The 72,089-nt window shown below is 45.2% G+C and overlaps 1 protein-coding gene across 1 annotated transcript; it reads right to left on the reverse strand.

Moving 5' to 3' along the window:
* Positions 1-8,325: 8,325 nt before the first annotated feature.
* On the reverse strand, positions 8,326-29,065 carry fgfr4 (fibroblast growth factor receptor 4). Its single transcript, XM_024431842.2, has 16 exons — positions 28,277-29,065; positions 25,518-25,808; positions 20,433-20,768; positions 20,164-20,217; positions 19,375-19,638; positions 18,944-19,200; positions 18,449-18,572; positions 16,956-17,285; positions 16,025-16,364; positions 15,746-15,867; positions 14,361-14,471; positions 13,994-14,184; positions 12,904-13,026; positions 11,063-11,271; positions 10,721-10,826; positions 8,326-10,424 (listed from the first exon to the last, which is right to left on the reverse strand). Exons 2-16 carry the CDS (start codon positions 25,609-25,611, stop codon positions 10,248-10,250), a joined length of 2,838 nt encoding a protein of 945 aa, XP_024287610.1. The 5' UTR covers positions 25,612-25,808; positions 28,277-29,065; the 3' UTR covers positions 8,326-10,247.
* Positions 29,066-72,089: the final 43,024 nt, after the last annotated feature.

Below are 72,089 nucleotides of genomic sequence, written 5' to 3' on the forward strand. Positions count from 1 at the left end.
CCTGTCTTGTGGATTTGGCCACAGGTTCTCATCCACATCACAATGGATGTTTTCATTAGCCAAACATCTTGGGAAGAATCTTAGGGCATGGCGAATCCAGGCCTGACACTGGTCTGCCGTGATGTCATTGCATGTGTCATCCATGGCCTGGAGAAGGGTGGCTTGTTTGTGAGGGCGCCTATCATATACCTTCCACCTCCATGTGGAGAAAAATTCCTCAATCAGGTTAAGGAAAGGAGAGTATGGGGGTAAGTACAGGGTGGTAAATTGTGGTTGGGCCTGAAACCCTGCTTGCACCATTTGAGCATGGTGGAACCTGACATTATCCCACACAATGACATAGGTCATGCCATCACCTCTACAGACCTGACTTAGCTCATCAATTAAGGTTACATTCGAACAGCGAATCATGTGGCTGCCTGCAACTCAATATATAGAGTATATAGAGTAGAGAGCTTTAGATGTTGTTCAACCAAACATTAGAACAGGCAAGATGAGTAATCTCAGCAACTTTGACTGTGGTATGATTGTTGATGCCACACATGGTGATTCCAGCATCTCAGAAACAGCTGCCCTCCTGGGATTTTTACACACTACAGTCTCTAGAGTTTACAGAGAATGGTGCGATAAACAAAGCACACGCAGTGAGCGGCAGTTCTGTGGGAAAAAACACCTTGTTAATGAGAGAAGTCAGAGGAGAATGTCCAGACTCATTCAAGCTAACAGAAAGGCCACAAATGCTCAAATAACAGCTATTTAAAACAGTGGTGTGCAGAATGGCATCTCTTAACGTACAACACCATGAATAATTAAGGCTGTTGTGGAGGCAAGAGGGGGTCCTACCCAGTACTAGATAGGTGTACCTAATTAAGTGGCCGGTGAGTGTACAGTAACGTCAAATCTGAAAACATGGTCTGGAAAAGTGGTACATGGGACCATAGAAACAGTGTCTAATAAAGAATGATGATGAAATATTACATCCATAGATAATGTAGTCCAATTGGTTCATGTTCCACGATAATTGGTGTCAATGAATCTCATTATCCTGAAACTTTCATGACTTAAACATGGAATTTTGTTTGTCAGTTTCCATAAAACTATGCATTATGAGTAATGCAACAGTTACTTCTCATTTTGAGCAGTTGTATCAATTCATAGTTAGATCATTGTAATGAAATGAATAGACAGTCAATTCAGATGTAATGTGTGAATTGCATTTTGAAATGATAATACTTTGATGTTAAGGTGTGTTATTTTGAACAGGTGATTTTAGTTCAATGAACAAATGATCTTAGCTATATGTGTATTGTTTCCAAGCAACTGAAAAAAGTGTTACAGTTTTTTAAAATTAGCATTTTGATCATTGGTTATGAGTTTTGGGGCTAGAATTTAGAAAAATGACATCGGGGTTCCGAAAAAAAACTGTAAAAAACTGTAAAAAACTGTAATACACTGAGTCACGGCAAAGATACAAGCGTCCTTCCTAACTCAGTTGCCGGAGAGGAAAGAAACAGCTCAGGGATTTCACTATGAGGCCAATGGTGACTTTAAAACACTTACGGAGTTTAATGGCTCTGATAGGAGAAAACTAAGGATGGAATCAACAACATTGCAGTTACTCCACAATACTAACCTAATTTACAGAGTGAAAAGAAGGAAGCCTGTACAGAATAACAATATTCCAAAACATGCATCCTTTTTGCAACAAAGCACTAAAGTAAATACTGCAAAAACATGTGGCAAAGAAATACATTTTTTGTCTTGAATACAAAGTGTTATGTTTGGGGCAAATCCAGTACAACACATTACTGAGTACCACTCTCCATATTTTCAAGCATAGTAGTGACTGTGTCAGGTTATGGGTATGCTTGTAATTGTTAAGGACTGGGGAATTTTTCAGGATAAAAACGGAATGGAGCTAAGCACAGGCAAAATCCTAGAGGAAAAATTGGTTCAGTCTGCTTTCCACCAGACACTGGGAGAAGAATTCACCTTTTAGCACGATAACATAAAATACAAGGCCAAATCTACACTGGAGTAGCCTTACCAAGAAAACAGTGAATGTTCCTGTGTGGCTGAGTTACAGTTTTGACTTAAATCCCATTTTCAATAACTCTGCAATTTTGGAAAATTATCCATGAGTAAGTAAGCATTTCACTGTTAGTCTACACCTATTGTTTATGAAGCATGTGACAAATAACATTTGATTTGATTTGACACACACTGCCCCTCACCCCAGGAATCCTGAGCATGTAGAGATGTGAGGAGGTGTGATAGATCAACTCCAGACTGATCTCTGACTTGCTGGCCTTATCTCCTAGTCCCCAGCTGGAGCAGATGGCCTCTAACTACCATAACCCCACCCCCACCCCAGACACAGGCCGTTATCAGGACCGGCAGAGAGAGCCCAGGCCTGGTTATGACAGGGCTGGGTGGCTCCCTGTCTGGTCCTCTTCTGACTGACTGACTGACTGACTGGCTGGCTATAATTTGTTACACATGGATCATTCCATGTCATTTCAGCAAGCCATGACACCCACCATCTCAGATTGTACTGAAATAATTTCTGTAGTTTGAAACAGATGAGATTAGCATTCCTGAAACATTCATTCGTTGAAATGTAATTTGATCCTTGCAAAATTAAGTTAATTGATTGAACCCAGATTGGTCCTTTTAATTTATAGGATTTACATACAGTACCAGTCAAACTTTTGGACACACCTACTCATTGCAGGGTTCTACTTAATTTTTGACTATTTTCTACATTGTAGAATAATTGTGAAGACATCAAAACTATAAAATAACACATATGTAATCATGTAGTAACCAAAAAAGTGTTAAACTAATCTAAATATATTTTGTATTTGAGATTCTTCAAAGTAGCCACCCTTTACCTTAATGACAGCTGGTACTTTCACACAAATGTTTTGAAAATAATTCAGGCGACTTCAATAGCTAATGTCTCTGTACAGGGGAAAAAAACATCACCAGATTCACAGGGAGAATATTGCAAAAGATGATGTAGCAATACTCCAAGCAGCATCTCCATACTACTTGTCAGACATAGAGAACTGATACTGTATAATGTTTGTGTGTAAGGGGTGCATAATCGGTGGCAGGGAAGTCAGACGCAGGAGAGCAGAACTTGGTAATAGCCGGAGCAGTTTAATAGCAAAACCCACGGCATAAAAATAACAAGAATAATTGGGTAAAAAAACCCGTAGCTGTCACGCCCTGACCTTAGAGAGCATTTTATTCTCTAATTTGGTTAGGTCAGGGTGTGACTAGGGTGGGTACTCTAGGTTTTGTATTTCTATGTTGGCCTGGTATGGTCTATTTTCAATCCTCTCAAAAATGTTTTCTTGCCTAATATCATTATTTGGAAATGGTATATTGATGATATTTTTGTTCTATGGAGGGGTGATGCAAAACAGCTCCAGGCGTTCCATGCTTTTCTTAACTCCTGTTCTGAGCATCTGAGATTTACTATGCAATCTGATACACGTCAAATCAGCTTCCTTGATCTTCTGATCTTGTATGAAAATAATGTTCTATACACTGATCTTTACAGGAAACCTACTGATCCTAACAGTTTGTTGAGGGCTGACAGTTGTCACCCACTTCCCTTGAAAAATAGATTGCCCTACAGCCAATTCTGTCAAATCAAAAAATTTGCAAAAAACATTCAGATTTCGAAAGAAATATGGCTGAGACACAAAGTAAATTCAAGGAGAGGAGGTACAAAAATGATCAGATTAATATTGCCATTGAGAAGATTCAAAACAAAACGAGACATTACCTTTTTCAAGGTCAGTCTCGCAAAAAGACGCATTCTTGCATTCTAACTACCTGCTATTCTAAGTGCTCTGAACAAATGAAGGGAATTGTTCACAAACATTGGCACATTCTAAACTCCGATGATAGTCTCTGTAATGTGTTTTCTGACCTTCCCTTGGTTGTATTCTTGTGTGGCAGAAATCTCAGAGACCAATTGGTACGCTCTGATTTACCACCCAAAGATATTCCTGAACAACCTCTATATGCGGCCCTACTGGATGGTAATGGCTGTGCTCAATGCAATGGCACTTATAAATGTAGATCCTTCAAACACCCACAAACAGGGAAAGAGATCCCAATCAAATGGGTTATCACGTGCTCGACTAACTTATAACTTGTCCTTATGGTAAAAATGATGTGGGTAAAACAAAGCGCAAATTAAAAGTACATATCTCAGAGCACTGTAGCACAATTAGGTGCAAAAACTTGACTTACCCAGTTGCGGCACACTTTTTGGAAGCAAACCACTCGATTTCGTCTCTGCGTAATATTGGCATCAAATATGTCACCCTCCCTAGGAGAGGGGGTGACCTTGCTAATTTATTGTTAAAATGAGAGGCTGCCTGGATCTTTAATTGAAGCCATTCTGAAGCCATTCTTGTGATTATTGTGACTTTGCCATTGTAATTGTTTGTAAGCTTGTGTAGTCTAATGAATCTATGATAGTATGCTATCCATTTTTTTTGTATGCTGTTCTTTGTATGCCATTTGAACATTTGATAATGAACCAATGATATTAGGCCAGACTTGGCCATGATTACAGACACCTGTGTCTTTTGACACTATATGAACGAGTCATCCCGCAGTGTTTGATTATACCCTGATGAAGACAGCTTGGCTGTCAAAAACGTTGGACATTAAATTTTGCATCTGAGCTCCTAGAGTGCGCAGCTCTCTTTTATTTTCAAGTCTTCCACTCCGCTAGCCAGCACCTCGCCTAATAGGTGTGCATTTCTTTTTCTTCTAGATTGGCCTGGTATGGTTCCCAATCAGAGGCAGCTGTCTATCGTTGTCTCTGATTGGGGATCATATTTAGGCAGCCTTTTCCCACTGGGATTTTGTGCGATCTTGTTTGTTTGTAGTTGCCTGTGAGCACTCCATGACTTCACGTTTCATTTGTTCTGCATTGTTTTGGTGAGTTTCATTAATTAAACACATGGAACTCTACGCACGCTGCACCTTGGTCTGTTTATTCTACAAACGATCGTGACAGAAGATCCCACCACAACAGGACCAAGCAGCGTGCCCAAGTGGAGAAAGTATCATGGACTTGGGAAGAAATTTTGGATGGGAAGGGATCCTGGACTTCATGGCAGGACAGTATTGCCTTCCTTGGCGGGAGACGCAAGAAGATAGGGGAGGACAGCGACGACGCCGGGGTTCGCGGCCAGGTAGAAAGCCCAAAAAACAGCCCGAAAATATTTTTTGGGGGGTGGCACACGGGGTGGTCGGCGGAGCAGAGGAATGAGCCAGAGACCGCCAGGGAGTCGAAGAAGGAACTCAACAAAAGATTCCGAAGAGAGGTGGTGGTGAGAGTGCTGCAGAGCAGGCGTGCTGAGGAGCGTGACAACAGTCCGGTGTCATCTGCACCAGTTTCACGCATCTGGCCCCCAGGGTGCCTCCCCAGTCCGGTGCGTCCTATGTCTCCTCCACGCACTCGCCCTGAAGTGTATGTCACCGTTCCGGTACAATTTGTGCCGGTGCTACGCACCAGGTCTCCAGTGCGCCTCCACAGGCCAGTACGTCCTGTGCCAGCTCCCCGCACTTGCCGTGCGGAGTGTATCATCATTCTGGCACCATCTGTGCCAGCTCTACGCACCAGGTCTCCAGTACGTCCTGTGCCTCCTCCTCGCACTCTCCCTGAAGTGCGTGTCCCCAGTCCGGTAGGTTCTGTAGCTGCTCCTCGTATTCTCCCTGAAGTGCGTGTCCCCAGTCGGGTACGTCCTGTGTCTGCTTCTCGCACTCTCCCTCAAGTGCGCCTTCCCAGACAGGTACGTCTTGTGCCTGCTCCCCGCACTCGCCCTGAAGGGCGTGTCACCAGTCCGGTGCCACCTGTGCCGGCCCCACACATCAGGCCTCCAGTGCGCCTCCCCAGTCCAGAGCTTCCGGCGATGGTCCCCAGTCCAGAGCCTCCTGCTAGGGTTCCTAGTCCAGAGCGTCCTGCGAGGGTTCCCAGTCCAGAGCCTCCTGCTAGGGTTTCCAGTACAAGCCTCCAGCGAGGGTTCCTAGTCCAGAGCCTCCTGCGAAGGTTCCCAGTCCAGAGCCTCCAATGATGATCCACGGTCCGGAGTCCCCGGTGATGGTCCACAGTCCGGTTCCTCCGGCGACGATCCACGGTCCGGTTCCTCCGGCGACAATCCACGTTCCAGGGTCCCCAGCGAGGATCCACGGTCCGGAGCTTCCGGCGACGATCTACGGTCCGGTTTCTCCGGCGACAATCCACGGTCCGGTCCCCCGGCAACGAACCATGGTCCAGTTCCTCCGGCAACGATCCACGTTCCGGTTCCTCCGGCGACGATCCACGGTCCAGAGCTTCTGGCGACAATCCCCGCACCAGAGCCGCCACCGAAGTTTACGGATCCGCGAGCGGAGCGGGGTCTACGTCCCGTGCGGGAGCCGCCACAGAGACTAGATGCCCACCAGGGCCCTCCCCTATATAGTCAGGTTTTGCGTCCGGAGTCCGCACCTTTGGGAGGGGTACTGTCACGCCTTGACCTTAGAGAGCCTTTTATCTCTAATTTGGTTAGGTCGAGGTGTGACTAGGGTGGGTACTCTAGTTTTTGTATTTCTATGTTGGCCTGGTATGGTTCCCAATCAGAGGCAGCTGTCTATCGTTGTCTCTGATTGGGGATCATATTTAGGCAGCCTTTTCCCACTGGGTTTTTATGGGATCTTGTTTTGTATTGTTGCCTTTGAGCAGGACAAAGCTGCACGTTCGTTGCTTTGCTCTTTATCGTTTTTGTGCCGGTTCTCATAATAAAAGATGATGAACCCAAACCACGCTGCATTTTGGTCCGATTCTTACAACAACGTTTGTGACAGTAGCGCACCAAACAATACGTGCACAAGCACTTACAAATAAACAATCCCACACAAACACGTGGGGGGAACAGAGGGTTAAAAACGCAACAAACGATTGAGGGAATTGAAACCAGGTGTGAGAAACAAGACAAAACACATGGAAAATGAAAAGAGGATCGATGATGGCTAGAAGACTGGCGACGCCGACCGCCACCCGACCAAGGCCGCTGTGGAACGGGTAAGGGGTGTAGCTTCCCTCTGGGCAGGTATCTAGGAGCCTTACACTGGGCGCACACCGAGCAGGAGGAAACATAAACCCTCACGTCCTTGGCCAAGGTATGCCACCAGTACTTCCCAACCAAACAGCGCACCACCTGACCGATCCCAGGATGACCAGAGGAGGGTGACGTGTGGGCCCAAAAGACCAACCGGTCACGGACAGCAGACGGAATGTACAGATGTCCAGTGGGACACTGGAGGGGAGCGGGCTCTGCACGTAACACCTGCTCTCAATGTCCGCGTCCAGCTCCCACACTACCGGCACCATCAGGCAGGATGCCGGGAGTATGGGAGTGGGATCCATGGGCCGCTCCTCTGCGTCATACAGTCGTGACAGTGAGTCTGCTTTCACGTTTTGGGAACCTGGTCTGTAGGAAAGGGAAAAAACTAAACGGGTGAAAAACATGGCCCACCTTGCCTGGCGAGGGTTCAGTCCTCGCTGCCCGGATGTACTTCAGATTGCGGTGGTCAGTCCAGATGAGAAAAGGGTGTTTAGACCCTCAAGCCAATGTCTCCACAACTTCAGAGCCTTGACGACAGCCAACAGCTCCCGGTCCCCCACGTGTTTTCACTCCGCCGGGCTGAGCTTCTTCGAGAAGAATGCACAGGGGCAGAGCTTTGGTGGCGTAACCGAGCGCTGGGAGAGCACGGCTCCTATCCCAGTCTCGGACGCATCCACCTCCAAAGAGGGATCCGGATGGGCCAGCACGGGAGCCGAGGTAACAGAGCCCTCAGGTGATCCTATCAATTAAAATGGCCAATTTGGGTGCAATCAATTCGCTTAATTTCAGATCAAATTATATTTCAACAAAATAATGTTTCAGTTATGCTAATGTTATCTGGTCTAACTACACAAACAATTTCAGAACAATCTGAGATTGTGGGTGTTGAAATCCTTTTTCTTGTGCTTTTTGAGGTGGAATGACTCACATGAGAGATAAGCCAGCCAGCCGTGTGCTGGGGCTGAGAATGCTACTTAAAAGGAACTGGGTCTCTGTGATCACTAGTACACTCTACCCCCTACCCCTTAACCCCTAACCCTCATCTTTTTCTCTTGTCTCCCTCTCTCATTTTCTCTCTTTCCCTTTCTCTGTCTTCAGCTGCTGTCTTTCTTTCTCTTTCTGTGCATCCTGTCTCTTCATTTCTCTTGCTTTCTAAAAGAATGACATATGGCAAAGGACAAAGTGAATCTTTTAAATTATACTTTATTTCATACAAAAACAAAACAATAAACAAATAAATTACATATTTCTAAAATAATGATCTTGATGAATTTTTATTAAAGAACATTGTGATTGTTACAATTGTATTGGGCGTACATAAATGGAATGTCATGCAGTTGATCCTGACGTTGTGTAGTACGGGAATCAAAACAACAACACTGAGGATCATTGTGATACAACTCTCGATGTTGAAGGGCTAAGTTAAATTCATATAGGCTGTTCTGTAGCTCATGGTTTGGTTTACAGTTGGAGGTCATGCTGATTTCGAGTAGAAAAAACGATTTTTGAGCTAAATTGCTAAATGTTTCGTTTTCCAAAAAATGATGACCCACCAAATAAATCTCACACCTGAACGGTAAGGATATCATTGTACACAAAAAGGTAGCCAGTCCCACTGCCCTGGTACCTGAATTGCTTGTTACTGTATGTGCATTATGCTTTGCTTTCAACCCACAACACCACCATTTTTATACAAATGCTTGTGAGTATTCTGAATGAAAAACAGTTTGATTCTGAAGCGTTGTTGAAACAACAACATTGGAGGCTTATCTATATGATTCGAGGTGAACCATTTGCATTCCCTGGAGGACATTTAGAGTATTCTCCCCAATTGTAACAAAGCATAAGAATTAGCATATGTATATTAAAAGATGGTAGCAGAATAAAGATTGGTATCACTGGGAGCCAAGCATTATCATAATAAGGGAGTCTTCATTTGCACACAGGCCCAGGCTGAGGTGCTGACGGGCTGAGGCTACCGGATCCCCCCACCATCCCTGTCACCACAGTCACACCCATCAGGACTGCCAAAGACCCTATTGTCCAGGCCCAGCCTCAGCCTCAGCCTGTACCTCTACAAACACACTGGGCCTGGTTAAAGGGGAAACAAAAGAGGAGGATTCAAAATCAATCACACTGGGCTTTTCACATTCAGACCTTCAGGTCCAGTCCTTTTCTTTTCTTTTCATACAGCATTGACAGTGGAAGCTGGGCTGCTCCCCCTGTCCCCCCACAGTGTCCTGTGTTTAATTGTATTCTTCTCTTTCAGGGCCCAGACCCCCAGACCATACTGTTCTTATAGTTAGTTTATGTTTGCAACAATTGAAAGCATAAGGGATTGAGGGTTCTGAGGGCTTTGGCGATTGGCCTGGATGCAATACAAAGGCCAGAGCAGCGTACAAACAGAGGACTGAAGGGATTTTGATGAAATGGAAGGTGAATTGCGAGGACATTTTGGCCGTTAAAACGCTTGAATACATTATTTCTTTCTTCACCTCAGTTGAACACCTTCATTTTTGTATCATTTAGAATAATTTATAAAAGGTAATTGTATTTTTTATGATATGTACATAAAACATTTTTAGATTTTAATATATTCACAGGAAGAAAAAGAATCAGGCACTTTGCTGCCTCTACAGCAACTTTTTAACACAAGAGATCCTGAGATTTAAGACAATTTTAAATAGCAAAATGTAAAATAATCTTATATATAGAGAGATTTATATTTAACAATCAGCTTCTCTGTTTTTTTCCCATATCAAAATAAATATTTTATGTTAAAACTTCTTTTTCTGTTTTAAAAGCTCAGTTTGGATACTGTTCGGATGCTAGCTCAGATGAGTTTGAGTACAAGATGACCATTGTCCATCCTCTCTGTAGAGACCCAAACAAAAGAGAGTCCTTTTACTGTAAAAACCCAAACCTGATAAGAGGCAGCCATTTTAGATGACCAGGGTTCTGTAGTGCCAAGGTTTGAGATACTGTTGTTGGGCACAGTGCCAGAGCAGACAGTCCAAGTACCACTTTTCATGCAACATGATCGTTTCCCAAAGTAAACTTCTCCATGTAATGCCCTTTGAGACAGAGGACTCGCATTGGAGCCGCTGTCTACCGCAGTGCCGGTTTCAGGTCAATCCGAGAATTCACGTCGTGGTAACCCAACAGACAGGGGTCAGTGGACAGGGCATCGTGGGTAAAGACAGAGTCATTGTCCGAGGAGCAAGAGCTGGAAGTGTCCTCGCACGATGGGGAGTACTGTTCGAAAGGTGTTGACAGGTCCAGGTACTAAGAAGAAGAAGCAGGAGAGAAACGGTTCAGTTTGGTAATGCTTTGCATTTGTGTAATTTATTACATTGTATTTTTAAGCTTGACGTTTGTGTTGTGTGATGCATAGTAAGGTTGACATTTTATCTGAGTGCTGTGTACAAACTACAGGGTGTCTTAAAGTAATAAGCTAAACTATAGCTGGAACAGTATGTTGGAACAGGACATCTGGCGAGCAGATTGTGTATGTGTGTGTGTGTGTGTGTGTGTATGCGCTCGTGTGTGTGTGTGTGTGAGCAGGGGTCCCAGACACCCACCTCGTCAGAGATAGACAGCAGCACTCTGTCCAGCTCCTCCACCAGCTGTTTGAAGGTGGGTCGTTGTGTGGGCACGGCATGCCAGCACTCCCTCATCTTCATGTAGCTGTACACATAGACAGAGAGGGCTAGTTAGTACCAGGGTATTTACACACATCCACAGCATTTTCACATTTACAAACATGCAAATGTAGCACAGGAGAGGGACAAAAAAAAGCTTCTGAAACACACTGTAATAAATGTCAATGTCCAACTTAAAAGTTGCGAGCTTAGGTGAGAAGGCTGTGGCGTTGCTTGTGGTGTTTGATCAGTTTAGGTGTGTACTTGCGTGTGTCTACTCACAGCTCGTGTGTGCAGTTGGAGGGTTTGTCCATGCGGTGGCCTTCTTTCAGCAGCTTGAAGAGCTCCTCCACAGGGATACCGGGGTAGGGCGAGCCCCCCAAGGTAAAGATCTCCCACATCAGCACGCCAAACGACCACACGTCACTCTGGTGTGTGTAGACTCGGTCGAACAAGGCCTCTGGTGCCATCCACTTCACTGGCAGACGTCCCTGCAAAACAGAACAACAACGTTAGTGAGCGGTGGACAGTCAGTGAGTCAGTCGGTTGCCACGATGCCAGAGCCCTTCATCCAGTCGTCTATACATCATTCCCCGACTCCCCCGTTCCTCCTCTCTTTCGCCCACTCCCCTCTTCCCTTCCTCGTCAGCTTTTTCAAATGATCTCCCATTAAGCTACCGATCCTCGACTTCGGCGATGTCATCTACAAAATTGCTTCCAACACTCTACTCAGCAAACTGGATGCAGTTTATCACAGTGCCATCCGTTTTGTCACTAAAGCACCTTATACCACCCACCACTGCGACTTGTATGCTCTAGTCGGCTGGCCCTCGCTACATATTCATCGCCAGACCCACTGGCTCCAGGTCATCTACAAGTCCATGCTAGGTAAAGCTCCGCCTTATCTCAGTTCACTGGTCACGATGGCAACACCCATCCGTAGCACGCGCTCCAGCAGGTGTATCTCACTGATCATCCCTAAAGCCAACACCTCATTTGGCCGCCTTTCGTTCCAGTTCTCTGCTGCCTGACTGGAACGAATTGCAAAAATCGCTTAAGTTGGAGACTTTTATCTCCCTCACCAACTTCAAACATCTGTTGTCTGAGCAGTTAACCGATCGCTGCAGCTGTACATAGTCTATCGGTAAATAGCCCACCCATTTTTACCTACCTCATCCCCATACTGTTTTTATTTATTTACTTTTCTGCTCTTTTGCACACCAATATCTCTACCTGTACATGACCATCTGATCATTTATCACTCCAGTGTTATTAATCTGCAAAATTGTAATTATTCGCCTACCTCCTCATGCCTTTTGCACACAATGTATATAGACTCCCCTTTTTTTTCTACTGTGTTATTGACTTGTTAATTGTTTACTCCATGTGTAACTCTGTGTTGTCTGTTCACACTGCTATGCTTTATCTTGGCCAGGTCGCAGTTGCAAATGAGAACTTGTTCTCAACTAGCCTACCTGGTTAAATAAAGGTGAAAAAAAAATAATAATAAAATTTTTAAAAAGCTGGCTGCCAATCAGTGGGCACACATCAAATATCTGTCTGTAGCCCTTTTCTGCTGTCAATGACCAAAAACACCCTCTTTGGCCTCATGGGTGGAATATTATTAATATTTTTCAAAACTCGGAAGGAAATCTGGTGTTTCTTTGTCAACCGTTTTGTTATATTTCAGCCTTCTGTGATGTATGTAAAGAGTAATATATTGGGATGCTAACTCAAAATGTAATACATTTCAACTCTATATCTGACATGGTACAGGTGTGTTCTTTTTTTGAGCCCATAACCATGTGTGTGAGGTGTATACTTTTGCTTCAAAGCAGATTTGTTTAAGACTGTCAAGAATCACTCTGTGTGACGCTGATTTAGCCCACTGCAGTAAAAGGTTAAGAGCATTAAAGCTGAAACAGGCACAAGCCGACTGGGGGACACTAGACAGAGAGCAGACAGTCTGCTGTGTCTCCATGTACCAACAGGGGCTGTTCTGAAAGCTGGCCAACAAGATGACACACAACAGCACAGCCCTGGAACGGGCACTTGTCTCGATTTAGGAGAGGAACAAGGTGCCACAGAGCCAGTCAGGGGTATAGCAGGATAGGATAACTCACATTGGTGGTTTTCTTGTAGTAGTCAATCTGGTGCACTCCTCTAGCAAGGCCAAAGTCTGCGATTTTCATGACGTTGTCTTCCGTGACGAGGACGTTTCTGGCAGCAAGGTCTCTGTGGATGCACTGTAGAGACAGAGAGAGGAGAAACCAGGGTTAAGTCAGGGAACATAAAGATATATGCAGTTTTGAGTTTTATGTTAAATGTTTATGAAATGTTACTCTACAATTTAGAATATTGTAATTACATGACCATGTCTACATTGTGGTTTTCTGTTTTTTCAGTCATGTAAAACCAGATAGTATTGACATAGAAATGATTCGCTGTGAGTTTCTAAAATGAAAAGACCTGGTCTTAAGTCAACACGCAGCGTCCAATTTTAACCAAACGCACCAAATTAAATCAACTTTATATAGATCTCGAGGTTTTGTTGAAAAACAACCACTGTTTGCTGGACTTGAATGGATGTCATTAAGTTTATTTTGGTTTTAATTTCAAATAGACGTGGTATTTGGGGATTGGTGGAAATGAGAAAGCCCTGGTTTTCCGGGGGCTCCATAATGGTGGGGTGGTTTCAGACTACGGCATTCTTAGCAAGCCACAGAGACAGAAACCCGATGCCGGGGCACAGACGCAGCTCTGCGCCTGTTTGCTAACAGATTTATGGCTGTGCTAAAAAAGACAAAGCCCACTGCGGCAGGCAGGCAGGACAGAGGGATGGGGGGCTGGAGGGGTAAACAGGGCTCAACCACCACTCCACTGTGGAATTCCAGGATGGTGTGTCATACAAAGGGATGTGTTGATAAGAGAGACCAGGCTAGTGAATGAGGAATGGTGTGTTGGGGGTAGGTGGGAAGGAAGGAAGGAAGGAAGGAAGGAAGGAAGGAAGGAAGGAAGGAAGGAAGGAAGGAAGGAAGGAAGGAAGGAAGGAAGGAAGGAAGGAGGGGGGGTTATCACTTGCTCTTGCTTGTTGTCTAAACCCCTTCAGGCCAAAGTCATTCTATAGAAGGCCACATACAAATTGTAAACCTAATAATCCATATTGAGATGGACATATAAGCTAACCAAACCCCTTTAAGACATAGCACTCACCCTTTTGGAGGCCAGGTACTCCATGCCACGTGCCACCTGGTAGGCACAGGACAGCAGGTCTTTGAAGGTGAGCTGCTCCTCGGGCACTTTGGTCACATCAAAGGTGTAGTCCATGCCAGGTGGCCGGCGGGCCCGCAGGTACTCCCTGAGGCTGCCTTTAGACGCATACTCCACCAGCACGTACAGAGGACCTGATAGGGGAGGGGAGAAAGTTAGTGATCAACTCCATCCTCCCTATGGACACCTGGAGGCATGGGACCACCATTAATGACAAGGTCACTGAGCAGGGCTAGAGTCGAATGAGTGAGGAGCGACAGTGATATAGTAGCTTTTGACCTTTGGTTGTGAACTTGTGTCTTGAACTCACCATCTTCTGTGCACACCCCCAGGAGGTTAATGATGTTCTTGTGCTTGTCCATCACCTTCATCAACTCCATCTCAGATATGAGGTCTGACAGGTCTTTGTCTGTGGCATCATCTGGGGAATGAGATGGACACACATTTGAAGTTTTAGGAACATATACTATATATACAAAATGATGTGGACACCCCTTCAAATGAGTGGATTTGGCTATTTCAGCCACACCTGTTGCTGACAGGTATATAAAATCGAGCACGGAGGCATGCAATCTCCATAGACAAACATTGTCAGTAGAATGACCTTACTGAAGAGCTCAGTGACTTTCAACATGGCACCGTCATAGGATGCCACCTTTCCAACTAGTTAGTTTGTCAAATGCTTGCCCTGCTAGAGCTGCCCCGGTCAACTTTAAGTGCTGTTATTGTGAAGTTGAAACGTCTAGGAGCAAAAATTGCTCAGCTGCAAAGTGGTAAAGCCACACAAGCTCACAGAACGAGACCGCCAAAGTGCTCATTACCAAGTTCCAAACAGCCTCTGGAAACAATGTCAGCACAAGATTCATGAAATGGGTTTCCATGGCCGAGCAGCCACACACAAGCCTAAGATCACCATGCGCAATGCCAAGCATTGGCCGGAGTGGTGTAAAGGTTGTCGCCATTGGACTCTGGAGCAGTGGAAATGCGTTCTCTGGAGTGATGAATCACGCTTCACCATCTGGCAGTCCGATGGACGACTCTGGGTTTTGCGGATGCCAGGAGAACACTACCTGCCCCAATGCATAGTGCTAACTGTAAAGTTTGGTGGAGGAGGAATAATGGTCTGGGACTGTTTTTCATGGTTTGGGCTTGGCCACTTAGTTCCAGTGAAGGTAAATCTTAACGCTACAGCATACAATGACATTCTAGACGATTATGTACTTCCAACTTTGAGGCAACAGTTTGGGGAAGACCATTTCCTGTTTCAGAATGACAATGCCCCCGTGCACAAAGCGAGGTCCATACAAAAATGGTTTGTCGAGATTGGTGTGGAATAACTTGACTGGCCTGCACAGAGCCCTGACCTCAATCCCATCATACACCTTTGGGGTGAATTGGAACGCTAACTGAGAGCTAGGACTAATTGCCCAACATCAGCCGACCTCTCTAACGCTTGTGGCTTGAATGGAAGCAAGTCCCTGCAGCAATGTTCCAACGTCTAGTGGAAAGCCTTCCCAGAAGAGTGGAGGCTGTTATAGCAGCAAAGGGGGACCAACTCCATATTAATGCCCATCGTTTTAGAATCATATGTTCGACGGGCATACTTTTGGTCATGTTGTGGATCTGGAAAAAGAGTCAACAATAAATACTAGTCATTGTCCAGTCTTTCCTAAGAAGATGGTTCCTAGTTCGTACCTTTCAGCATTTTGACAGCCACAGTGGAGATGTTCTCCTGATGGTCCTTGTTGAGCCCATAGGCCTCAGCTCTGACCACTTGGCCGAAACAACCCTCACCCAGTGGCTTCCCTAACGTCAGACTGGAGAAAGAAAGGACAATGATGGTCAGTACAGGGAAGATACATGGAACTCAACAGAAACCAAAACACATATTCAAGATGGAGGAACTCAATGACTGACTCAATAACCAGTAAGTACCAAAACCCCTAACAAACCAGAAAGTCAAACAGGACTTACTTCTCCCTGGGAAACTCCCAGTCGGGGTCATAGGGCAGTTCAAACTCCATGACTCCGGCCAGCATAGGGGAGCAGCTGGAAGACAGGCGGGCCACTCTCATCAGAGACGCACTGGACTTTCCTGACGAGTTAGACTCCACAGAGTACTGTCTGCGGAGGGGGAACTTGGAGAGTTTCTGGACAGGGAGGACATCGAAGGGTTCTCTGCTGGGGTTTACCTGCATGCGACACAGCACCACGATAACGATGGCCATAACCAGAGCTAGGAAGCCAGACGCGTAGATGATGATGTCAGTGTACTTGGTCTCCATTAGGTCCACCTCGTCAGCCACGTCCTCCTCTATGAGAAGAAGAAGGAAATAAAAGGATGGGTTTGAGACTGACTCAAGTGACCATTTCTTCTGAACTCGATACAAAAAGACTAGGGCTGTCAAACAATGTATTATTTTTTGAGTTAATTGCAGTATTGGCTGTGATTAATCACGATTAATCGTAAATTCAGAATTTTCTCTAATTGAGCTGTAATTTAAGATATTTATTCAAAAAGCATTACAAGATTATTGACATCTTGATTTTGTCCAAAGTAACGGGTAGCAAAATCTGGTCAATAAAGCACACTTTTTAAAATCTCAACGTCAACTTGTTTTGACATCAAATTGTTGTTTTTAGCTGTATATATTATGTATTTACTATGTTTTCAGTGTATTTTGAACGCTTTCCGACAATGCAATTAATCACAATAAAAAAAATTGTGCGCTAAAATTACAAAAAGTTATCTTGAGTTAACTGATTAACTCTGACAGCCCTAAAAATACCTTTGGTAAGTTGACTATACTTGGCCCAAAGCACAAGTGACAATTTATTCTGAATTCTTCTAAACTCCTTACTTTGACCATATGTTGCCATACTGTAGTTTGAAGGATAAATATACCCAAGAGGACGGTGAGCCAGGCAGACTGGTGGGAGAAGCCAATGGAGTTTCCAGCCAGACAGGTGTACTCTCCAGCATCCTCCATGGTCACCTTAGTCAGGTAGAGAACTTCCACCTCCGACATGTTGAGGCTGCCTGTCTTCAGTATCTGAACGTAGGGAGTCCCATCGGGGCCGTAGCGGCTGCCGTTCCTCTCAATGTGTTTCAGCCACTGGATGTGGGGCTGGGCATCGCTGTAGACCTTACAGAAGAACTGGACATCAGTGCCCACCACTGCTGTAGTGTTGGCTGGCAGACCAGCCTGCAGGATAGGCCTGTGTGGGGAGCGCTCTGAAAACAGACAGGGAGGGGGGGGGGATAGAGAGAGTGTTAGACTCCAGAGGGCCATGAGGATTCCCCTTGCCCGAGGGAAGAGTTCGAAGTTCAGCAGTGGGGGACAGCGAGGGGGAGATTCCTCTGTTCAACGGAGCACATCGCTGTCTCTAAGCTACAAGAAGTACTCTGGAATGCCTGGAATAACCTAACCATTGAAGTAAATACTCATCTAAAATAACAGTATAATTTAGATTCAGATGAAACAAGGTTATCTCCAGATCGGTCTTATTTGTTTCCTAAATGCTGTGTTTCGCAGGCATGGAGAGAAAGGCCAGTGGTAACAACCAGTTAATTTGACTGACCGCAGCACAGCAGTGCCAAAGGGGAAGGGACAGATAAGCAGGCATTGTTTCTCACAACCAACACCAGCCAGACGCAGTCAGTCTCACTAATTGGTTTCATTAGCAACTTTATTTTCTAGCCAGGCCAGCTTGGAAGTCGCTGCGTTGCTTCCCTCTCTCTGTTCTGTGTGTGTAAGCTCTTTTCGCCCTTGCATGCTTCTGGAGACAGCAGTTGACCCCACACTGGACTGCCGAGCCGCAGAAACTGGCCAGTCACAGGTCGGGGGGAAAATTGGTTGGGGAGCCTGGCCATCCTCTCTCTCTCTCCACCGGCTGTCCTCCCTTTGTCTGAGGTGAGCTGTGGAGCCTCTGTGTTTCTCTGTCTTGTGAGACGCCACTGAGGTAGAGTGGGGAGAGCAACGGGACGGGACGGTAATCAGGCCTGACATGCTAAGTATCATGGGCCGGCAGTGGCTCCGCGGGGAGACGGCCTGTGTCTACATGTCTAGAGTGGGGTGGTGGTGAGTGTAGGACAGGGGAAACAATACCTTACAGTACTGCACACACCCTGGAGCTTTGACTATATGTACAGACTTTATAATGAGTTCATGCCAACTTTACTTCCAGTCATTATGGAGAGAGAGATGGAAAGGGCTGGTGTTACAAGTTTGACGGAATGTGGTTGAATTAGAGAATGGTGGAGGGAATTACTTTTTCTCATTACCCATACTATCCCTCCCAGCTTTGGGAGTTGAATGTCAGATGAGCAAACAGCAGACTGTGTTGGGTAGGTAAAGTGAGGTTTTTGTTGAGAGGTGGATGAGTGAGTGTTCTTACCCAGCACGTCCAGAAGGTAGCTGTGTGTGATGGAGCCGTATTTGTTCTCCACCAGACAGGTGTAGTTCCCACGGTCTGAAGGCACCACACTCTCCATCACCAGGCTCCAGTGCTGGTGTCTCAACTATAAACGGACAAAACAGACACGTTAGAAATGGGTTGTCTGTACGTTGTGTGTTGGATCATTCCTACGGATACAAGTTATACTGGGTTGTGCTTTGGAAGTGCTTGTCTTTCTCTATGGTAACTTGTCTTTGATGGATCCAGTGTAAACAGATTCACAGTGTGTCACTTCCCTATTGAGACCAGGGTTGAGAACAAATTATGTGGCAGTTATATGCCAGTAAATAGCAACCACTGTTTTTCTCCCCCTCTCTCCTCTTTCTCTCCCTTTCTTCCCCTCCCTCCTCTTCCCCACCCTTTTTCACCCTCCATCTCATCCCCACCCTAACCACTCTCCTACTGTCTTCGCTCCCAGGTTGGTCACTGTCTCACCTTGATGCCTCCGATGCGGTGCTCTCCCCTGAACTCACGTCCGTTCCTCAGCCAGCGGATGGAGGGCAGAGGGCTGCCCATGGCCGGGCAGCGGAACTTGACCGTGTTCCCTGCCGGCACTGCGTACAGCTTCTTCTCCATGCGCTGGGTGTGCGTCCAGTAGGGACCTCTTGTGAAGTAGACCTGATCATTCTCAATCTCAGCCGACGTGTCTTCTAGACCGTTGTCCTCATCATCATCACCTGAGCCCAGTAAGTCTGAGAAGCATCAAGATATGGAAAGAGTTAATAACTTGTTTTTATAACTGATCATTCAGGAGGCCATAGAGACCAAGACAATAGAGGTGCATACATATAACCTAGAACTTCATTGGACATATCATCGTACCTCTAAGGCTGAGACTGCTTCTGTCTTCTAAATCTAGATCTCACCTGCTACAGTGATGGTGAAGTTCCTCAGGGGCTCCTTGGTCCCGCGGAGGACACATACATACACCCCAGAATCCTCGTACGTCACGTCCGTGATCTCCATAACGCCCCCGCGGATCTGGATGCGGGCGGTGTGCATCACCCGGGTCCCCTCCTTGTACCAGTACACGCCCCCCGGCCGATTGGTGTCACAGCGCAGCTTGAGGACATCACCCGGTTCCAGGAGCAGGTGCTCAGTGGTGTCCTCACTAAGGTCCTCCAGGACATCTGCAGGGATAACAAAGACACAAAAACAAACGTGTGAGTACTCGGGACACACACACACACACACCAAACGGTGGCCACACCTTGTTCTCAAGAGAGTGGCCATCCCTTCAACTATGAACTTTCAACTCTCGCCCCCATTATCCCCTGACCCGCCAGACACACACACAAAAAGAGGTTGTCATGGCAACTGGGAGGCCTCTCTCCACCTCTCTCTGCTCCTTGTTTTGTTTAGCATGGATCACTGTGGGAGTGAGAGCAAGCTAGCTACAAGAACAAAGAAAAGAGAAAAGAGAAAAGAGAAAAAGAATGTAGCTAATGAACATGTTGTAGCGTGACAGCGGGTTGGCCTTCAGAAACAAATCGATGGGGTGGCAATGGTTCAGTGGTGGTCTGAGAGGCAGGCTCGGAGAGAGAGTCCCATTCCAGCCCACCAAACAGTAACACAGATGGCCCCTGTCATCCTCACTCATACTCCTCTCTGTTCTCTTTACTCCACTGGGATAGAGGCAGTTCAATGGCAAGTACCTGCTGGGACTTCAATGGGTGTACTCTGGTCCAGGTAACGGGAGAGCAGGGTCTCTACAGGGACAAGGTATGAGATTAATATATGTTGACTTCCAGCTAGTTACTGTTGTTAGTAATCAATTACTATCAAGACATAATTGACAAAAAAACACACGGCTGTAGCGCATTAGAAGCTATAGAGATCCTATTAAATGTTCTATTCTAATTCCTAATTCTATGTGGGAAGCATCCAATAGCCTGATGAACAAAGTCTAGCAAGAAGTGTTTACCTGGTAGAACCTGTAGCCAGGCAGACTGCATGGACTGTAGCTGTAGTCCAGCGTGTGTAGGGGTCTCAGCCATACAGATGTACTCTCCAGCATCCTCCAGAGACACGTTGCTCAGAGACAGAATGTTCACATTGGAGATGTTGCTCTGTAGGGCCTCCAGAGTTCTGAGATGTGGCTGGCCCTCGGCTCCCAGGCGCTCTTCGTCTCTTTTTAGCCACTGGACCTTGGTGATGGCTGGCCGGTGGACCTTACACAGCAGCTTCACCTGTCCCCCCACAACCGCCGTTGCGTTCTCAGGGTAACCAGGCAAGATGAGCGGCCGAGACACCGTCAAATCTGTACCGAGAGAAGATGAGAGGAGAAAGGGATTGTAAAAAACAAATGTGGGAAATGTAAACTCCAGCCTCAGTTTACATCTAAACACGTCAGTAAAAGTATGTGTTTCTCGCATTTCTCAGCGTGCCTGTGTTTGAATGTAGACTGGTTGGTTGGTGGGTGATAAGAGTGCACTGATAAACTGGGGGCTAACGTGTCACAATAAGGGCTCCACTGGCCTCAGCCATATGCAGGGTGCCCGCCCAGTCACACCAATTTTCTGTCTGATTGCTTCTTGTAGCCACCTCAGTAAGTAAAAGGCAATCTGTTCCCACTGCTTGATGAGCTGCTCACTCTAACTGCTTCATGCGACGCAGGCGGAGTAGGAATACACAGGTGAGAGCTAGGGTGAAATCAAACTCAAATTAGCTAAACATTTTATTACAGCTGTATTACACTGCAATAAGTACCTTATATGCTCCCTGAGCAATGAAAAGCTCCCATTCATTTGACTATGTGATTGACCCATCTAGCCAATAGCTTACCATCCCATCCCACATTGTGACTTTACTTTGCAGTGCAGTGCAAAAAGCTGTGGCAACTTTAAAAGTGCTGCGTTCTGTTAAGCTTGGAAAGGCAACATTCCTCACCAAGCAAACAGAACCATGCTAATGAACTTGTGAGGACTCTGAGCTGCCTGTGGCCTTCATTTGAACTCACAGCTGAGTGTGAATATTCACCCTGTGTGAAAGGGGCAAACACAACAAAAAGCAAAACACAAAACATTTCACTGGTGTGACTCGACCGGCAGGGGAGCGTTTGACCATCAGATGCACTCTTCTCTTTCATGACTAGAGTTCCTTTAGGGGTGAATCCATGGTACGCTACGTTTTGTTTCTGTTCTGGGTGACACATTTTGCCACGTAAGTCTTCTACATCAGTATCCATTCACCACAAAGGATATGCTAAGAACAAACTGCCATAACGCAATATTGTCAATAATATAGTGACTGTGTAGAAGAGTGAGCGATACTATTGTAGTCACATGGCTTACAACACATTAGGATAGCCCAGTGGTTAGAGAGCCAATGCAGCCATTTTTAAAAATCTCAATATCAAATAATTTCTGGGTAACACTTAAGTACCTTACTGTGATTGTTTTCAAATAAAATGGTCAAAAAGAAACAAAAATTGCTTCTTAGCTAAGGGAAATTTCTCAAGCAAGAATTTTTCTTGGAGCGGTTTTAAGAAAACTTAAAACTAGCTGTTATTGGCAGAGAGGATTGGAACTCTCTTTCTTATTGGTCTATTAGCTAATTTACCGCATGTTGATGTCACCAGACAGGCCAAAACTTCAACCCACCAAAACAGGCTGAAATTGCAAGCAATCTTTTCAAACAGCTCTTACACTAAAAGGCCATTATTATAATTTTCACAATTTTACAGTATTATTCCTACCACATAGTGGAAATATATATAAAACATTGACTACTTAAAATGCAAAGCATCCTCGATGCCAATTCATTTGATCTACTGTATGTCATATCTGGAGGGGATGAATTCCTCACTAAATCACTGTCAGCTTGAGTGTGAGCAGCGCTGTTCTGCGTTAGCACACTGACGCCTGTGCTCCAGACCTATGTGTGTGGCATACATTTCACTCCTCTGAGAAAAAAAGATCACCAACTTCATCCTGCAGCCAGAGTTCATAATGGCTACCTCTGTTCTCTCACTCTCTCGCTCTCTCTTTTTTATTTTCCTGGTTGGTAACTGGAATGTTCCTGGGTGGTGTTGCCATGCTGAATTATTACCAATGAGTCTAATGTCTTCTGGCAGGGACTTAGTGCTGCATTGTGGGCCCCGAGGCGGGGACCTGGGACCTTCACCACTTCTCCACTGCGGGAGTCAGCTTGTCCACGGAGTCATGAGTAGACCCTCTTAAGAAACAGGCACATTGAAAAACTACCTGGGTTCACCTTGCTAATGATGCTGATTTTCAACTGTAACACCAGTGTTGCACTAGTGAGTACACCCCGAGGTAAATTGTGTTTCCATAGCTAGGGATGATAGTGAGGACTTGTGAAGAGCAGAATCAACAACCTTTGCATAATCAAAACAGTTGCTTTGTGAGAAAGTGTTCAAGTTCACAGTTAGCCATTGTTATGTAAATGAAGGCTGAAAAGTACCAGTGGTCTGGCTTTAGCCCCAAGTGAGAGCAGGTCCTTTGATCAGATGGGGTAAATCCTGTATAAATCCTTGGAATTTATGGTGGAGATTGCGCTTCTAAACAGCCAGGATGTGTACTCAGAGTATGCGTGGACCAACTGGCAAGTGTCTTCACTGACATTTTCAATCTCTCCCTGACCAAGTCTGTAATACCTACATGTTTCAAGCTGATCACCCTAATCCCTGTGCCCAAGAACGCTAGAGTAACCAACCTAAATGACTACCACCCATAGCACTCACATCTGTAGCCATGAAGTGCTTTGAAAGGCTGGTCATGGCTCACATCAAGACCATCATTCTGGAAACCCTAGACCCACTCCAATTCGAATACCGCCCCACCAGATCCACAGATGCTGCTCAGTGTTCAACACCATAGTACCCACAAAGCTCATCACTAAGCTTAGGACCCTGGGACTAAACAACTCCCTCTGCAACTGGATCCTGGATTTCCTGATGGGACGCCCCCAGGTGATAACGCTAGGCAACAACACATCTGCCACGCTGATCCTCAATACGGGGGCCCCTCAGGGGTGGGTGCTTTGTCCCCTCCTGTACTCCCTGTTCACCCATGACTGCGTGGCCAAGCACGACTCCAACACCATCAATTAGTTTGCTGATGACACAACGGTCCAACAATGATGAGACAGCCTATAGGGAGGAGGTCAGAGACCTGGCAGTGTGGTGCCAGGACAACAGCCTCTCCGTCAACATGAGCAAGACAAAGAACCTGATCGTAGACTACATGAAAAGGAGGGCCGAACACACCCCATTCACATCGACAGGGCTGTAGTGGAGCGGGTCGAGAGCTTCAAGTTCCTTGGTGTCCATATCACCAACAAACTATCATGGTCCAAACACACCAAGACAGTCATGAAGAGGGCACGGCAATGCCTATTACCCCTCTGGAGACTGAAAAGACTTGGCATGGGTGCCCAGATTCTCAAAACGTTCTACAGCTGCACTGTCTAGAGCATCCTGACCGGTTGCATCACCACCTGGTATGGAAACTGCTCGGCATCTGACCATAAGGAGCTACAGAGGGTAGTTCTTACGGCCCAGTACATTACTGGGGCCAAGCTTCCTGCCATCTAGGACCTCTATACTAAGCGGTGACAGAGGAAGGCCCAAAAAATTGGCAATGACTCCAGTCACCCAAGTCATAGACTGGTTTTCTCTGCTACCGCACGGCAAGCGGTACCGGAGCACCAAGTCTAGGTCTAAAAGGCTCCTTAACAGCTTCTACCCCCAAACCATAAGACTGCTGAACAATTAATCAAATGGCTAGCCAAAGTATTTGCTATGATACCACCCACTCATTTTTTTTACACTGCTGCTACTCACAGTTTATTATATATGCATGGTCACTTTACCTCTACCTACATGTACTTATTACCTCAATTACCTTGACTAACTTTTACACCCGCACATTGACTCGGTACAGGTACGCCCTGTATTTAGCCTCGTTTATTGTTATTGTATTCCGCTCCTTTTTTTGAACTTATGTTAAAAAAAAAAAATCTTAACGTTTGCTTTCTTTAAACTGTATTGTTGATTAAGGGCTTGTCAGTAAGCATTTCACAGACACCTGTTGTATTCTGTGCATGTGACAAATACAAATTGATTTAAATAATGTGTTATAAAAACATGGACTAAAGTGTTTGAAATTAGCACTAGACTAGAGCAGGGCTTCCTCCTTCCCTGATAGTGATCAGTATAGGGTCTTAAAAGAAACCCCAGCTCCTGTAAACCTGGAGGGCTGCAATTTGCCAAGCCTGTAGCCAATCTGCACACATCATAACAATACTTAGAGATGAATGGATGGCTGTGGCAGGTAATAAACAATGACAGGCGTGTATTTGTAAAACATCAATGGAAGCCCCCCTTATCCTCTCCTCCCTCCCTTCCTCCTCCTCTCCTTCCTCCCCTCCACCCTCTGCTCTCTCGGCTGGCGACGGGCCAGACAGATTTACACTTCCGAGCCTCAGGGTCTCGGAGGGATCTAGTAGCACGGTTTACAGCACCAAAAGCACTGGGAGATTTTTTTTTCTCCTCACCCCCGAAAAATGATTACAACCTTCCTCCTTCCTGTCACCTTGAATTTGACTGGATCTTACCTTCCCTGTGGCTCGCTGTTCTGCCTATAGAGAGACCAGCCTGATGAATCAAAGGGTTACTGTACTCTACAGCTATGGGCATTTTTCTCCTTCCTCAATGAGATCTTTCAGTGAATTAAATGGAACCTTGAGGTTTTTTATTTATTTTTAAAGCTTTTGTTGGTGGTTTATTTTATTACTTGTCTAAGCAGAACTGAGCAACCTCACTTGAAATTTGAAGCTGTGTACTATAGAGATACATTTGAGAGATGTATTTTAAGAAACTGCAACGGATAAAGTTGAGAAACCTCCCTCAGGGAGAATTCAATCAGTTATCCATCAGCAAATAATTCTCAAGAGGGTTTGGAATATTCATCAGTATAGGGGAAATTACACACAAGAACATATACCTGTAAGAACAACAAATCCTAGGCAATATTGAGCAACCTACCTTCTGTTTTTCCGTCTTCTGACCCGATGGCTTTGGCCAGGAGTCCAACAGTCAGACAGTGTATGACGATGCAAGCCGTGTAGACATTCACCATCTTGCAGATGTGTGTGTGTGTGTGTGTGTGTGTGTGTGTGTGTGTGTGTGTGTGTGTGTGTGTGTGTGTGTGTGTGTGTGTGTGTGTGTGTGTGTGTGTGTGTGTGTGTGTGTGTGTGAAGAATGAAGGGGGCAACCCTGGTCTCACACACCGATTCCGGGCATTGGCAAACTCAACACACACCCCAAAAACTGGACCTGGAAAGACAATACAATAGAGAATCAGTCAGTCATTATGTAAAATTGTAGCATGTGATTCCAGTAAGTAGCATTGAAATTGTTTGTGGTATATAGCCTTGTGAATAGGTAGAGATAGAAAGAGACTCTTTTAGACTGGTGTTGTATTCTTATTAAACAGGTGTCCTGACCATTCAGTCATTAGCCTACAGCACATTGTCCACTGTCCCCTGCATCATGAATAACTAGAAGCTGTGAATATGTGGCTTTTCTAGCCTGTTGTTTGCAAATGGAAGGTGCACAGCCTGTCTGGATAATGGGCTGTTACTATGAAAACACTTGAGACTTGCCAGGAAGGTATCGGGGAGCAACAATAGCAAATGCACAGGCGCACTCAACACAACAGACAGGCCAAAACAGGTTTAAAAAATAAGACTAGGCTTACGTGTGTCATTTTTCCCTGAGCCCACTAAATAATCTAGTGAGGACGTATTCAAATAATTTTAGAGCAGACTGCTCTTAAGAGAACAACAAATAATTTGTTATTTGATGGAAAGGAGTTGTTTATTTTTATTATCGCGTGACAGGGGACCATAGTTGGCAACAGGAACAAGACTGAGCTTCGTGATTTGTCCAGATGACGACAACTGAACCGAGTCGGGCCAACTGTGCACAGGCGCCAGTCCTGGAGTGTTCCATGCAGACCATGTGCGTGCAGCCATGGTCAGTGGCAGACTTACCATTAGGCAGGAGAACATCATCAAGGGGCCTCGTGAGTTGGGCATTATTTCAAAAAGGGGGAAAGGGGATATCTAGTCAGTTGTACAACTGAATGCCTTCAACTGAAATGTGTCTTCTGCATTTAACCCAACCTCTCTGAATCAGAGACGGGTGGAGGGTCGCCTTAATCGACATCCACAGTGCCCAGGGAACAGTGGGTTAACTGCCTTGCTCAGGGGCAGAATTACAGATTTTTACCATGTCAGCTCAGGGATTTGATCAAGCAACCTTTTGGTTTCTGGCCCAACACTCCATCTCATTTCCATACTGCTCGCGTTCTCTCTCTTCCTCAACCCATTGGATGACAAAGCCAGAGGTCCCTCTCCTCTGACCTTCTCCAATGGGTTTTGTGAAGGAGATTAGGAGAGAGGACGCCAGGAGTGGATCTGATGTTGACTGGCCAAAAGGAGTATGGCATGTCGTAAGACACAGGGGTGCTGTTTCGCTCGCTCGGATGCTTTCTCCAGTGAGAGTTTCAGCCACTTGCGAATTGAAGGAAAGTTGGCGGGTGCACAGTGCACTGTTTGGATGCTGGAATTAGTTTGGTTGAAGGTGCAGCGAAGGTAACCTACTTTTTTAATAGATTTTTTTTTTTAAACAATCAAATGAAAACATCACTCCTGGTTGTGTTCATGGCACATTAAAAGGTAATAGATTTCTACAGTTAAATGTACATGTCTACTATAAAACCCATTGAACAGCACACACAGGTGGGGTGGGGGGGCCTCAGACTGATCCCTGCCTTCACTAAGTCCGCCACTGGCCGTGGTACACACCGTTTAATAGCTATCCCATGAACGAACTCTACTATTTCTCCATTTAGCCTAACTGGAAAAAACACGAATATTATTTTTACATGTTGAGTTATTTACGACGTGTTTATCTTCAGCGAGGTAAATGGTAGGCGTATCTCGATGTGGCCCCATGTAGGCTAATATTGGCGTGAAATAAACTAGTGAAAGTTGTCCAGTGTTTAGTCTGTGTTTTTGTCAAAAGCACCAAGTGAAAGAAGGATTTACACTATCCGTAAAAAAAAAATGTTGCGTTAATTTATTATCTTTAGACCGTTACGATGTTGTTGTCATAAATCAAACGATGTCTTCTGCTCAGTTACCTTCCAACAACCAGCTAGTTCTGTTAAATTTTAACTAGATGATCATCGTGAGAAATTCCCTATAACTTCAACCATTTTCCCATGGCGCGTTACAAGTATTGCCAGCCTATCTTTGTAAAGAGAAGCTTTTCCAATATATATATTGTACGGTTGGAAAAGCTTCTCGCATAAGCTATTGGACGAAAAACTCAACAACATCACGTCATGTGTGCGCAAAGTCGATCAAATCGATATGACAGTGGAGACTATGTTAAAACTATGCTGCGCAGACACTGCCACATTCAGCAATCGCTCAATGTTCACAAGCTGAAACTGGTGGGGATACATTATTGCAACCGAAGTAGGCTATATAATCATGAATTTCATTCAAACTCATGCATTAGGCTAACATAATCACATTGTCTGAATTAATGTTTTGTCGAAAAACCATAACCAGCCGTGGAACTCTTTGCAAGAAGGGTTCTACATAGGCTTCAATGTGTGGAGTTTAAATACATTTGGCAATAAAGCAATTGTTTAGTGGACTTGTCGACTGTAACCACTAAATAAAGTAACATAGGCCTACTAGCTCGCGGATTCAAGGAAATCATCTTACCTTTAATTTCGTTCTTTGCTCGTAATGATCAATCCTTGATAAAGTTCGATTAGGCACCAGAATATCCTAGTTCCATTTGATCGAGGTCAATATTGGAATCCTCATTTGGATTTCTGTCCAATCCTTTTTTTTTTGTCTTTGGTGATTTTCTTCAGTGTGCGCCCGGGTGGAACCCTCGGAGATGCACTTATAAATCCATCAAAACAACCAAAACATGAAGGACAGCAGGTCGGTGGTGAGCAAGCTGGGAAGGAGCTAGAGCTGATCCTTCCGACTGGGGCACAGAGTCCACTTCACCCTGAGCAGATTGTGTTCTCACGTCAGAATGAGGCTCGCGCGCCCGTCTCCTTCTTTCCAGGGGCTCACGCGACAGAAAGTGCTAAATCCATAGGGAGAGACTTCGGCCAAACTTGCTGCTTAATTCTCTCTCCTCTTGAGATTAGATTGAACGAGATCTGTATTGGTTGTTGCAAATAGAAACAGACAGATCTCCAATGTAGGAGGCGTAGAGTCCCTTATACCACTCTTCTCAATGTGGATAATTATTCGGCTACAGGCCGGCAACAATGGAACAGATGTTGGTCAATCTTTGCGCACCGTGGTTCGCTCTTCACTCGCGCAGAGTCTGTTCGTGAATGAGTTGGTCCCAACAGAACACAGTACATTTAATAACTAGCTAAATCTCATTTAGGCTAGCTAGCCACTCTGTTAATGTTGTGGGTATAGGCTACTGCTGCGTCTCGTTGCTAACCCGATCCGCTGCACTCAGCGCAAGTCACAACAATGGACTAAAACGAGCGAGAAGGGGGAGTAGGGGGTAAGAGTCTGTAACCCCCACCCCCAAATAAAATCCCCTCAGGTTACCCCCTCGGTGACAAACATAAACCAAGATCTCTGCCGCCTCCACAACATTCACACATAAATCCAAGATCTGGATTGTTTCTCTATTAACAGGTCTTCTTGCTCTATTAAATCTTGACACCTATCCCTTTCAGGCAGATTTAGAACTTGACTATTGATAGGAAAAATGCATATAGGCTTTTAGACTTAGGTTTAAAAATAAATCATATTTTGATAAATAAGTCAATAACAACCAGAATGAAAGTTAAATGTATATGCCTACAAATTATTTACCCATATTTGGCCAATGAATGCAAAGTTAATTCTCCTCATTAATAATTTCATAAAACGTCAAACTCATTATGCAAATTAAGTTGTTTTTGCGACATCGCTTTATGATGTTCCTTCATTTATTACATGTTAAATGCTACGTAAACAAATAGGGTATAAAAGGATATGTGCAACGCATGTAATTATAAGGTACTTCCTTGGCCTATTCAATAAGTGAGAATTGCCCCCGTTTATTTGCATAATTGTATTAGAGAGCGAGGCAAAGTAATCTCTTTAGTTGCGGTTAGTCAGAACACAATACGGCTTAATTAATTTATGAATGAAACAAATCACACAATGTAAAACATGTGTAGTGTAGGATTTTATCAGCTAATAAAATGTAGTTTAGTTCGTCATAATCTTTATGCCTACATATGGTTTAGAACGTCGTATTTTGTTATAAATATGACATTTTATTATGACATTTTTTCGCATTTTGCAGGTGCAGGAAGAAACTATAATTTGAGAGAGAGATGGAGAGGAGCTAGAGAGCGAGCGAGCGAGAGATAATGAATGCCAGTGCAAACTATCGTGAGAGACAGATCTAAGAGGTGAATTTAGTTTGAAATGAACGCCGTTCCTCTTATTCATCACAAGCTGCAGCGTAGCACACACAACCCGCGCGCCAGCCTCGGCCCGGCTACTCTCGCGGGCAATAGCTCTAACGTTCTGCCAACAATTTCCTGCTTGAGAGGAGAGGGAACACAGCACATCTTTCGTGTCAGACACAACGGTGTGAGAACGTGGCCCCCATCCAACGCGTGCACGTACCCCCCACACACACACGCGCGCACGCACGCACGCACACACACACACACACACAAATACAAATCCCTCAAGTTCATGCCATGCCAATAGAGACTGCTAAAGACGGAAACTATCCTGTTTAATCAAAGGCTGTTTTTCACTCCAATGTGTGCTCTGTGTGTGCAGTGAGGCCCATGCAGGCTTCTGCCAAGCTACTGACTGAGGACTGGATAATACAGTCCCCATGCCATTGCCCCTCAATGTGGCACAGTGAGCAACCCCTGCCTCCGGACATCATGCTAGAAAGCATTGCAGATAGAGAGAGAGAGAGTTTGCCCCTGGAGGTCCTTAAATAAAGCTGCATGCTACAAACCCCTCTCCCCATTTCACCTCTGTCCCTCCCTTTCTCTCTCTTCTCATCACCCTCTCTCTGCATCTCTTCTCATCACCCTCTCTCTGCATCTCTTCTCATCACCCTCTCTCTGCATCTCTTCTCATCACCCTCTCTCTGCATCTCTTCTCATCACCCTCTCTCTGCATCTCTTCTCATCACCCTCTCTCTGCATCTCTTCTCATCACCCTCTCTCTGCATCTCTTCTCATCACCCTCTCTCTGCATCTCTTCTCATCACCCTCTCTCTGCATCTCTTCTCATCACCCTCTCTCTGCATCTCTTCTCATCACCCTCTCTCTGCATCTCTTCTCTGTCTTCTGAGTGTTTCTGTCTCCCCGTCACCGTCTCGCTCTCCTCTCCCTCCTGCTCTCTCTTTACACTTCTCTCTTCCTGTCCTCTCTGACCTCCTTCAAAACTGCTGGCATTCCACTCAACAATGAGTCCTTCCCCACAATCAGCCAGAGCTTGGTTCTCCTTAAGCACACCAGCCCAACAATCAGCCCAACTCCCAAATCCCAATGCCACTCTTTTGTGCCGGCCAGCTGAATGTGAATGCCCCATTAAAGCCTATTATCTGCAGCTCCTCTGTTTCCCTCTCTGTTTCTTCCATCCCTCTCAGACTGTCTCTATCTCGTTTTCGCCCCCTCATTCTCGTTTCCTTCCCTTCTCTCCCTCTTCTCTCTCTCCTAGCAAGCAGGTCTTATCGGGTATATATTTGTCTTCACTTGTGCTAAAAAACTACAACATACATTACAACTGCAACATAAAACCAGTCTCAGGTTATGATAAGCAGTCTGTGAATGTTATCAAAAGTTATCTGAAGATTACAGGCAGACTGAGTCCCTGTAGGAACACCAGAAAATATAACATTATCATCATATGCATAATTAGAATTTTGAACAACGCAGTCAATATAATTTACATAAATATTAAACATCATAGTACCCAAAACAGAACCTCATGGAACCCCTTTGGTGATGTCATGGTTATTAGACTGACAAGAGATTTACGTATTGTATTTGATCTTTGTCATATCAATTTGCATGTTGAATGTCGTATTCTTTAAGATTAGATTTTCAGATTAGATGTGTGGGTTTGCACCATGCATATCGCTCATCTCTCTCTCTCTGTTAGCTCACTTTTCTGTCACGTTTTCTGAGATCTAGTTTTAACACGGGTCAGGTCAAGGCCATGGAATAGACACCCCAAGCCTCTGCAATTAATAATTTGACATTACCCTATACTATACCAGGAATCTATGGTCAATAAACAAGGACTTTAACAAGCGGAGATCGAGTTTCCCTCCCTTGTGAAAACGTAGCCAGCCACCAGTGCCTCTCTGGCAACAGGGAATCAGTGAGGAGGCTGTGTTGATGTTTATACAATGTTATTGTACCTGGTTGTTGTGTTACAGACGCAGATGGTGTCACACACACACACACACACACACACACACACACACACACACACACACACACACACACACACACACACACACACACACACACACACACACACACACACACACACACACACACACACAGAGATCTTCTCTTGTAGTGCTTGGACACTACAAGGGCAGGCTAAGCACAAGTGTGTGTTTGTGTGATGAGAGGAAGGCCTCGGGTAACAGTATTGAATTTACAAACCTTAGGAGAGGCTTAACCTTTTAAGTCGTTTCTTATTACACCTCCTCCTGATAGCTAGGAGTGAGACCCATGCCTAGGGATCCATTGTGTCCAGTGTAAGAGGATGTGTACATAGTAGCACCAGCTTAAAACACCAGCTAATGAAGAATTTAAGCTTAAATTCGTTTTCCCCCATTGAGTCTATTCTTTCCAGGTATTGAAAGCTTAAGTAGGCCTATGCGTGGAGGAAAGTTAATGAGTACTTTTATTCATTGTGAGGAACTTTGAAGTTGTACAGTAAATGTTATAGAACATTTAATGATTAAGTAGGCTTGCCTTATCAGGTAGATTAATTAGGGACAAACAAGCTCTATATTTTGTTTTGAGAGACTGCCTTGCCAAAGAAAACAAATTATAGTTTTTTTTAAAGATACAGCAGTAGGCCTTATCTTTGTCTTTGTCATTTGTTGGGATCGAACTTTGAACTATTGCTCCATTTTACTAAGCCAACACATTCAATACAGACAACAGCAGATATGGATTATGACGCATTCCAGCGCATAAGATCAATCAAATCTAATAGCTATTCTGATTTCTTTCTCTTTCTTTCAAATGGTAGCTTGTGATTATTTTGCAAGGTGGTTCACAGCTAACCCCATTTAGCCTCATTCATCTGTCTTGTGGCCTGTCCCCCTAGCTCTCTTTTTCTGATTACATTAGTGATATGTTGGATGCCTCCCACACCTTCACCAGTCCTCAGAACCCTGGGGCCTTTTAAAGTTTCTGATAGTAGTGATAGTATGCATATTATGCTAACAAGACTAGCTCAGCTGATGCCCATGAACTGATAGTGGTATGGAGGGCTGATGAGGATGTTGGAGTGAATGATAATCACCAGGGTTAGTGCGAGTGGGAGGTGTGGGAGGTGAGGTGGGGGAGGGGGAGAGTGTGACTGCGTGGTGGGGCTTGGTCGCTCATTAACTCCATGCTTGTTAGTGCTGGGCTATTGTTCTGTGGAAATCATTAACTGGTCTGGACCAAAGACAATAGACTGACTGAGAGTCCCCTACTTTGTAATGCAAGGAGGCTACTGATGCCACAACATGGTCAGAAAGAAAGGGAGAGAGAGAAAGAGTGGGAGGGGGTCCCCTTAGCCTCTCCCACATGCAGCTGTTTTCATAAAGATGGATATCATGACAGCCACTGTTTTTACTCGCTTCTTCTCCCTTTCTTCTTTGATTTTCTTTCTCTCCACTCTCTCTTTCCATCCAGTACGGGAGTCCCCTGTCCCCCAACTAGCAGCAGGGTGAACCTTCCCTGAACCCTTCTAATTAATCTCACTGACTTTGTTAATTATTTGTTTGGCTGAGGCCCTCCTTTTGCAGTCGGGAACACATGAGCGCCTGATATATCTCGGCTGGTATTTGTTATCTCTAGTTACTGTTGTGATACAGACTTACAGTAAATCGTCCAGTTATAGTACTTCCTTCTAAACATAATATTTTATGTTTTCCCTCATCATTCTTCTTTCATCTTTTTTGCCTCACTACAAAGGCGCCATTCTTAAGAAGTTGAAGTGACAATGTTTAAAGTTTTACGATTGTATCTCATTTATTGTGTTTTGATAACTCTGAACCTCCCTATTTTGTGTATGTGTGTGTGTCGGGAGGTGGGGAGCGCTCAGCTAATGATTCAGTGAGGTTTCAGCACCCTGGGAGGGAATTAGGTGAATGAAACATCTCATTAAGCCAACAACATACTGTCCTGGTGTTAGAACTCTTGTTATATGACGTTTATCACCCATGGTAATGGCATGCAGTGGCATCATTCAACCATTATTTTAAAGGGGGCATGAAGTGCATGAGGATGGAGGGGGGATGGTCCGGAAAGGGGCAGTCTCCCATCGGGAATTCAGAGAATTTTGCACCTGAAACGGCTTTTTCCTGCAATCTAGAGCCATAATCATTATACCTAATTCTAAAAAAAAAAAAAAACGTGTCTATTTAAACTACTTTACCTGTTCAATTGTAAATATATATATATATATATATTTACAATTGAACAGGTAAAGTAGTTTAAATAGACACGTTTTTTTTTTTTTTTTTTATTTATATATATATATATATATATATATATATATATATATATATATATACAGTATCAGTCAGAAGTTTGGACACACCTACTCATTCAAGGGTTTTGCTTTATTTTGACTATTTTCCACATTGTAGAATAATACTGAAAACATCAAAATGATGAAATAACACATTTGGAATCATGTAGTAACCAAGAAAGTGTCAAACAAATCCAAATATATTTTATATGTACAGCTGATCTCATCCCACCCCTCCCATGGGGCAATCATTCTCTCACCCCAGGTGGGAACAGTGCCTTCAAATCCCTCTGATGTTACAAGTTCTTACTTTGTAAACATAGACTTTCAATGGTTCATTAAATCTAACTTCAACTACAAATATTGAACATTAGCTGGGAAACCGGCTGTCTGTCAGCCACAAAATCCCACTTAAACTGAGAATTTAACATGGACATACTCATGTGAGAATAAACCACATTATATTTTACTGTACTTTATGATGATTTAAAGAGTAACCTTGTTTGATAAAATGCAATAACAGAAACCAGAATTATTCTGGATTAGTGATGAACTGGAACGCTATTCAGTTAATAAGGGTTCCTGGTTGCAGGTTTTATTTCCAAATCTTGGAAGATGTGTTAAGAGAAGTTGTATAATTGAGAGGTTTTTGTTTTGTGTTTCAATTGTTTTTTATATCACTAGGAATGCAAATGTACTGTTTATGTACGTATGTACAGTACCAGTCAAGAGTTTGGACACACCTACTCATTCAAGGGTTTTTCTATATTTTTACTATTTTCAAAGTTGTAGCATAATAGTGAAAACAAGAAAGTGTCAAACAAATCAAAATATATTTTACATTTGAGATTCTTCAAAGTAGCCCCCCTTTGCCTTGATGACAGCTTTGCACACTCTCTTGGCATTCTCTCAACCAGCTTCACCTGGAATGCTTTTCCAACAGTCTTGAAGGAGTTCCCACATATACTGAGCACTCGTTGGCTGCTTTTCCTTCACTCTGCAGCCCAACTCATCCCAAAACATCTCAATTGGGTTGAGGTTGGGTGATTGTGGAGGCCAGGTTATCTGATGCAGCACTCCATCACTCTCCTTCTTGGTCATATAGCCATTACACAGCCTGGAGGTGTGTTAGGTCATTGTCCTGTTGAAAACAAATGATAGTCCCACTAAGCGCAAACCAGATTGGATGGCATATCGCTGCAGAATGCTGTGGTAGCCATGCTGGTTAAGTGTGCCTTGAATTCTAAATAACTCACTGACAGTGTCACCAGAAAAGCACCTCCACACCATCACACCTCCTACTCCATGCTCCACGGTGGGAACCACACATGCGGAGATCATCCTTTCAGCTACTCTGCATCTCACAAAGACTCAAAAAGCACAAGGAATCAAAAAGCTCACATTTGGACTCATCAGACCAAAGAACAGATTTCCAGACTGACCTTTGGTCTGATGAGTCCAAATTTGAGCTTCTTGATTCCAACCGCCATATAATGATGGATTGTTGTTTCTCTTTGCTTATTTGAGCTGTTCTTGCCATAATATGGACTTGGTCTTTTACCAAATAGGGCTATCTTCTGTACACCAACCCTACCTTGTCACAAAACAACTGATTGGCTCAAAAGCATTAAGAAGGAAAGAAATTCCATAAATTAACTTTTAACAAAGCACACCTGTTAATTGAAATGCATTACAGGTGACTACCTCATGAAGCTGGTTGAGAGAATGCCAAGAGTGTGCAAAGCTGTCATCAACGCAAAGGATGGCTACTTTGAAGAATCTCAAATATAAAATATATTTTGATTTGTTTAACACTTTTTTGGTTACTACATGATTCCATATGTGTAATTTCACCATTTTGATGTCTTCACTATTATTCTACAATGTAGAAAATAGTAAAAATAAAAACCCTTGAATGAGTAGGTGTGTCCAAACTTTTGACTGGTACTGTATATATTTTTTTGTGTAATTTTTACCCCCTTTTTTGCTCCAATTTCATGATAATGATCTTGTCTCATCGCTGCAACTCCACAAAAGGCTCAGGAGAGGCAAGGGTCGAGTCATGCGTCCTCCAAAATATGACCCGCTAACCCACTCCTCTTAATACCCGCTCGCTTAACGCGGAAGCCAGCTGCACCAATGTGTCAGAGGAAACACTGTTCAACTGACGACCAAGGTCAGCCTGCAGGCACCCAGTCAGCCACAAGGAGTTGCTAGAGAGCAATGAGCCAAGTCAAGCCCCCCTGGCCATGCTGGGCCAATTGTGCAGCGCCCTACGGGACTCCCGGTCACAGCCGACCTGTGATCGAACCCCAGGCTGTAGTGACACCGCAACACAATGCAATGCAGTGCGTTAGACCACTGCGCCACTCGTGAGGCCGTTCAATTGTAATTTTATTTAATGATGCACATTATTTCTTTAAAGATGCAATGCAAACATTTTCATCTTAATATCAAATCATTTCTGGGTAACAATTAAGTACCTTAATGTGATTGCTTTCAATTAAAATGGTCAAACTGAAACAAAAATAGCTTTTTAGCAAAGAGCAATTTCTCAAGCAAGAATTTAGCTAGGACTGTCTGAAAGTAGTCTGAGTGGGGAGGGGAAAATGGAAAACTTGCTGTTCTTGGCAGAGAGGTTTGAAACTCTCTTTCTTATTGGTCTTATCAAACAGCTCTTACATTAAATGGGCATTATCATCACTTTCACAATTTCACAGTATTATCCCAACCTCATAGTGTGAAAATATATAAAACACAGGAAAATTACATTTAAGAACTTTTATGCCTTAGGTGTTTAGTACCACACTAGTATATAGTATCATAACCCACGAATTAAAACAATTATATTATTTTTAAAGTGTAGCAATCTTGCCAGCAGGCATTCCAGCTAAGCAGTGGTGGAAAAAGTATCCAATTGTAAAAGTAAACATACCTTAATAGAAAATGACTCAAGTAAAAGTGAAAGCCACCCAGTAAAATACTATTTCAGTAAAAGTCTAAAAAGATTTGGTTTTAAATATACTTAAGTATCAAAAGTAAAAGTAAAAGCATAAATAATTTCAAATTGCTTAAATTAAGCGAACCAGGTGGCAGGTTTCTTGCTTTTTATATATTTAACAATAGTCTGGGGCACACTAAAACACGCAGACATCGTTTACAAATGACGCATTTGTGTTTAGTGAGTCCGCCAGATCAGAGGCAGTAGGGACGAATTCTTGATAAGTGTGTGAATTTTCACAATTTTCCTGCTACTGTACTGTACTTTTGGATGTCAGGGGAAATGTATGGAGTAAAAAGTACATTATTTTATTTAGGAATGTAGTGAAGTTAAAGTTGTCAAAAATATAAATAGTAAAGTACAGATACACAAAAAACTAATTAAGTAGTACTTTAAAGTATTTTTACCTAAGTACTTTACACCACTGCAGCTAAGATAGTTCGACAAGCTACTCTAACTTGATTGATAGCCTGAAATGGCTTTGTAGCTAGTTATGAAGTTGGGAGATTGGGACCTATCTAACTGGCTAGCTAAAGCCAACTTATAAAAATTGCTAGGTGGCTAGTATGAATACTTGCTGAAGGCACTGAATATGAATTGATCAGAGCTTGAAGCGTTAGTTCAAATCTTTGCAGCATTATTAATGTCTAATTATATGACAGTACCTGACAATGTTTCCACCGTCTCCTCACCATGCTACCCCACCAGGCCCTCCAGGCCGTCCTATGAAGACATCAAAGCCCTGGGTGAAGAACGTCACAGTAGCCTTTGTTAACGGAACCTAACTACTTCTGGAGTTGGGGAGGGAGTGTCAAAAGAAGCGTGATGCCCCCTGTTTTAAATTAAGGACTCCTCACTGGACCCTGCCTCCCCCGTTACCCCCGGCATCTCCACCGGGGTGGATCTCCGGCAGTAATCCCCCAGATCAGGCCCAAGTCCCCTGCTTATTAGATCAGGCCCCTCTGAAAGAGCAGGAATCCAGGGCCACATTGTTTGACCCCTGATTAAGAGCTTCTCACAGGAGTATCATGGCTTTAGGGAGAGAAAGAGAGAGGGAGTTGAGCCTGTAGGCCTGTCCTTTCTTTCTTTTCTTATTTTTCAGGGGGGCATATCGGCTACATTGTTGCAGGACCTCAAATAGCTTCTTTTAAACGTGGTTGAGGTGAAAACAATAAGATGTGGTCAGGGTTTATCATGAGCTCTCCTTTTTTTTCTGAACTAGTGTCTGTCCGTTATGAAGATTGTCCTTCAGAGGTTTTAAACCTCAACTGTCACAAAAGAGAATTAAGAAACATCTCAATATACTCTAAATGAGTTTGAATCAGAACTTCTTGGCAAGCAGAAGTGTAACGCTCGTCGTCGGTGGAAGGAAGAGTGGACCAAAGCGCAGTGTGGAAAGTGTTCATGATATTTATTTACAAGAAACACTCAAACAAAAATAACAAATCCAAAAACGAAAGTGAACAGTTCCGTCAGGCACAGACACTAAACAGACAATAACACCCCACAAAACCCAAACGGAAAATCAGAACTTATATATGATCCCCAATCAGAGACAACGATAGACAGCTGCCTCTGATTGGGAACCACACTTGAAAAAAAAAACAAAGAAATAGAAAACATAGATTTTCCCACCCGAATCACACCCTGACCTAACCAAACATAGAGAATAAATAAGGATCTCTAAGGTCAGGGCATGACAGTACCCCCCCAAAGGTGCAGACTCCGGCCGCAAACCTGAACCTAAAGGGGAGGGTCCGGGTGGGCATCTACTCTCGGTGGGGGCTCCAGTGCAGGACGCAGACCCCGCTCCGCTTTAGGCTCCCCCCACTTCGATGGCGCCTCTGGTGCAGGGATCATCACCGGGACCTCCGGACCGTAGATTGTTGCTGCAAGCACTTGACTGGGGACTGTCGCTGCAGGCTCCGGACTGGGGACCGTCGCTGGAGGTTCCGGACTGGGGGCGGTCGTTGGAGGCTCCGGACTGGGGATCGTCGCTGGAGGCTCCGGACAGGGAACCGTCGCTGCAGGCTCAATGCCATGGATCATCACTGGAGGCTTCGTGCCATGGATCATCACTGGAGGCTCCGTGCCATGGATCATCACTGCAGGCTCCGGGCCATGGATCATCACTGGAGGCTTTGTGCCATGGATCATCAATGGAGGCTTCGTGCCATGGATCATCACTGGAGGCTTCGTGCTATGGATCATCACTGGAGGCTTCGGGCCGTGGATCATCACTGGAGGCTTCGTGCCATGGATCATCACTGGAGGCTTCGGGCGATGGATCATCACTGGAGGCTTCGTGCCATGGATCATCACTGGAGGTTTCGGGCCATGGATCATCACTGGTGGCTTCGGGCCATGGATCATCACTGGAGGCTTCGTATGTGCAGCCGGAACAGTTCTCACCGGACTGAAGAGACGTACTGGAAGCCTGGTGCGTGGAGCTGCCACAACACGTCCTGGCTGGATTCCCACTTTAGCTCGGTGAGTGTGGAGAGCTGGCACAGGAAGCACTGGGCTATGAAGGCGCACTGAAGGCATAGTGCGTAGAGCCAGCGAAGGATATACTGGGCCGTGGAGGCGCACTGGAGGTCTGGAGTGTAGAGCTGGCACAACGCGTCCTGGCTGAATACCCCCTGTAGCACGGCAAGTGCGGGGAGCTGGCATAGGCCGCACTAGGTTGTTCTGCCGAACTGGGGATACCGTGCGTAGAGCTGGCGCAGGATATCCTGGGCTGAGGAGATGCACTGGAGACCAGGACCGCTGAGCCGGCACAATCCATCCTGGCTGAATGCCCACTCTAGCGCAGCAAATGCAGGGAGCTCGGACAGAGCGCACTGTGCGCATTACCTCATAACACGGTGCATGCCCAGTCACACGCACCCCATGGAAGCACGGGGAGTTGGCTCAGGTCTAAACCCTACCTCCGCCAATCTCCCCGTGTGCCCATTTTTCTGGGGCTGCCTCTTGTGCTTCCGTTGTTGAGCTAACTCTTCGTATAGACGTTGTTCCGCTCTCGCTGCCTCCATCTGCTCCCCTGGACGACGATACTCCCGGCCCGTGTCCAGGGTCCTTCTCCCTCCAGGATTTCCTCCCATGTCCAGTCCTCCTGGCCATGCTGCTCTTTCCTTCTTTGGTGGGGTGTTCTGTAACGCTCGTCGTCGGTGGAAGGAAGAGTGGACCAAAGCGCAGTGTGGAAAGTGTTCATGATATTTATTTACAAGAAACACTCAAACAAAAATAACAAATCCAAAAACGAAAGCGAATAGTTCCGTCAGGCACAGACACTAAATAAAAAATAACACCCCACAAAACCCAAACGGAAAATCATAATTTATATATGATCCCCAATCAGAGACGCCTCTGATTGAGAACCACACTCAAAAAAAACTACAAAGAAATAGAAAACATAGATTTTCCCACCCGAGTCACACCCTGACCTAACCAAACATAGAGAATAAATAAGGATCTCTAAGGTCAAGTTTAATATGGCATTTAAAAAAAGACAGACAGGCCTGATAGACTGATGGGGGTTTTCAGACGAAAGCGGGATCATGTGTGTGCGGTATCAGTGCAGTTAAAACAGAAATTCAAAATCACCAACAGTCAATATGGAATGTAGGTGGCTTAGAAAAAGACCCAATCTCAGAGGAACAATACTTTTCCACGAGAAAGACATTGAACTGAATTGACAGTCAGAGCATTCCGGAGGATTCCAAAGCATGTGGGAAAAGCAAACGGTCCAGTTAATCCGAGCGGGGTAATTCCCATTCCTTCATGTCCCATCATCGACTCAGGGGATAATCCTAATCCTAGTCTTTCTAGTATTAAACTAATTCACCTCTGTGATCTCTATCTCAGCCACACTCTCAGCCCTTTCTAGCATCTTTTCAGGTCAAGACCAATACAAATGCTGAATTAAGTTGTTCACGCTGAAATTATTGGAGGTCTTTGGAGATGTTGTGTTTTATATTTGGGTATGCAAAGCAGCTATACATTCCGAATACAGTTCAGTTGAAAAGGGAGAGATGTTGTATTCACATTCTCTCAAATGAACAGTGAGCCCTGTCAGCAGGTGTGCCTGGTGTCTGAGGGCACGGATCAGAGACATTCAATCGCACAATGTATAATAGCACCTGAAGCTGGCTAACCACCTGGCCCAGAGCAAGAGGGGGACGGGTGAGGATAGGACCCTCTTTCTGCCAGGAGGTGTTGAGCCTCTCCAGAGTCCCATGCCTCACCTCCACCACCGTGTCGTAAACACAGCACTGTGGCACACACACACACACACACACACACACACACACACACACACACACACACACACACACACACACACACACACACACACACACACACACACACACACACACACACACACACACACACACACACACACACACCTCTATCTTTCCACTCCCTGAGAGAGAGGGTAATATGGCCAGAAATGCGCCTTCTTATGCATGTGGGGGTGAAAAAGACAAACAAAGCTGGTGATAAAAATTGGGTCCATTGTTTCTAGGGGATGTTTAGGTTCTGGAACTCAGTCACGGGTAGAAAAACAACAGGGCCACACTCCATGCAAGACGGAGATCAGAGGACACCTGGCTGGGCTGACCTGGGCCTCTATAGAGGGTCTTCGGGCCTCTCGGGCTTTTCGCCTAGCACTATGGTTCCTAGCTTAGCAGCTAGTTATAAAGTGGTTATACTTGTAATGATATGGGGTTGTACTTATTGTAAATAGATAATTACAGTATACAGTGCTTACAATATATTTGTCCTTGTAATGGGGTGCGTAATTTGTGGCAGTGAAGTCAGACATAGGAGAGCAGAACTAGGTAATAGCCAGAGCAGTTTAATTCCAAAACCAACAGCATAAACAATTAACCAACATGGGTACAAAACCCGACGCGCACCAGTAAACATGTGCACAAGCACTTACAACAAATAATTCCACACAAAGACATGGGGGGGAACAGAGGGTTAAATACACAACACTTAATGAGGGAAATGAGAACCAGATGTGTAGGGAAAAAAGACAAAACAAATGGAAAATGAAAAATGGATTGACGATGGCTAGAAGACCGGTGACGCCGACCGCCAAACTCCGGCCGGACAAGGAGAGGAACCAAACCCCCCCTTGACGCGCGGCTCCAGCAGCACACCGACATCGGACTCGAGGACGACCTGGAGGGCGAGGTGCAGGGCGATCCGGTCGGAGACGGTGGAACTCCTGCAGCATTGAAGGGTCCAACACGTCCTCCACCGGAACCCAGCATCTCTCCTCCGGACCGTACCCCTCCCATTCCAGGAAGTACTGAAGGCCCCTCGCCCGACGCCTCGAATCCAGCACCTCAGACTCCTGGAGCAGACCAGCCATGAGTGGTGTCCCATGTCTCCTCCGCGCACCGGAACCAGTCGTCCACCGCAGGAGCCTAGGTCTAACTCTGATGCCAAGGAGCCAGAACCGGCTGATACCCCAGTACTCACTGGAAGGGGCAGAGGTTAGTGGAAGAGTGGCGGAGCGAGTTCTGGTCCATCTCTGCCCAGGGCACAAATGCCGCCCACTCCCCCAGCCGGTCCTGGCAATAAGACCTCAGAGACCTACCCACATCCTGGTTAACTCTCTCCACCTGCCCATTACTCTCGGGGTGAAAACCTGAGGTAAGGCTGATCGAGACCCCCAGACGTTACATGAACGCCCTCCAGACCCTCGAAGTGAACTGGGAACCCGATCAGACACTATATCCTCAGGCACCCCGTAGTGCCGGAAGACTTGCGTAAACAAGGCCTCCACAGTCTGTAGGGCCGTAGGGAGCCCGGGCAGAGGAAGGAGACGGCAGGACTTAGAGAAACGATCCACAACAACCAGGATCGTGGTGTTTCCCTGTGATGGGGGAGATCGGTCAGGAAATCGATCGACAGTTGTGGAACGGGTAAGGGGTGTAGCTTACCTCTGGGCAGGTGCCTAGGAGCCTTACACTGAGTGCACACCGAGCAAGAGGAAATATAAAGCCTCACGTCCTTGGCCAAAGTGGGCCACCAGTAGTTCCCACTCAGACAGCGCACCGTCCGACCGATGCCTGGATGACCAGAGGAAGGTGACGTGTGGGCTCACAGGGGCAGAGCTTCGGTGGCGTACCCGAGCGCTGGGAGAGCACGGCTCCTATCCCAGCCTCAGACGCGTCCACCTCCACTATGAACGCCAAAGAGGGCTCCGGACGGGCCAGCACGGGAGCCGAGGTAAACAGAGCCCTCAGGTGACCAAAAGCCCTGTCCGCCTCAGCCGACCACTGCAAATGCACGGGTCCCCCCTTCAGCAGTGAGGTAATGAGAGCCGCTACCTGACCAAAACCCCGGATAAACCTCCGGTAGTAATTGGCAAACCCTAGAAACCGCTACACCTCCTTTAGCGTGGTGGGAGTCGGCCAATTACGCATGACTGAAATGCGGTCGCTCTCCATCTCCACCCCTGAGGTGGAAATGCGGTACCCTAGGAGGGAGACGGACTGTTGAAAGAACAGGCATTTCTCAGCCTTGACGTACAGGTCATGCTCCAACAGTCGACCAAGCACCTTGTGCACCAGGGACACATGCTCGGCGCATGTAGCGGAGTAAATCAGAATGTCATCAATATACACCACTACGCTGAAAATCTTGTCTGTAAAGGCTTGGAAGACTGATGGAGCATTCATCAACCTTACGGCATGACGAGGTACTCATAATGCCCTGAGGTCGTACTGAACCCCGTCTTCCACTCGTCTCCCTCCCTGATACGCACCAGGTTGTAAGCTCTCCTGAGATCTAGTTTGGTGAAGAAGTGCACCCCGTGCATTAACTCAATCGCCATGGCGATAAGAGGTAGCGGGTAACTGTACCTCACCGTGATCTGATTTAGGCCTCGGTAGTCGATACACGGGTGCAGACCTCCCTCCTTCTTCATCACAAAAAGAAACTTGAGGCGGGTGAAGTGGAGGACCGAATGTACCCCTGACGCAGGGATCCGGAGACATATGTTTCCATAGCCACCATCGCCACCTGTGACAGGGGATACACGTGACTCCTGGGAAGTGCAGCGTCTACCAGGGGATTTATCACACAATCGCCCTGTCGATGGGGTGGTAATTGAGAAGGCGAGAGCCAAATCGGCATATTTGGGGGGAATGCGCACGGTGGAGACCTGGTCTGGACTTTCCACCATAGTAGCATCAACGGAAACCCCTAAACACCTCCCTGAGCACTCTCGCGACCACCCCGTGAGAGCCCTCTGTGGCCATGAAATGGTGGGGTCATGATGAGCTAACCAGGGAAGGCCTAGTACCACGGGAAACGCAGGAGAGTCAATGAGGAAGAGTCTGATTCTCTCCTCATGACCCCCCTGCGTCACCATGCCTAGGGGGATGGTAGCTTCCCTAATTACCCCGGACCCTAATGGTCGACTGTCCCGAGCGTGAACTGGGAAAGGCCTAACCACTGGAACAGTGGGGATCCCTAACCTATGGGCGAAAGCTCTGTCGATAAAATTCCCAGCCGCGCCTGAATCGACGAGCGCCTTATGCTGGGAATGCAGGGAAAACTCAGGAAAGCAAACATGCACAAACAGGTGTATAACAGAGGGCTCTGGAGGAGAGTGGTGCATGCTCACCTGGGGCGATGCCAGAGTGCCCTGCCTGCTGCCTTGATCCCGAGAGGAACCAACCCGGCACCGACCAGCAGTGTGACCTCTGCGGCCACAGATGGTACACGTGAAAGCCCCTCCTCCGGCCTCCCTGAGCGCAGCACCTCCCAGCTCCATAGGCACAGGAACGGTGGTGCTGGGAGAGGGAATCGACAGAGCCCTCTCTGGACGTCCACGGGTGACCAGCAGGTTATCCAACCGAATGAACAGGTCCACCAACTGGTCGAAGGTAAGGGTCGTATCCCTGCAGGCCAACTCCCGACAGACATCCTCGCGCAGGCTGCAACGGTAGTGGTCGTTAAGGGCCCTGTCGTTCCATCCCGGGTGGTTGAAGACTTCCCGGAAGCGGCGGGTGAACTCCGTGAAGTCGTGCAATGCCGCATCTCCTTCTCCCCACACGGCGTTAGCCCACTCCATTGCTCTCCCTGAGAGGCAGGGGACGAGGGCGGACACCCTCTCCCTTCCCGAGGGAGCCGGGTAAACTGTGCCCAGGTATAGGTCCAGCTGTAGCAGGAAACCCTGGCACCGTGCCGCCGTCCCATCATACTCTCCGGGAAGGGCGAGACGCATCCCACTGGAACCGGGTACAGGAGGGACGAGTAGTGGGAACCCCTATTGTGCTGGTGGAGGCGCTGGAGGGACTCCCTGTCTCTCCCAGTGGTCCATGGTCTGAACGACGCTGTTCATCGCGACGCCGAGATGTTGTAGCATCGCGGCGTGTTCTCTGACATGCTCCTCGACTCCTGTAACCGGGTACCTGCTCCTGCTGACTCCATGGTGAGGTGTGGAATTCTGTAATGGGGTGCGTAACTGGTGGCAGTGAAGTCAGACCCAGGAGAGCAGAACTAGATAATAGCCGGAGCAGTTTAATTCCAAAACCAACGGCATAAACAATTAACCAACTTGGGTACAAAACCCGACACGCACCAGTCAACATGTGCACAAGCACTTACAACAAACCATTCCACACAAAGACATGGGGGGAACAGAGGGTTAAATACACAACACTTAATGAGGGAAATGAGAACCAGGTGTGTAGGGAAACAAGACAAAACAAATAGAAAATTAATCGACGATGGCTAGAAGACCGGTGATGCTGACCGCCGCCCAAACAAGGAGAGGAACCGACTTCGGTGGATGTCGTAACAGTCCTATTTCACACACGTGTGTTATACATGTGTGAATTGGAAATGTGTGTTTTGTCTATCCAAACTCCCCCTGAGACCCTGGAGCAATTAGGGTTAATTGCCTAGCTCTAAGGCACATCAACAGATTTTTCACCTTGTCAGCTCTGGGATTTGAACTAGTGACCTTTTGGTTACTGACCCAACACTTTAACTTCTAGGCTACCTGCCACCCAGCATTTTGACATGAGAATCCGCTAAATTACTAAAATGTAAATAACCAAACCTAATAAACACCTGTCTTCTGCATACAAAAAATATATATAATAGATTCTCATGCTAGTATAATCACTATCTTTCTGCATAGGATAAGAATATCCACAGTGTTGACAGGCAGAAGCTCGATCCAATTTCCACACATCCATATTTTGATAGGAATCCCGTCAAAAACAATTACAACGACTCCCTCAGGATTACTCCAGTCCACCATCAAGCTGCTCCGGGATGATTTTCCAGAGTTGTGGTGTCCACATCTGTGCCTGATTAGCACAACAATGGACCTCAGCGCCTTCCGCCTTAATGAGACCTACTCCAAACCGGGCTCGAGAACCCCGGCAACAAAGCAACCCCACAATTCCCCGCAGTCTCCTGGGTAAAGTGTATACACTCGCATGTCAGCTCTGACGCTCAGTTTACCAAACTCTCCTGGCTAAAAACAGTTTTACCATTCCCATCTGTTTGACTATTTACCCATTTAATTTAGGCCTATACCTATGGCTCTTATAATTCTTGCTAAACATAGTATGGAGCTGTGCTGGATAGTGCAGTTCTCTGTCGGGGTATGACCATGATGACAGGGCTATTGTTGAGTGTGTGGACTCAGCTGGACAGGGATGAAAAACCATGGTGGCCATTTTAGTTGAGCTGGTATGGGCAAACAGAGCAGGGAGAAACACAGGGGAGCCTGTCTATCTAAACTAAACTGCGTGTCTCTTTTTTATTTGAGTTCAAGATTACAGACTTGAGCAGAGTGAAGTCTAAAGCTCCATGTTATCCTATGATGAAGTACACAACAAGATGTAATTTTAAGGGAGCAAAACTGTACTGTACATTTCTGACACTTTGGCAAATGTATGAGTTGAAAGTAAATGTCATTATTATCAAAACTGGATTTTCAACCCGAGTTACATTTCTACAATATAACAACCATTCGATGTCACTCAAGATAGCTGTTGAAAAGACAGTCGTTCACTAACCCCAGGAGGAAACTCAATATTTAAAAAACAACCTCTAGCACACCGGTATTATTTAATTCTCCACAATGTATTTTAATTTACCAAGATGGCTACCAACATACAACAAACCTGAAAGAGTACTTCTAGCCTGACATCCCTGGTCCAGCGCTAGCACAGTAGTGCATGTTCTTCATCAGAGAAAGGTGCCAAAGTTTACCCGGTGCTGATTCGTCACCCTAATGTAAATGGTTAATTAACGCAAACGCTGAGTGTTTATTGGTCTCCTTAGCTAAATGAGTGGAGACTTCTCCACCCCCTGCCTTGTAAAATGAAAACGGTGTAAAACGGGCTACAGTCTGTCTGCTGATTGGCACAGGCGCTCTGTGTGGTCGTCTCTCTCAGGGGGGAAATTTTATGAGCTCTTGTAATCGCTAGGCGTTAAACTCAACAATTAGGCGTTGCTATATTGTCGCTGGTTTATGGCAGCAGCTCCACTGGCTGGCCTTGACTGACTAACACAATATGCCTTCATTTAGAACACCCCCCCCGGCTTTGACAAACACACACACACTTATGCGAGTGCACACATACACATACACAAACTCTTACAACCACATAAGACCTAGACCCATAGCCAGACCCAGGATTAGAGACAGACACCAAAAAAGGGCAAGTGAATGTGTGTGTAATGACAGGTGTATGTATGTTGAGGCCACAGTGGAGGTAAAGTGGTGTAATTAGATGTATGGTTGTCCAGGGAGACAAGGAGACAAGGTCATGTAACGACTGACTTCTGTAATCCTACCTGCCCTGTGGTGACACAGCTCACTCACCTGTCAGGCCGGACAGTGTGTGTGTGTGGGTGTGTGTGTGTGTCTGTGTGTGCATTATCGTCTGTTTCATCTTTGTGTGTGTTTGTTTTGTGCATTGTGTTTGTCTCTTCGTGCCTCTGTGTGTCTGTGAGTTTGTGTGTGTTTTATCAGAGTGCTGTGGACAGGCCATAATGACGGACAGGTGGTCAGGGCATCCAGGTGAGCTCTCCTGGAAAACCATAAAGGTCAAGGGTCAGGAGTCAAAATGGGCTGGGCCGGGGGGGTGGCATTCCTCCTTTTGTGTGTACCAGTGTGTTACCGTCCTCTGCTCCTTGTGGCCTGACTGACTCACTATAAGAAGGTGAAAGTGTGTGTGATGTGTGTGTGACGTGCTGTCGACAGGCTGGACAGGCCCACAGCTGCAGGCTGGACAGGCCCACAGCTGCAGGCTGGACAACAGGCCCTCTGGGAGTATGCAGGGTGCCGGATGCAGGACCTTTCACTCATGTTAAAAAGGATGACCCCCTCTTTCTACCACTCCACTCTACCTCACACAAACACACACACACACACACACACACACACACACACACACACACACACACACACACACACACACACACACACACACACACACACACACACACACACACACACACACACACACACACACACACAATCTCCACCCTCTGTCTAAACTGCCTATTTTGTGGAATAAATACATGCTGTGTTTTGAAGGCTCTAGTCAACACCCTGTTTACAAGTGAAACTGACGCACAGGCAGTACTGTTAAATACACACACCAATGTTAAATTCTAATAATTAATTAAAGGGATAGTTTTAATATTCGCCCTCTATCTAGCTAATTGTGGGTTTGGAAATTGCCCACTCTGAGTAGCACATTGTATGGAAATAGTTTGCAGTCTTGCCTGAGCTGCGAACCATGTAGTTCTGGGTGCCACACGTCTTCCTGTGTTGGTTTACGGATGCGTGTCGACATAAGTGGTTCCAGACTTCTCTCTGTGCTGTGACGCAGTTCCAGTCAGTCGCGGTAACCCTGAGATAGCCAGGGGGAGTCAGAGAGTCTGCGTCTGTGTGCATGCCTGCATGTGTGCGTAACGTGCCTGACTGTGTGTGTGGGCCTGTGAGTATGTGGGCCTATGAGTGTGTTTATATGTGGGCCTATGAGTGTGTGTATGTGGGCCTATGAGTGTGTGTATGTGGGCCTGTGTGTATGTGGGCCTGTGTGTATGTGGGCCTGTGCCTGTGTGTATGTGGGCCTTTGCCTGTGTATATGTGGGCCTGTGCCTGTGTGTATGTGGGCCTGTGCCTGTGTGTATGTGGGCCTGTGCCTGTGTATATGTGGTTCCTGTGCCTGTGTGTATGTGGGCCTGTGCCTATGTGTATGTGGGCCTGTGCCTGTGTATATGTGGGCCTGTGCCTGTGTGTATGTGGGCCTGTGCCTGTGTGTATGTGGGCCTGTGCCTGTGTATATGTGGGCCTGTGCCTGTGTGTATGTGGGCCTGTGCCTGTGTGTATGCGGGCCTGTGCGTGTGTGTATGTGGGCCTGTGCGTGTGCGTGTGTGGGCCTGTGCGTGTGTGTATGTGGGCCTGTGCGTGTGTGTATGTGGGCCTGTGCGTGTGTGTATGTGGGCCTGTGCCTGTGTGTATGCCGGACTGTGCGTGTGTCCCCAATGTGCGAATATGTGTGTTTATGTGCATGCCCAATGCACCCCTTTTCCTCAAATTAAGAGTCATTATGTACATTAATTATCTGTGAAATGACTACTGGTTCTGGTCGAGAGGAGGAAGCTGGGCTGGTATGTTGAGGCAGCCAACAGTGTGTTTAGTTTGGAGCCACTCACTCAGGGCACATATCCGGGGTAAGCAACACATGTGTCTGGGAGTAAACCTGTCCAGGGTTTGTGGTTGGGGTGATGGCAGAGGAGAGGCCTCCCTGTTTTAAATGGCAAATCAGATTGCTCCAGTCAATCCACCTGGATCATGTGACAAGGGCTAGGTGACAGATCTGAAACAAATTAAGTGTGGTGAGAGGAGGGAGAGACAGGACAGGGACTGTGGGTTGTAGAGGAGAGAGAGGAGAGAGACTGGGGGTTAGTGAGACAGCTTGCTAGGTTGGTTTGAGCTGGTAATGGATGTGAAGTGATGTTTATTTGTGATCCCCCAGAGTGGCCTGGCTGAAATATTGACTGAAAGGTGTGAATGAATATGCTGAAAAGTGTTTGAGTGTATGGGGCCATGGATTTAAGGGGATGAGCGGGTGTAAGTGAACGTGGTTGATACGTGTGAGTGTTTGGGGGGTGTATGTGTGGGTTGGGTTTATAAGGGTAGGGGTGGGCATAACAAGTGGTGCTTATGGTGAGGGATAAAATGCGGGGAGTGAGGGGTCTATGTAGGGGGTTAGGGGTGTGAGTGAATGAGGGGGAGAGGTGTGGGAGTGAGTGTGAATTAGGAGTGAGATTTTATGGGGGCTGTAAACAGTAGATAAGACAGATGAAAACGTATCGGGATGGAGGTTTAAATGAATGAATGGATCTGATATGTGTGAGTGTATAGAAGTCATCTATAAGCAGGGGATTGGTCTTTGAATGAATGAGAGGGCGGGCTGGGATTGTTTTGGGGATAGTAAACACAAGGCCTTCGCAAGTCTGCACCTGAATGAGTCCAGCCCTTCCTAGTATGCTCTCTGTGGGTTAGCATGCCTCCACTGCTAGGAGAAAGGACCAGGTGGAAGCTCCTTTCAACTCAAACTGACCTTGAAATCGCTTGATTGAATTCCACTTCCTCTTGGCACTTCCCTCCCAGTTGCTGCGACGGCAGGAGTTATCCGTCTCTTCCTCCGTTCCATTCCGCTCTGCTGGCGCTCCCATCAATGTGCTTTTTGTTCCTCTTCTCGCTCTCTGCTCTCCACATGGAAGAGAGAGGCACAGAGACAGGTGATGATAACACTTCACTGCTGCCTAATGCTCTGATCAGCAGTGAGTCCAGAAGTTGACCCTGGGTGTTTCTCAATAGGCATATTACAGTGCTCAGAGCACACAAATTGGAGAATGCATCAGTCAGAGTATGAGTCCAGATCAAAGTATGCGAAACAGAACACGAAGGACACTTCTCGGTTGCATACTCCGCTTATACACATTTCGAAGCATGCATCGATGCAAGCTTCAACAAAAAGTATGGACAGAAATATGACACAACCACTTAAAGATGCAATATGCAGAAATGGCTCTGCCATTTCCTGGTTGCTAAAATTCTAATAGTTTTCCTAATTTCAGTTTATGTGACAAAACAAGCAAGTATCGTGTAGAGCAGGCCTGGGCAACTCTAGTCCTCGAGGGCCTGATTGGTGTCACACTTTTGCCCCAGCCCCAGCTAACACACCTGACTCCAATAATCAACTTAACATGAGCTTCAGTTAAAGATGCATTTAGTTTAAAGCAGATGTGTTTGCTAGGGATGGGGGAATAGTGTAACAACAATCAGGCCCCCGAGGACTGAAATTCCCCAATATACTATGACTTCGGAATGAAATGTTGCTCATTCACATCTCATATGTTACCTGACTACATTATTTTATCTTGATACGTTCATAAATACATTCTGTTAGCTAGCTAGCCACAAAGAATTGGTACCCACTCCCGCCCTCTCACTTCAAAAAAGAAAATCTGATGGATAGGATGGCGACCAATGATGACTACGTGATAATATCAGCAAACCACAACTGATCATCTGTAGTCATTGGGAAGACCCACAAGAGATACCTACACTGACAGACAGCGCAATGACAGCAGCTCTCAGTGCTTCCTCCCGCTTCCTTCATCCTCCAGATGAATATCCTCCTAGCTCCTAGGTCCACAGGGTTGGGTTGGTTACTATCTAAATGTAATCCGTTACAGATACTAGTTACCTGATCAAAATTGTAATTTGATAACCCAACCACGGTAATGTAATCTGATTACTTTCAGTTACTTTTAAAATAACTTTCCCCTTAAGAGGCATTATAGAAGAAGACAAAAAATAATATTACAAATAGAACAACATCAATTGGAGGAAAAATCAATGCTCTAGTTTACATGCTGTCCATAAATGGATGTTGCATTGTACTTTATGGGTTGGTTATGTAAGCTTCTTACCCATTGCATTCTACTACATAATAACACAATTAGGCTAGATCTTTACATTAAAAACCAAGGTCTGTCAGATTTCCAATCATTCCATTTAATTGAATACCCCTTGATCTTCAAGAATAGGACTTGAAAATATGGATAGATTCGCCAAATAGTTTACCTGAACATAATCCAAAAACTAAGCCTAGGTTGTTGTTTATGATTTTGTTGTCATGGAGGACTAATTGAGCTCATTGCTTGAGTTGAATAATAAATGCTGCTCTCTGAATGGCATGCTTTGAGCACTACCAAAAAGTGCTATTTACATGTGAAAAGGTAATGCCATAGGCTGCATTTGCTATAGGCCTATTGTTTAAATTTCTGTTGGTGACACTTTGACGATTTGGACACACTCTCGATAATTTGCAGCTTTTTAAAGGCGCTTATGCCCCATGTACACTAGCACACAGTAGCATGTGGTGAAACACTGCTTCCCATTCATTTTCAATGGAAGGAAAGCGGTGAGAAGTGGGGATGGCGGGGGACCGTTTGGAAGCACGAACATGGCGTGGGAGGTGGAGAAAAAGTGAAACATTTCACAACTTTATGCAAATCATCAGTGGCGACTGCTGGGCGATGACCAATCATATCAAGTGGTTTCCATGATGAATTTGATGCTATGCGACCCAAGACTGAGACTTTTTTCAGCAAAAATGGCTGACAAAAATACCCGGATGGAAGTGAATGTAATTATAGCGTCATAACAAATGCAAAAAATGTACAGTTGAGAGGAATATGTTAGGCTAGCTTTATGGGCGTTGTGACATGAGTATGAAATTGTCATTCTGGTTTTTTTCATTAATGTTTTAGGGAGTCCTGAAACAACCAGCAAACTAGTCTGTTGTCTTGTGAAAGAGTGGATGTAAAGAATCTAGCTAGCTGAAGCATTTACTGCAAATTGAATGTACAATTTTGTACGCTTGCCTTGCTGATATTTGCCATACAAGGCAGCTGAAGTAACGTAGCTAACTATTTTCTTGCTTATTGTGCAGTGGAGGATAAAAATATCTGTACGCCCGTGGATGTGTAGCTAGCGATGTGGCCGATCTGTGTATGGACCCTAAAAGGTTTTGTAAAAATATTAGTTCAGAACCTAGCTATGAACCTCAGCTATCAACTTCAAAACAGTCTAAATGCCATTAATGAATCCGATGGATTGAGTAGAATATAATAGAACTTTGTGCCAATGCTGCAAGTCGTAAATACATGAAGTTATTACCAAGCATAAGATCCCCACATTGTAGCCTGTACATTGAAAACATTCACTGACCATGTACTCTACCTTGGCAAATAAAGGTGCGGTTCAGGTATGAATGTCTATGAGACATTCTTTTTCAGTCATATCCAATACCAGGAGTATCAAACTCCAGTCTTTGAATGATGCTGTGTCCACATATGTGTATTACAATCATTCACTTCAAAAGTGTTTACCAATCCTGGTCCTGGGACATCAACGATTACCCAATGTAACTATGCAATAGACTAGAAACATGATTTAACTAGTTAAATGCTGATTTGCAATTCATATACACACAAACAGAGTGTGATTCACATCAATGCGCTATTGCCTGTAGACTATGCCACTGCTGTCGTTCTTACCTCAAAGCGTTTATTCAAGTTGGATAATCTTTGGATGATGACAGTAGTCACACAATTGGAAGACATAGCTTGGACTGTAGCCTACAAAAGCCTATTCCTGCTCTTTTCCTGCAATCCATCAAATGTATTTGGTGTGTCATTATAGTGGTCTCTGACTTGTGTTCGCCTGGTCTCATCGACTATACATAACATATTAAACATAAATCTTGGACAATCAAACTAAGATGATATGTTACGTTTGGTATGCTTACATAAAACAGAAGGTTACTTAAGGCAAAAACTAAAGTAGGGTGATTGGTCGGGGTGGATGGGTGGAGGTATAACAGGTACGTCTAGCAACCCAAAAGTTGCGTGTTCGAATCTCATCAAGAATCTCATCATGGATCATTTTAGCTAATTAGCCATTTTGCAACTACTTACTACTTTTTAGCTACTTTGTGACTACATGTTAGCTAACCCTTCCCCTAACCTTAACCCTAACACTAACCTTAACCCACTTACCCTAACCCCTAGCCTAGCTAACGTTAGCAACTTAGCTAATGCTAACTTTAGCCACCTAACCGCTTAGATAACGCTAACTACAACAAACGGGAATTCGTAAAATTTCATACATTTTGAAAATTCATAACATATTGTACGAATTGCAATTCATTACATATTGTATGAATTGCAATTCTTAACATATCTTACGAATTGTAATTCATAACATATCATAGAAAATGGATAATGGACATCCACAAATTAATACATACCATACAAAACATAACATATCATACTAACTGCAGTTTCTATATTCTATGTTCTACATCTACCCAGCATCAGACTCACTCAGGCAGAACATACAGTGCCTTAGGAAAGTATTAAGACCCCTTGACTTTTTCCACATTTTGTTACGTTTTAGCCTTATTCTAAAATGTTTTATTTCTACACACAATATCCCATAATAACAAAGTGAAAACAGGTTTTTTTTGTGCATTAAAAAGAAAAAACAGAAATACCTTATTTACATAAGTATTCAGACCCTTCTATGATACTCAAAATTGAGCTCAGGTGCATCCTGTTTTCATTGATCATCCTTGAGATGTTTCTACAACTTGATTGGATTCCAGCTGTGATAAATTCAATTGATTGGACATGATTTGGAAAGGCACACATAAGGTCTCACAGTTGACAGTGCATGTCAGAGCAAAAACCAAGCCATGAGGTCAAAGGAATTGTCCGTAGAGCTCCGAGACAGGATTGTGTCGAGGCACAGATCTGGGGAAGGGTACCAAAACATTTCGCAGCATTGAATGTCCCTAAGAACACATCATTCTTAAATGGAAGAAGTTTGGAAACACCAAGACTCTTCACAAGAGCTGGCCGCCAGGCCAAACTGAGCAGACAGGGGAGAAAGGCCTTGGTCAGGGAGGTGACCAAGGACCCGATAGTCAAAAGGCTCCAGAGTTCCCTTGTGGAGATGGGAGAACCTTCCAGAAGGATAACCATCTCTGAGGCACTCCACCAATTAGGCCTTTATGGTAGAGTGGCCAGACGGAAGCCACTCCTCAGTAAAAGGCACATGACAGCCCACTTGGAGTTTGCCAAAAGGCTCTCAGGCCATGAGAAACAAGATTCTCTGGGCGGTATGCCAAGCGTCATGTCTGGTGGAAAACTGGCCCCATCCCTACGGTGAAGCATGGTGGTGGCAGCATCATGCCGTGTGGATGTTTTTCAGTAGCAGGGACTCGGAGACTAGTCAGGATCGAGGCAAAGATGAACGGAGCAAAGTACAGAAATATCCTTGATGAAAACCTGCTCCAGAGTGCGCAGGACCTCGGACTGGGGCGTTTTACCTTCCAACAGGACAACGACCCTAAGCACACAACCAAGACAACGCAGGAGTGGCTTCGGGACAAGTCTCTGAATGTCCTCGAGTGGCCCAGTCAGAGCCCGGACTTGATCCCGATCTAACATCTCTGGAGAGACCTGCAAATAGCTGTGCAGCAACACTCCCCATCCAGCCTGACAGAGCTTGAAAGGATCTGCAGAGAAGAATGGGAGAAACTCCCCAAATACAGGTGTGACAGCTTAGCTAGCTAACGTTAGCTACTTTCGTTAATCAAATTTCTATGTAGCTAAATAATACTAAACATAAACGGATTATCAGTCTCAATTGCTTTACTGACAAAAATGCAATATTAAACAAAATCAGATGCTCAGATCTACAAAGGTTTGACATGTAGCTAACATTAGTTACAGAGGGTAGTCGTGATCCTGGAAAGTCCAGCATAAATGAAAAGCCAGCATGTTGGTGACGCAGTTTAGTGTAAAAGGTCAAAGGTAATGCAGTAGCACAGAAGTGCACACTGAGCAGTGCTTCTCAAATATAAAATGTATGCGTTCTCCACACTCTCGTCCTATTAAGAACATACTCAAGAGAATGCCCTCTAATGTACTCAGAGCATGGGAGTGTGGAGCACAGTAGTATGCATATTAAGAAACCCCCTTTGCTACTTCATATCTGTTGACAAAGCCCTATTTTCCTGTATAGGGTGAATGTTATTTTTTTTTTTTACATTTACACCTCTTTCCCCACAGACATTCACTTCCTGTTGTTGTGTGACAGACAGACCAAGGAAGTGCAGTAGCATTCTGTAGTCTGTAGTCTGTTTTTATCTTCCCTCCCAGCCCAGTCCAATTCCCAATAACATGGTTATGGTCTGCTCCAGAGAGAGAGAGCAGTAGAGGAAAGTGGTCTTGGCCGCCATGGTTGGGTAGTGGATAGCACAGACTGAGAGGCACCACATTGTCCACTTAGATTTACAAGGCATACTTAAAGCCACAGACTCTGGGGTCACTGGGAGTCTCTCTAGGCTCGCTGGCTGGCTGGTCTGGCTGATCTGGCTGGCTGGTCTCAGGACCGATCGGTCGGTCTGATGGTCGGTGTGTCCATTAGTGCCGTACGAGCCAGAGGTGCTTCTCCTAACAGTCCCTGAGGGAGGGAGCCAAGGGGAAAGGCTGGCTATATATTTAGGGTAATGGAGTTAGGGTGGGGGGTATGTGTGGGGGGCTAGAGTGTAGGGCAGTGTAGAGAGAGGGGAGTAGTTGAGCGAGGGCTGGAGAGGGGAACAATTATAGGGGTGAGGGTGTAAAGAAAGGGTATGGGCCAATGATGTTTAGAGGGGGACAAAAGAGTGAGGGATGGGTAGATAGAGACAGAGTATAGAGCAATAGGGGTACGAGGGGTAGAATAGTGATGGTGTCTGTGAGTGGAAACACTCATTCCCCTGACCTCTGGTGATGGATCCCCATACTGCCCGTCTGATCAGAGAGGAGAGAGGAGAAGAGAAGAGAGGGAAGAACCGATAGGAAAGTAAAATAAAAAAGGAAAGAGAGAATCATGGCCTGAAACGCTTTGACCTCTCACCGTTCATTAGAGAGAGGCATGAAGCTATTTAATAATGACACTTTCTTTCCAGGCATAACACATGAGCCGAGGCAACCCAACTCTCCATCCAGCGGCCCCCCGTCCCCCTGTAGGTGCCCCCCAGAGAGACGGTGGCAACCCATGGGGAGCGGATACCCAGACGCAGCAGCTGGCACGAGAGGAAATAACCTTCAGCTAAGTGGCTGACAGAGGTATGACCATGATGGAGTGACTGGCTGCTTCTCTTCCAAACACACAGGCCTCAGTCCCTGCACCACATTTCCTGCTTATATAACAGCACACCATGCAATGGTAGTCCTGTCCATGTTCTGTTAAAGCAAGTGCATTAGTGTTATTACTCTGGAATTTATTTAGTACAATGCTTGGAAGTGACCTGGGTTATTTTTGTTATTTTATTAGGATCCCCATTAGCTGTTGCATAAGCAGCATCCACTCTTTCTGAGGTGAGGTGCAGTTGAGTCAATTACAGTTAATTACAGTGACACCAGATACTCATTATTACATATTCCAAGAATGGATGGAGGGATGGAGGGATGGATGGAGGATGGGATGGAGGGCTAGAGGGATGGATAGAGTGATGGGTGGGTTGGATGGAGGGATGGATGGAGGGTGGGATGGATGGATGGATGGATGGAGGGAGGGTGGGATAGATGGATGGAGGGATGGACGGAAGGTTGGATGGAGGGCCGGATGGAGGGATGGGATGGAGGGATGGATGGATGGAGGGATGAAGGAAGGGGCGATCATATTGTTCTTTCTTTCCATGTGCTCAGCAGAGACCAGTCTGTGGCAACACCCTCCTTGTCTTCTCGCTCTCTCTTTTTAAGGCTTGTATTCATGTTGTAAAGTGAACCCATAAAAATATTCTCATTTATTTACACAACGTCATAAAAGCCTGAAACAGTTCTCTCTTTGAACATGTTATTATTCTGTACTTCAGTGGAACGAAAAACACAGAGATGGGCCTCACTCTAAACCGCAACCCTCACACAATCCCCAAGCTCTCAAAATGTGCAGTACAGTCAATTGAAAAGCACTTTTCTAAGTTTAGAAGAATCTCAATTAGTTTTGCTTTCCCGTAAACTCTCACAGTATGTTGGAGGGGAATTCAAATTAGTCTGTCATTTTACTCTTTCAGTTCTATGCCACAATTGTTGTTAAACTTGGTGTATTTTTAGACAAGTGGCACACAAAGTATCTTAGTCACACCAGTTACATGACAAAAATCGGGAGACACTACTATACACAGAGGCCCTTGTGCCTTCGGCAAACACACACGTACACATGCACTCATTTAGATATTAGGACTTGTGTTTGTTTATCTGTAGGATGCAGGATGTGGAGTTCTAATCCCAAGGGACAAACGCATAGAAACCATCATAATGGATTGCATTAATACACCATAGTGCTTTCACTAGGTCTCATGGTATTACAGGACTTTACATTATATAGAGTAACTTAGTAGTATAGTGTCTTACTATCATATGAAGAAGACTTTTACAGAACTGACTGTGCAAGACATACAGAAGCCATGTTTTGCCTCTCATCATGCAAATGTTACAGCATTCAGGGCTGGTTGTCTGGAATAACCTGTGGTCAGTGCAGTCGGAGTAGGATCCAACTCTGGGTATCTAATTAATCTCCACTGTGCCAAGATCTGGAGGGCAGATGAGAGAGGGAGGGAGAGAGAGAGGAGAGACCGCGAGAGGGAGAGAAGCATTACAGCCATCCATGTTTGACAGTAATAAGCAGATAGGTTTTCACATAAATGCTAGCTGACTGTGGTGAACGATGGCATCTGGCACAACAATCTGAATGGAGACTGAAGGGGTAGAGAAGTATAGGGAAGCGGGTGAGGGAAGGTGAGCCAGGGTGAGCCGGGGGACTGTTAGTTAGTTAAAGGAGTTAAAATGTCCAGACTCCTTTTCCTCAGACTCTTGTGACGTACTGAATACCACTCTATTCAGTGTTCAAAGCTGGGCCAGGGTGATGTACTGGTTGGTTACCTGGCTCTGAATTACTACCCACTTGGCACAAACTGGTTGAATCAACGTTGTTTCAACGAAATTTGTCAACGTTTTGTGACATGGAATCTACGTGGAAAATACATTGGATTTGAAAAAAGTAATCAACTGTTGTTTTGAAGGTGAAATTTCAACCACAGGATTATGTTGTCATGGTAACCACATGTCAACATAGACAAATCATGTATAAAATATGTTGAGATTATAACTTTTTTTGGGTTCCCGAGTGGCGCGGTGAGCTGTTAATGTACTTCTTTGGGCTAGATGTGCCGCTAGCGACCCACCTCCACAACATCCGGTGAAATTGCAGAGCACGAAATTCAAAATACATAAATCGTAATATTAAACATTCATGAAAATACAAGTGGCATACATCATTTAAAAGCTTAACTTCTTGTTAATCCAGCCGCTTTGTCAGATTTCAAAAAGGCTTTACGGCGAAAGCATACCTTGTGATTATCTGAGGACAGCACCCCGTCTAAAAAAGCATTAAAAACATTTTCCAAACCAGCAGAGGCGTCACAAAAGTCAGAAATAGCGATAAAATAAATCACTTACCTTTGAAGATCTTCCTCTGTTTGCAATCCTAAGGGTCCCACCTACATAAAAAATTGTCGTTTCGTTCGATAAAGTCTTTATGTAAAGACTTTCATTCGATCAAGTCTTTATATCCCAAAAAAGTCAGTTTAGTTGGTGCGCTTGATTAAGTAATCCACCTGTTCCATTCGTTCAAAATGCATACAAAGGAATCCCAAAAGTTACCAATAAACTTCGTCCAAACAAGTCAAACAACTTTTCTAATCAATCCTCACGTACCTTAAGGATTTTGGTTTCATGCATGTCAACATCAGAAGCCTCCTCCCTAAGTTTGTTTTACTCACTGCTTTAGCACACTCTGCTAACCCTGATGTCCTTGCCGTGTCTGAATCCTGGCTCAGGAAGGCCACCAAAAATTCGGAGATTTCCATACCCAACTATAGCATTTTCCGTCAAGATAGAACTGCCAAAGGGGGAGGAGTTGCAGTTTACTGCAGAGATAGCCTGCAAAGTAATGTCATACTTTCCAGGTCCATACCCAAACAGTTCGAACTACTAATTTTGAAAATTACTCTCTCCAGAAATCAGTCTCTCACTGTTGCCGCCTGCTACGGACCCCCCTCAGCTCCCAGCTGTGCCCTAGACACCATTTGTGAATTGATCGCCCCCCATCTAGCTTCAGAGTTTGTTCTGTTAGGTGACCTAAACTGGGATATGCTTAACACCCCGGCAGTCCTACAATCTAAGCTAGATGCCCTCAATCTCACACAAATCATCAAGGAACCCACCAGGTACAACCCTAAATCTGTAAACAAGGGCACCCTCATAGACGTCATCCTGACCAACTGGCCCTCCAAATACACCTCTGCTGTTTTCAACCAGGATCTCAGCGATCACTGCCTCATTGCCTGTATCCGCTACGGAGCCGCAGTCAAACGACCACCCCTCATCACTGTCAAACGCTCCCTAAAACACTTCTGTGAGCAGGCCTTTCTAATCGACCTGGCCCGGGTATCCTGGAAGGACATTGACCTCATCCCGTCAGTTGAGGATGCCTGGTCATTCTTTAAAAGTAACTTCCTCACCATTTTAGATAAGCATGCTCCGTTCAAAAAATGCAGAACTAAGAACAGATATAGCCCTTGGTTCACTCCAGACCTGACTACCCTCGACCAGCACAAAAATATCCTGTGGCGGACTGCAATAGCATCGAATAGTCCCCGCGATATGCAACTGTTCAGGGAAGTCAGGAACCAATACACGCAGTCAGTCAGGAAAGCTAAGGCCAGCTTCTTCAGGCAGAAGTTTGCATCCTGTAGCTCCAACTCCAAAAAGTTCTGGGACACTGTGAAGTCCATGGAGAACAAGATCACCTCCTCCCAGCTGCCCACTGCACTGAGGCTAGGTAACACGGTCACCACTGATAAATCCATGATTATCGAAAACTTCAACAAGCATTTCTCAACAGCTGGCCATGCCTTCCGCCTGGCTACTCCATCCTCGGCCAACAGCTCCGCCCCCCCTGCAGCTACTCGCCCAAGCCTCTCCAGGTTCTCCTTTACCCAAATCCAGATAACAGATGTTCTGAAAGAGCTGCAAAACCTGGACCCGTACAAATCAGCTGGGCTTGACAATCTGGACCCTCTATTTCTGAAACTATCCGCCGCCATTGTCACAACCCCTATTACCAGCCTGTTCAACCTCTCTTTCATATCGTCTGAGATCCCCAAGGATTGGAAAGCTGCCGCAGTCATCCCCCTCTTCAAAGGGGGATACACCCTGGACCCAAACTGTTACAGACCTATATCCATCCTGCCCTGCCTATCTAAGGTCTTCAAAAGCCAAGTCAACAAACAGGTCACTGACCATCTCGAATCCCACCATACCTTCTCCACTATGCAATCTGGTTTCCGAGCTGCTCATGGGTGCACCTCAGCCATGCTCAAGGTCCTAATAGATTTCATAACCACCATTGATAAGAGACATTACTGTGCAGCTGTATTCATTGACCTGGTCAAGGCTTTCGACTCTGTCAATCACCACATTCTTATTGGCAGACTCAACAGCCTTGGTTTCTCAAATGACTGCCTCGACTGGTTCACCAACTACTTCCCAGACAGAGTTCAGTGTGTCAAATCAGAGGGCCTGTTGTCCGGACCTCTGGCAGTCTCTATAGGAGTGCCACAGGGTTCAATCCTCGGGCCGATTATTTTCTCTGTATACATCAATGATTTCGCTTTTGCTGCTGGTGATTCTCTGATACACCTCTACACAGATAACACCATTCTGTATACTTCTGGCCCATCTTTGGACACTGTGTTAACTAACCTCCAGACAAGCTTCAATGCCATACAACTCTCCTTAGGTGGCCTCCAACTGCTCTTAAATGCAAGTAAAACTAAATGCATGCTCTTCAACCGATCGATGCCCACACCTGCCCGCCCATCCAGCATCACTACTCTGGACGGTTCTGACTTAGAATACGTGGACAACTACAAATACCTAGGTGTCTGGTGAGACTGTAAACTCTCCTTCCAGACTCACATTAAACATCTCCAATCCAAAATTAAATCTAGAATTGGCTTCCTATTTTGCAACAAAGCATCCTTCACTCATGCTGCCAAACATACCCTCGTAAAACTGACTATCCTACCGATCCTTAACGTCGGCAATGTCATTAACAAAATAGCCTCCAAAACTCTATTCAGCAAATTGGATGCAGTCTATCACAGTGCCATCCCATGGCTAGTGCTACCCACCACTGCGACCTGTATACTCTCGTTTGATGGCCCTCGCTTCATATTCGTCGCCAAACCCACTGGCTCCAGGTCATCTATAAGTCTATGCTAGGTAAAGCCCCACCTTATCTCAGCTCACTGGTCACCATAGCAACACCCACCCATAGCACGCGCTCCAGCAAGTATATTTCACTGGTCACCCCCAAAGCCAATTCCTCCTTCGGCTGCCTTTCCTTACAATTCCCTTCTGCCAATGACTGTAACGAACTGCAAAAATCACTCATATCTTCCTCACTTGCTTTAAGCACCAGCTGTCAGAGCAGCTCACAGATCACTGAACCTGTACATAGCCCCTCTGTAAATAGCCCATCCAACTATCTCATCCCCATACTGTTATTTGATTTATTTTGCTCCTTTGCACCCCAGTATCTCTACTTGCACACTCATCTTCTGCACAGCTATCACTCCAGTGTGTAATTGCTATATTGTAATTATTTCGCTACTATGGCCTATTTAATGCCTTACCTCCCTTATACATCCTCATTTGCACACATTGTATATAGACTTTTTCTATTGAATTATTGACTCTGTGTTTGTTTATTCCATGTGTAACTCTGTGTTGTTGTTTGTGTCGCACTGGTTTGCTTTGTCTTGGCCAGGTCGCAGTTGTAAATGAGAACTTGTTCTCAACTAGCCTACCTGGTTAAATAAAGGTGAAATATATATTTAAAAAAAAGCGGCTGTATCACATCCGGCCGTGATTGGGAGTCCCATAGGGCGGCACACAATTGGCCCAGCATCGTCCGGGTTTGGCTGGGGTAGGCCGTCATTGTAAATAAGTATTTGTACAATCTGGTCTCCCATCCAGGATTTTAACCAAGTCCAGCCTTGCTTAGCTGTGATTTTTGACAATGAATACCAATGTGCTATCGTGAGAATGATTGCTGAGTGATCTCCTCTTAAAAACAAGATAGATTCACTGTTGCAATTGAAGTCATTACAAAGTGGGATTAAAAATAAATCTATGGCAAGACTTGGAAATTGCTGTCTAGTCATTCCTCAACACCTTGACAACGCTTGAAGAATTTTGAAATGAATAATGGGCAAATATTGCACAATCCAGGTGTGCAAAGCTCTTATAGACTTACTCAAGAAGACTTACAGTTGTAATCTATGCCTAAGGTGTTTCTGTATTGACTCAGGGAGTTCAATACTTATGCAATGACTATGTTTTAGTTTTTTAATTTGTATGAATCTTTTTTTTATTGCACATTTTTCTTCCACTTTAACATTACATATTATTTTGTGTAGATTGTTGACAAAAAATTACAATTAAATACATTTTAATTCCACTTTGTAACGCAATCAAATTTGAAGAAATCCTAGGGGTCGGAAAACTTTTGCAAGACAGTGTATGTTGAATTCACGTCTCCAACTCAACCAAAAATAAAAGGTAAAGAATGAGATTGAGCCAGAGCTCATATGGAACTATCCAAGCAGTAGATACACCTCCTTTAAATGTTGATATTTGGTTGCATTGTCAACCAAACACAATATTGTAATAAAGTAAATAACCTAAAGTTTAGGCGTTCTTACAAGTTAATGTAACCTTAAAATGAGTAACACATCCATGCCCACATTCTGAGGTTACTGTAACTATACATTTCTTCTTATGTAATCATATAAAGTGTGCATGTTTAACGATAGCAGGCATAGGTAGTCACATTATGCTGTAATAATCGGTACAGAATCTGGGCCGGAATTGATCACTTCCACCATGTACTTTTAATGTAATCTTAACAGAAATCCATGTCATTTGGTTCTGCTATTAGATGAAGCACAGTGATCTGTTTTAATAAACTTTGCTGTTCTTGTAAATGGTTGAAAGTGCAGTGGTAGACATTTGGGTGACAACCAAACCAAAAATCAGACAATGTTTCTCCATTGGAATTTGGTTGTGCTTTAAAATGGTTGAAAGCATAGCGAAAACACATTGGAAATTGCATTAACTCTTGGCTGTCTTTTTGAGTCTGTGAATATAGGTTGTAATCTCATTGATCAATGTCTCAACCAAATATTACCAAATTATTCACATTGAAATGACGAGGTGTGCCCAGTGGGTAGGCTCTGAATATTCTCTCTTCTTCCTGACCTAATCTTCAATCAGTTTGTGGGTTAGGGATCATTTCATTCATCCTCCTCTCCTCGCCAGTAAGACTAGGACACAGAGAGAGGGGAAGGGGAAACAGAGAGAGAGAATCGGGGGGAAGGAGACTGAGAGAGTATTAGAACAAGGGAATGAGAGAGAGCATGAAAGAGAGAGGAAAAGAGAGAGAGTGAGAGGGAAGGAGCGAGAAAAGAGAAAGAGAGGGAGCATGAATTAGCAAGAGGGTTGTTATTCGGCTGATCTTCTGGCGGCTACGGTGGTAGAGTCAGTTTCATGGTGGGGAGGTATCTGACTTGAAAAAGCCTCATGTGAAGGGTCGCAGTCAGGCTGTCTCCCCCAGAGAACACCCCGACCACAGGCCCTAATACAGCCCTCTCCCGGCCCAACATCAACCCCCATGGGGCCTCATGCGGTCTCCAGATGCAGAGCAGAGGCACACAGTCTCACAAAGTCGCACACACAGATGTAGGCCTACAGATGTCCTGCATAGGCCTTAGCTGCACACATCCACAGGGCTTGAAGACAGCTCCTATATGATATCTATGTTGACATTGTGAATGCAGAAATGACAGGTGAGGGAAGATGCATAGTCCAAAAATGCCCCTCTCATCCTCTCCCTTCCTCTCTCTTTCCGTCTCTGCCCTACTCTTCCTCTCTCACTCTCTCTGTCTCTCCCCATCTCTGTGTCTTTCCCTTTTCCTTGCATTCTCTCTGTAAAGTATAGGTTCTGCAGAACATTATGTTGTGACCACATCTCAGAAATGAGAGGATGATTAGAGAAGTGTAAAGTTCATCCAAACCACCACGTCCTGTAAGACTACAGTACATCTTTGGTAAACCTCCTAGATGCCTTTCAAGCCAATCCATGCGCTCTGTAATTGCAATGGAGAGGATAAAGATACATTTTCCGTAAATCATAGGACTAAGCTCATGTTTTCTAAACCATCTCCAGGACTTGGATGGCCAATCGTGCTCTGTGAACATGTTTTACTGTACATTCAGTCAATGGTATGTGTGCCAAACTCTTGCTTAAACATTTCGGTCTCTTAGGATGGTCAAATCCACAGGCATGGCCACACACTTGAAAAAAGGAGAAACAAATCACTTTTTTTACTGGGAGAAGGCCGAGCCCCAGTGTCTAGCAGTAGTCCTACTTATGTAATAGCAGTAGTAGTAGTGGGTAGAAATTTAAATCAGTTGAATGGTGGTATCAGACTGATAGTATAGCATGTTAGGACAGCCATGGGAGGAGATAGGATATGGGGGGAACAAGGCCCCGTCAGAGAGCTCCCCAGCGTTCCCCTATCAGAGCTAACGTGACTGGATGATGTGCTGCCGTGAGACACAGACACACATGTAGACTGTGGGCCTAGATTTGAATGTGTGGGGGGTAAGTAGTTTGAGTTAGTAGTGGTGCGGGAAGGCTGGGAGTTTGAATAAGAGTGGAGCTTATAGAGCTCATAGATTACAGTAGGAAACACTTAAACATCAGAGGTTCCAACTGCACCCTGGACTAGGGTCATTTAGGAAAGACTGAAGGAAAGTGTAGGGTTGGAACGAACAAGTGCTCCTTTAACACTCTCTATACGGCCCTTTGACGCACTTTAGACTTAATGGCGTCTAACTAGAGTAAATTCCCTGGGCCCTCCTTCCAAAATACTTACAGGCATTACAGGCCACATAGAGATTCTAAATGTACATGTTAGATGAAAATCAGAACGTCAAGTTTAAGTAATCACTTTTTTTGCGCCCACACTGTAAATTGCACTCTCTGGCTGGTTTGGAAAGTTGTGGTTGTCTTGAAATGTTGTGAATAGGGTTGTGAATGTTGGTCTTCTAGTGATTTATGTCCCCTGGTTCATCTTTTGTCTTTGCAGCTGGAGTTAGAGTTTCCCCATGACTGACTGTCTCCTAGTAACCAACCACACTGTAACTGCCCTGGCCTGCTCCATACTCCATTACTGGCCTTCGTCTTGTGGGTTTTGTCCTTTATTGTTCAGGACACAGACCCAGTGTCCCGCAAGCTTCAAATGTGACACAAAGTGATGCATCTTATTCTTGTACAACCACCTGGTGCATCTTCTGTAAGAGGCTTCTAAAAGAAAATCGAGTGCACCCTAACCCCTAACCCTAACCCTAGGACAAACGGAAAGAGAAAGAGAGAGAAAGAGAGCAAGGGTGAGAGAGATTTTGAGATTTTCCCCATTACTTCCATTCCACATTTATTTTTTCATAGTGGGAGAGGTATAAATCTTCTCTGGCGGTCAGGATGACTCCCATCCCTGAGTTTCATCAGAGTCAGTAGAGATGTGCAGCACTCCACAGCCCTCCTAAACAAGCATTTCCTTTATGACTTCCCTCTGGAGCTACAATGGCTCAGATCATAATTTAAACCTTTCCTCTCCACTTAACAGCTCTCAGATAAAGAACCAGGGAGGTGGAAAGAGGCTGGAATAGGGGGGAAGTGAGGGGGAACAGGGTTGGCGCAGAGTGGCTACCTGAGGAGAGGCGCCCTAGAGTCCCACGGGGTCACCCTGTGGGTCACCTGCAAAAACAATCTGCTGGTGGGTGGAATGAAAACATTCCTTCAACTGATGGGTTGGTTCGTGGTTCAAAATAATTATATTGCAGGTCGGAAATGTTATAAATCAAGATAATTGCAAAATGAAGACATGCTTTTTTTCTCCTCTGTGCTGCTGCAGCTGTAGCAGTAGGCAGCCACTCACCTATGCATCGGGTTGCCTAGCAACCGGAGTGAACAACCATGCAGTATTCATGCCTCTGTCCCATGCACACATACTTGAAGTTTGCTATTTTGATTTCAAGGTGGGTTTAACTCTAACCAGCTTTCCATCCAACCTGTTTATGCTAGTAAAGTACAAGTTCATATAACATTCAGATAAAAAAAAAACAGGCGTGATGGAAATAGCTAATTTGCCGGTAAACTTTCCAAATGTGGACAAAACAAAATATACTAGACAAGGTGGGATCTTTTTGTGTCTGTAAAATTAATTATGCGAGATTATGGCGGTGGACACGCCTTTATCGGCAAATATTGATGTAACAACCATCATATCAGAGTAAACTTGGGAGCCCCACGTTGATATATTAACATTTTACAATTATTATGTTAACAAGTTTACAATTGTGTGGTCCTCCCACTATTACTCGGGAAAGCATGCAGTTTATTAGGCTACAGATGAAATAAGTAAGGGATAATCAACGAAGGGTTGCGTTCTATGTAAAACAATGAACGACGTGGAAGGTGTGTTCGACCTCATAGAGCCCCAAGTTGATTATCCCTTTTATACCATGGCTAGAAATGTCTTCATTTGCCACTAGAAATGTGTTCAACATCCACTGAAGTAGGTAGCAAGTTTACTAGCTGCAGTAGTTGCCGTGGTAACCACACAAACAGACTTGCTAGTTTAGCTAACCAAACCATCAGTCCTAGCTTGCCATTATGGAAATGGAATTCAACAATGCCAATAATGTTTTCAATTTGACTTTTGATTTCAAAAGCAGCACAAACATAGAACATGTAATAATGAACTATAGCCAATGAATTCTACTTTTTGGGGCACTTGGCTGAGAGTCAGACTCAGCTGACGTTATGTGGCCCGAGTCTGCGCCGCCTTCGGCAGTGTTACTTTATGGCTAGGATGCGGGGATTGAGCTCGGCCGATTCCCGGTGTGAGTTATCTGGCCCAAATGTATTGCTTAGTGCCCGGGGCGATTCCTGTGTGAGTTATCTGGCCAAAATGCATTACTTGGGGCTCGGTCCGATTCCGGTGTTAGTTATCTGTCCCAAATGTATTACTTGGGGATCGGGCCAATTGTGGCAACTCTCTGGCAGATGACTACACGGGCTGCATTATATAATTAACAATTATTTATTTATTTTCCCATATTTTCTCATTGTTTCTGTGATCAAACAATTAAATATAAATTTAAATTAAATTCTTTAAGAGTCCTGTTTAAGTAGTAATTTAATCCTCCGATACATCGACCTTTACCTTTCCCGAGGCCGTATGGGAGATGCAGCGATGGGACAAACCAATTGGATATGGCAAAAAGGGGGTTAAAAATATATATATTATAAAAAATGTTTGTGGATGGGTACATACAAATGTGTGTATAAAATGTATAATAGTAATATTTAAAATGACTCAAATCGGGTAATTTTGTATACATTAAAATTTGCATCGGGCCACATCTGAGGGGATTCTGGTAAGATGCCGGCAAAGTTGCCTGAATTCCGGTAGACGGAAATGGCCCCGTGTACTTGGGCCGATTCTGGGCAGTCATTCATTCTGATTCCGGGCCGAGTCCAACGCCCAATTCTGGGCTGATTCAATCAGTTCCGGCGCTTCTGGCCCGATTCCTCATTGCTAGCTGGGTACTGTGCATTATTTAAGCAATAAAGCACGAGGAGGTATGTTATATGCCCAATATGCCACGGATAAAGGTTGTTTTTAGGCACGACGCAACCCAGAGTAAAAATGAATGTTTTGTCATACCCGTGGTATACGGTCTGATATACCACATCTGTCAGCCAATCATCATTCAGGGCTTGACTTACCCCGTTTATAAATTGAATTATACAGTACCAGTCAAAAGTTTGGACACAACTACTCATTCAAGGGTTTTTCTTAATTTTTACTATTTTCTACATTGTAGAATAATAGTGAAGACATCAAAACTATGCAATAACACATATGGAATCATGTAGTAACCAAAAAGGTGTTAAACAAATAAAAAAATAAAACAATTAAAAGTATCCACCCTTTGCTTTGATGACAGCTTTGCACACTGTTTGACGTGCCTGTAAGTTGGCCATTTTTGCCTAGGTAGCAAGAAAGGGATAAGAACGATGCGAGCCAGTATGGCAATGGAACATTTAGAATGAACGACTGCGTTGTGTCGATAGTTACAGAACATAAAGACTGAATGACTGGGTTGATAGAACGAACGACCCTAGGTGTGTGTCGGGACTATATCTTGTGGAAGGATGAAATAGCATGAATAAATTCATCAAAATAACGTTTTTAATGAAAATATGTCAATCATTATTTGAATATGTTGGTAACCCATTATATAAAAGTGACAATGCCCTCGAAGACAGTGTTTGGAGGATATATTGGCACGGTTTGATGGCCCTCGACTTTGTCTCGGGCATAACAACACAGTGCCAGTATATCCTCCAAACACCGGCTTCGAGGGCATTGTCACGCCCTGGCCATAGAGAGGCTTTTATTCTCTATTTTGGTTAGACCAAGGTGTGACTAGGGTGGGCATTCTATGTTTATTTTCTATGTTTTTGATTTCTGTGTTGTTTGGCCGGGTGTGGTTCTCAATCAGAGGTAGCTGTCTATCGTTGTCTCTGATTGAGAACCATAATTAGGTAGCCTTTTCCCACCTGTGTGGTGTGGGTAGTTGCTTTCTGTTTTTGTGTCTGCACCAGACAGAACTGTTTCGGTTGTTCTCGTTGTTGTTTTGCATTTTAGTGTTCAGTTTCGAATAAATAATGCTATGGGGTGATGCGCACTGTGTCTCGGCCTAGCATTCACAGGCCGGTGTGCTCGGTGCCAGCGTCCCGCATTTGCCGGGTGGAAGCTGGCATCCAGCCAGAATGGTGGGGCCAGCTATGCGGTCGAGACCGCCAGTGCACCTCCACGGCCCTGTGTATCCGGTGCCTCGGCCAAGGAAGAGGCCGCCTGTATGTCTCCCCAGCCTGGTGAGTCCTGTGCCTGTTCCCAGAACCAGGTCTCCTGTGTCGCCCGCCTGTCCGGCGCTGCCAGAGTCGCCCTCCTGTCCGGCGCTGCCAGTCGCCCGCCTGTCCGGGGCCCGCTGCGAGGGTCCCCAGTCCGGGGTCGGCGGCGAGGGTCCCCACTCCAGAGGCGCCACCTAAGTTGGCCATGCCTAAGGTGAAGCGGGGTCCACGTCCCGCACCAGAGCCGCCGCCGTAAAGGCCAACCTGGACCCTCCCCTTTAGTCAGGTTTTGCGGCCGGAGTCCGCACCTTTAGGGGGGATTGTCACGCCCTGGACATAGAGAGGCTTTTATTCTCTATTTTGGTTAGGCCAGGGTGTGACTAGGATGGGCATTCTATGTTCATTTTATGTTTGGGATTTCTGTGTTTGGCCAGGTGTGGTTCTCAATCAGAGGCAGCTGTCTATCGTTGTCTCTGATTGAGAGCCATACTTAGGTAGCCTTTTCCCACCTGTGTGGTGTGGGTAGTTGCTTTCTGTTTTATGTCTGCACCAGACAGAACTGTTTCGGTTGTTCTCATTGTTGTTTTGCATTTTTTGCATTTTTGTTGTTCCTCACCTTCTTCCACCAATGGCCGTTACAGGGATTATCACTTAAATGGACTTCACAGGGTGGTGAAAGTGCACAGTGATGAGCTTGATGCTCCTTTCCAATAAATATTGAGGGTCTTATTGTGGTGACATGATGATCGATGCTGTTCGACAATTCAAAATAATGTTGCTCTTTTGTCTATAATAATCTCATCATGTAGGCTATACCGGCACTGTATTTGCGAGCTGTTGGCTAGAGCATCCGTGCCAAGACCTATACCGTATAACACAACATTTTTTGCGACAAAACCATTGAAAATGGAAACCCATTTAACTTGTCATTTTTATTTTTTGCGACAAAACCATTGAAAATGGAAACCCATTTAACTTGTCATTTTTATCTAGCTATTGATGATTCCCTTTCTTTTGCCTAGAAATATCCACACTTACCAAGAATGACTTTTGGTAGCTATTTTCAGCAGACAGTGTCACACCCTGATCTGTTTCACCTGTCTTGTGCTTGTCTCCACCCCAATCCAGGTTTTGCCCATTTCCCCCATCATCCCCTGTGCATTTATACCAGTGTTTTCTGTTTGTCTGCTGCCAGTGCTTCTTGTTTCGTCAAGCCTACCAACTTGTTTTTTCGCGTACCCCTGTTTTCTTTCATCCCTGTTTTCTAGTTCTTCCAGTTTTGACGTTTCTGCCTGCCCTGACCGTTCAGTAATTTATTGACTCTGCCCTGGATTACTGACCTCTGCATGCCCTTGACCTGTCGTTTGCCTGCCCCCTGTTTTGTTAATAAACAACTGTCTGCATCTGGGTCTTATCCATCTGGGTCTTATCCATCTGGGTCTTAACAGAGAGAGGGGGGGGGGGGTCATGAGCAGATGAGCTCCCACATTTTTCATGATGCTTAAAAAAAA

This window comes from Oncorhynchus tshawytscha, linkage group LG09, assembly GCF_018296145.1.
Source record: "Oncorhynchus tshawytscha isolate Ot180627B linkage group LG09, Otsh_v2.0, whole genome shotgun sequence".
Classification (NCBI taxonomy): Eukaryota; Metazoa; Chordata; class Actinopteri; order Salmoniformes; family Salmonidae; genus Oncorhynchus; species Oncorhynchus tshawytscha.

Excerpts from the sequence above, each read along its gene's own strand:
- fgfr4 (XM_024431842.2), bottom strand. The coding sequence starts at position 25,611 with ATGGTGAATGTCTACACGGCTTGCATCGTCATACACTGTCTGACTGTT. Across the intron at positions 17,286-18,448 it reads CTACCTTCTGGACGTGCTGG|AGCGCTCCCCACACAGGCCT; the intron begins GTAAGAACACTC and ends GTCTGTTTTCAG. Across the intron at positions 11,272-12,903 it reads ACTACAAGAAAACCACCAAT|GGACGTCTGCCAGTGAAGTG; the intron begins GTGAGTTATCCT and ends TCTGTTTTGCAG.